This window comes from Cuculus canorus, chromosome 2 (assembly GCF_017976375.1).
Source record: "Cuculus canorus isolate bCucCan1 chromosome 2, bCucCan1.pri, whole genome shotgun sequence".
Taxonomy (NCBI): Eukaryota; Metazoa; Chordata; class Aves; order Cuculiformes; family Cuculidae; genus Cuculus; species Cuculus canorus.
The window spans coordinates 87,718,801-87,790,091 of record NC_071402.1 but is presented as its reverse complement, the minus strand read 5'-3'; the positions used below and the strand labels follow the sequence as shown (position 1 = coordinate 87,790,091).

The following is a 71,291-nucleotide window of genomic DNA, read 5'->3' as shown; positions in this document are numbered from 1 at the left end:
GTTGGCCCATGCTCCACAGTAGGGGCAAGGACACAGCACATCTGGTAAAAGGACCCGTGGTCATAACATATGTGTATTTTCCAGAAAAGACCAATTTTCTGCCTTGTCCCATGGTGTATTTTAATTCAAATCATGGTATTGAGATCAGTAAACTGTGGATTAACATTTTCCTTCTCCAAACTAGTTAGGTGTGCACAGTTATATCAACTCTTTCCTATTGTAGCAACATCCAATTAGTGACAGAAACTTGGAGACAGAAACTATGCTTGCATACAAACGTGTCTGGTAACCAAAGCTGTGGTATGAGGGTTTCAAAGAACAGGTTTATAAAACTTAAAGCACTATTAATTAAATGCTTTCATACATATTAAAAGGGTCAATAATAGCTATGGAGACTGAATCACATACAGAAACATGAACAGTTTGAAATAGATTCTTTCCTGCCTCATGAGTTTTCCTGGAGCCACAGATTCAGGAAGGATAAACAGTTATAATTTCCAAACAACGCAAAGGCTCAACAGCTCTGAAATGAAGTCTGTACTTTCATGCTCAATAATACGACAAGGTCTGTGTAACTGTTTTCTCTTGCATTAGAAACACAACAGTCTGATACCTTTCCCGTGGGTCATTTACATTAAATCCACTCTGCTAAGAACAAGTCGCGACTAAGTTTCAGCTTGATCCTTGCAAGCAGGAGGCCATTTGAGAGAAAAAAAGATGTTTAGAAACTCTTTTCCTGTCCCCTAGGAGAGAAATCGTAAAGCTGTTGAGTAGATTGCAGTGGGATCACACAAACTTTTCTGGAATTATTATACCCCCCCAAAAAAAAAAACCCACATCACTTTCAGTGTCAAACAGACGATGTTTTAGACAGCGCAACAGAAAAATGTGTGAAAAACAAAGCATACACTCCTGCCTGCTTGCAGACATTCAGATGAATAGCTGTGTCCTGTGTTCCGGAAAGATCCTTTATTTATGGGGAAATACAGCCATAGTATGGAGAGAAGGCCTTCACATCTCCCACAGCACGGATCTGGATGGCTCTAACTTCCGGCCTGCACTGGGACAGGCATGGGTCAGCCCCATAGCAAGCTGCCAGAGCTCCTGTCCATTGAAATGATGGGTGAGGGCATGCTGGGTGATTATTCCCACTGCAAATGCCCTTTCTCAGCCCAGTGCCGCCCAGCGGCTGCAGCCCGCAAGGCCAAGTTATGTGAGGAGCTCCAACCTATGTCACCAGAAGGCTAAGAGTGGGAAAAGGCTGGTGAAAAGCTGAACTTCGGGATTTTTCATCAGCAGAGCCCTTATACAGCCTGCCCTGAGTGGCCGGTGTCCAGCAGCCACTTTGACAGGGTTATACAGCCTTCTAGGGAAGAGGCTGCCTTGTGTTGGGGACCGCCATTCCCTCCTAGTCAATGCTCCCCTGCCACCCTCTTCACTCACTGAGGCCCCAGATCTTCTACCACAGCCACACACACAGACTCTGCCCTTCACAGAACTTTCTTTACTCCAAGAAGTTCTCAAAATATCTTGCATTGTTCTCAAGGATGCATAGCGCACGCTGTCTCTTGCTCAGCCATGAGACAGACATAAACTTTGCATGAGAAGCTGAGGTTCAGGTGCTAGAATTTACCAGAACACAGAGAGTTGACGTGGCTCCGCTGAGATGCAGCATTTGTCTGCGCAAACCATCTTAGCCTGCAGCAAGTGCCAAAAAATAGGAATTAACTCAGCTCACAGGAAAACAGCCTAAGACAGATTGCTTCAGTGGTTTGGAAGAGCTGAAAAGTCAAGTTGCTAAATATATGAAGGTGCCATGTGTGGCAAATGCAGACGTTTCTTGACTTTTGACCAACTTGAAAAGAACAGCAATAATCAATTCTTCGACAGGTTTCTGACTGATGCTCTGCAGAAAGAAAATGTTCATATATGTTTCATACAAGGATGTTCGTTTTACCCTGAAGTCCAGAAGTATTTCATATGAAGACCTAATACAAAACAGAAGAGAAATATCCCAAAAGGTTCTCCGAACAAGCAAATTAAATATGAATTATGTCCCTTTGATTCTGAAAACAGCTTTTCTGAGCTCTGATGTTTGCACCTGTTTTCCTTTTAACAGCATAGTCATCTTACAACAAGAAAAAGACATCACACTAAATAATAATTTCTGGTTTCTTCCACCTTCATTACCTACTAGACAGAGCCTTCTGAAAACAAAACTCAGTGCTTCTTTAGCACTGAAGTTTGTATTGCTCCACCTGCACACCTCTTGAAAGATCTGAAACGGAACTGCGAAATCATTCATGGTGAATGTAGGTCATGAGGCACATTGTAGGTGTGCCCAGACCTCAGAACCAGTCAAGGAATTAAAAAAGAGTTAATGAACACCCTCAACAGGAAGAAGGTAACTCCACCCCACCCTACAGGGAGAGCCCAGGATCTAGGAACAGGTTTTAAAAGTGAGTGCCTGGCTGGCTTAGAGAAGTGGCCACTCCTTTAGAAATAATCAGTAGGCTGTCCTCAGAGTGATGTCCAGGTGCAAACGCTACAGCCAACTCTGTGGTTTTGTGAGTGGGAACCATTTAGACAGCCACCCTGGACACCCAAAGCAAGGGAGGAGAGATGAGGGCTGGTAGAATACTGAAGAATGAAAGGGTTTCATCAATGTAAGTTGGAGCAGGCACAAGCACATGAACGGTTTCACACCACAAAGCCAAGTGTGTAAAATGTGTAATCATTCAATCAGAGAGAGTTTCAGAGCTACTGCGAGGACAGTGGAGTTTAAAGAACAACTTCATGGTGAAAAACAAATGGTAACATTACTTTTATAAGATCTTGGTGTGGCAAGGAAAGAAGATATAAGATCAAAATGTGTGTTCCAGGAAGATCATTGTTGCCGCTCAGCACTAGTCAAATTGTCTGCACAGAACATTAGCAATAGTGCAGAGACAGCCAGGAGGATTGGGGCTTTACAGCTTTGCATAATGGTTCAGTAGCTTTCAACATAGTCTGGCAGATGGAAATCACTAGCAGTGTTATAGATGAGCAAGAAGCTACCCAGGAAAAGTGCTTCCTTCAGAAGAAACCACCATATACCAGAGACCTGTAAAGAAGACACCTTCCATGGCTGTGTGAGATGAAGAACACTCATTTTCTGTAACTATGATCTGCTCTCTCCTTACAGCTTGTTTTCAGCTAAGAGGTAGGTGAAATCAAGACAAAAACTCTCAGAGAATAAAAAGTTACGCTCAAAGCCATCATAATTAATAGGTGTATTAGATTATATTATGCAGTCAACAGGAGAAGACAGTAAATAAGGTGGGGAGGCTAAGAGAGGTACAGCCTTGTTTTTAAGGTAATCCTATGTTTAATACAAAGCAAAGCAAGAAGGAACCTGTTTTCCCTCGTGCCGCATGTTAATTCCCATTGCATGCTTTAATTATTCAATCTGGCTCACATTAAGGTGCTTTAATGCACGTTCTTTTCTCATACAAAAAGGAAAACAGAATTGGAAGAAATTACCTGTGTCTGTCCTAGAAAAGAAGCACATGCCAGATAAAAAATCTCTACATAAAAAATCAATGATTGCCAGAAGTTACTTTCTTATTTTTCATGACCCATCAGACGAAAAGATGTTTCCAAGTGTTTCTGTGCTGATTTGGAGTGAAAAGGACAAACAGCACATGAGAAAAAAGAAATTTCCTACAACACAGGAATTCTAATCATCCCTATTGACACAAAACATTTCCCAAGTAAGATTCCTTGAACTAAAAACTAATACATTTCGGTACAAGATAACTTTACAAGGAAGAGGTTACAGTCCATTTTCCGAACAATTCATCCTCTCAGGCTGTCGCTTTCTCTGACTGCTTTTATTCTTTTCCATCAGCACCTCCAGGATGCATCTTTTTTACCTCTTTCTAGGATAATTATTTTTGCATGAACAGACAAGGAGGTACACTGGCATGTTACAGGCTGTACAGTGGCAATTTATTGCTATGCCTGGTGCAGCTGCACAGGCTTCTCAGCAAGTGTCTAAACATCATTGCCAAATCCAAGAGCTAATATGATGACAGCAGAGACTAGCTTTTCCACTAACAAAACAAAATCTAAATATTACTCCACCCTTCCTATTTTATATAATCTTTGTTTTAAGAGCATAAACAATCCCCCAGCAGCAGGAATTAGGGTACAGTTAAGCATCCAGTCAAAGAACCGCATGCCTTCTCCATCATCTAGTGAACATACCAATGTTTTTTTCTTGTGCCATGAAAACCTGAGGAAAGAAGGAAAATAAACCTGTATCTCCCACTTCATGGGTAAGTTTGCCGAGGTCATTAGTACCATCACTCCACGTAAAGTCCATTTCTACAAAAGTGGGTAGAAGTGCCAGCTATTCAGCCCTTCTGGAGATCTAGGCAGAAAGACATCTGTTTTTTTGGTAGAAGCCACTGAGCTGATCCATTCAATAAAGCTTTCTGGGTGGGTAGAGAGGTCCTGGAGAAATTTGAGATTCAAGTCTGTGAAATTTAGGCAATAATCTTTAGATTCATAGCTTTGGATATGTGTTCCCCAATTCCCCATCTACATCTCACTGAAGACCAGCTCCCATTCTGTGAGCTCTTCTGCCACCTGGATTTAAGCTTTGTGTTTTTCTGCCTGCAGACTATAAAGGTACCTCCTCCTCTGTCCCATCTGTAAACACGATGTCTGCTTTACCAGTTTGTAGACTACTTTTGATCTGCCAAAAAAAATAACAGTTATGTTGGAAAAAAAAAAAAAAAAAAAAGAAAAATAATTGTTTACCTCCTTGCCTGAAGAGTTTAAATGAAGAGCACTACAGCTGAGCTCTGGAGCACGTTCTTGTGAATACTGTATTACAAAAACCTCTCTTGTGAGAGAGTTCAGCCTCTAACCAATTATTGATGATAGCACAACATGTTGCAACTTAATGCAAATGTCATCAACATGAAGTTCCCCGCAGAAGACTGGGAAATGTGTATCTAGCAAAATGTTAATAGTATTCCTCTCAAAGCTGCCCAACAGGTTTGGCAGGCAATATCTGCTGGCAACGTCTCCTGATTGCAATGCCAAGTCACTCTCCACTGAAAAACTAAGCATTAAGCCTCAAGATCCACAGCCGTACTGCTGTGCGTAGTCCCATTCAAATCTGATGGAGTCTGTCCTGGACCAGGGGTGTGCAGGGCTCATGCCAGGTTTGGGCAAAGCCTAGTCTGGAGCTGAGCTTGCTTGCTGAGATAGAGCAAATGAACGGAAACTGCATAAGCTTCATGTTGCCTGCAGCCATCTCTCTCTGTCAGGTAAGGAGTCAGCTTTATGTGTATGGAAGGAGCTTAATTAGAGAGGGAAAGAAGTATTTCCTTGAACTGTAACAGGAATCCCCAGCCAGCGGGTATTTTTTTAAATTGTTGGAGTTACAAATAAAAGGAGTGGTTGATTACTTAGGTTACATCTCCACCATAAAGTGAGATGGAAATGAGATGGGAAGCATGGAGCTGCACCGGCTCGGTGTTTCATCTCCCCTACTCAGCACCATTGAGCTCAGGCACAACACTGGGTTATGGTAGCTGGACTCAGGGATCAAAATTAAGTCCTCTAGGGATGTATGTGGCTTTGTTGCAAAGAGAATGTTAATATTAAATGAAATAGTAGAACATTCCCAAAGTAGAATTCAAAGCACTCATAATTTACCAAGGAAAGGCATATTGAATCAGGCCTTGTCATCGAGATGCCAATTTGGCCAACAAACATAAGAAACCCACCTTCAGAAGCAGTTTCCCTACTCACTGAGCATGCGTAGTGGAGAACTTGTATGAAACAATCGCCTGTAACTTTCGTAATAACTTGAGCATAGAGGCTCCTGTCAGATGTGCTAAGGTTCATGGAAAAGCCAACAAGCACCCAGACTTGCACAACTCTGTAAGAAAATCAGTGTCTAAACTTGGCATGTGAGGCTGCCTATTTGCTTGCCAGGTAACAAATCAGACTTTTCAGATGACAGCTTTGCAACCCTGAAAATTTTATCTTTCCTTTCTCACCTCTTCTCTCTTCCTACGAAGCATAAAACTGGCTTTGGATTCATAGGATTCTTGAGGGCTCAGGCATGGTGATGGGGAAAGGATGAAAGTAGAAGAAGGTCTCCTAGCACCATCTTGCCCTTCCCACACTTCCTTACTAGTGCAGAACCTGGGCCACTTTCTTCCTTGGGAGTGGCTCCCACCAGATTTGTTGTTCCTTGTTCCTCTGCTAAGATCTTAGTCCAGCTGTCAAGGCTCCAGTGCCCATCAGAAACGAGTGATTTGCAAGCAATGCAAGATACAGACACAAAATTAGTTACACCTATTCATTTCCTCACTTCTTTTGCTTGTATTTGCCATTCACGTCTTTGTTTCTGATTTTACTTCCTGCATGTTTCTGTGTTCCTTAGTCTTCCTCCTCAGCTCTTTCTGTCTCTTTATCTGTTTTTCTTTTTTAAATCTACTTTTGCACATAACCTTACCATGCATCTTTTCTCATTTTGCCTTCATGAGTCTAATCTCTTTTCTGTGACAGTCTTAAGTATTTTTGAGTTCCTTTCAAGACTTCTTCGAGTTTCCGTGCTTTCTCCCTCCCTCCTATGTTAACATTCTTCCTCCACGGATTTAGTTTATTGCTCTGCACATAAATTCCCTCAGAACTTCCTCGAGATCAGTTTAACTGCTTTGCCTCAGGAAATGTCAAAGTATTTGCAAATTCCGTCTTTTCTAGGCCCTTAGGATAGTATATTTAGGATTCAAAACTGTACTACTTTTCCATGGGGATGATTGGATCCACATCGCATTTCTCAAGTTTCAAACACAAACTGCTCTTCCCCACAAACAACTTTTGCTACCACAAGGCATTAAGATGCATCCCTTCTACAAAATATTCGGAGCAGGAAGTGGGCAACGCCTGTGCAGCTGAACAAATATTGAGACGACTAGACACATAACACCACAGTTTGCAACTGCCTGCAAAAGCCAGCCACAGCTTGCTTTTTTTCCATCAAAGCTGTCACCCATCACTGGATAGTAATGCTCTGTTGAAAGGTGAGGTGGAGCAGCTTGGTGATCTAAGCAAGTCCTGAACTACGTTCACTTTCTCCATCGCAACCAACACCTTTCAGCACAGAAGCGTTCCTATACACAAGCTCCCACACACATTTTCCCATGTCCTTCCATGCAATGTCTTGCCCAAGGCCCAGAGGCCAACATGGGTGGAACCAAACAACAGACCATAACAGTGTTCCTCACAACGGCAAGAATCTTACTATTACTTCTCCCTTACATGCTGCAAGACAGAACTGGTGGAGAGAAGAGGCAGAAGTGAAAAACTAATCTGAGCTTTTCATGGTCAAGCTGCCCTGTTTATAAATGACAAATAAATGGTTTTGCCTTCTGTAGACTAAGACAGTTTTGTATCTCTAACATCTGCTTGCCTTGCATAGGCTGCAATATCTTGCTATTAGTCAGTAGATGGAGAAAGAAGAGCCCCACCCAGAGGCAGTGTTTCTCTCTGCTTTCATTGGAGAACACTTCCTGGCAAAGGTATCAACAATGAGCTCTCTGAGAAGACATGCTTACTTAAATTTGTATAGATGTGCCAAATGCTCTGACCAGCATTTAAACAGAGTACGACGTTCACTGAATGAAGACTGGCTCCTGTACTGGAATATTTTCAGAACCTGAAAAAGCTGAGAGAGTGATGTCTGAACTTTTCTTTTTCAAGAAATCTCATTCAGACAGAAAAAGAGGGATGGGGCAATCTGCTAGAAATTTTCATCTGTCTGTAGAGCAGCACAGATGTAGCAATAAGTGTGATTTTTCCCAGTGGACAACTGGAACTACCTGACCAAGACTCAACGCCCAAACACAAACTGTACAGACTACAGCAAATAGTCCATCTTGCCTGTGTATGGACTCCTGTCACAGCTGCTTAGTCAGTCATCAACCCCATGTGCAATGTCCCAATTCACCTCCTACAGGAGAACCAGTAGAAACCACAGTGACGGCAGCTCTAGATAACTCTGACCTAACTTAGCCTCCAAAACAGACAAGACAATGATGAAATGTATGAACCATTTCAGTCATTCAGCTATCACTGAAGTTCTTAAGCCGGTAAAGATCTTTGCAGACAATTCCTTCTCAAACAGGATGGACTGCAAAATAGATTTTCTTCTTCTGACTACTACCCATGTCATGATACCTGATCCATATCAGCAAAGACTCTCAAAGGTCTGCAGGGTCTCACCTTCCATCATTTTTGGTGGAAGTTACTCCCCCTCAGTACCTTCAAAGATATGGACCAATGACTCCAGTTAACCCTCTGGCATTAAAATGTGTTAGATCCCACTAAAGGTCCACAGAGGGAACTGGTAAAACCACTGAATCATTGTGACTGAAGGCTTCTCATGGGTTGGAAAGGCCAAGAATCAAAACAGAACTCTTATTTCCAAATTCACAAATAACCCCCATGCCGTTCTCTGGTGTTAGAAGTACACTTACTAGGGGTTGCATCTTCCCATTTAGAAATTTCTTTCCAGTTTCTTTCAGATCTTGAAGAACTAAGAGGAATTCTCGAGTAAAATGCTCCCATTTTTTTGAGGATACATAATTGAATTCCCTGTATATTGTGATCAACTAGTAACATAGCCCTTACTGACAGCTGTCACCATGTGGTCCAGGAGGGCAATCCAGACATTGATTCAGGTTTTTTTTGTTTTGACTTTGTGGCCTAAGAGAATCTGTTCATTTCCATTCCTATTGTTTATTGGAGGTCAAGAGTGAACACTGACACTTTCAGTGAACACATAAGAGTGAATACAGACTGACACTGGAGGCATTGCAGACATTTGACACAGGTTTTATAGCACTTTATTCTGAACAGTAATTAGGTAAACCAGTACTGAACATATGCAGCAGGCAGTCTTTAGGTAGAAATGAAATCTGATTACCATGGTTTCATATGAAATTTGGAGACTGGTAATTACAGTGTTAATCTGACTCAAGTTGAAGTCTTTTCTTTCTCATGCCTCAGATATTAGGTAATTGTATGAAGTCTCCTTAATGATGAATCCAGAACTAGAAATTGCAGATAATATGTGAAAAGTGTGGCACTTCCAGTATTAATCCAACTGTTTTCTCTCCCAGAATTGCATAATGTTCTTTTTCTCGGGATATATACAGCAGGGCTCCCATGAGCTGCAGTGAACTGGTCCCCTCTTCCATGTCTGAAAGACAATGAGTCAAAAAATCCCACGCAAAACAGTCCAGCTTCCCCAATCTACAAACTGATGTAGCTGACACTGAAGGGTCTTCTGGGTGTAAGTTTTGTCACCATGATTATTGCCTCTTGCATCCAAAGGTCTCAGTGCAACTACCGTTTCATAGATGCAAACTCTGATGCTATCCTGAATTGTCTAGCTATGCTGCAGAACTTGGACACTGTTTCATCAGGCATTGGAAGGGTCTGGTAGGCAGGTACAAGGGAAGGGCTATCACACCACATGTCCACATTTTCTATGCAGTAGGAATCCAGAGAGTGGGTGACAAGGGAGGATAGTTTTTCTAGGAAGGAAGAATGTAGCTTTTCCTCCCAAAACCCTTTCCAGCTCCTGGTCTATCTAAAACAGGGAAGAAAGATATCACAGAGGAACAAAATATATATGTTGAAGAGGTCGGGATACTTCTCAGTAAAATACGATGTGTTCTTCACAGTGGAAATCCTTCAGGTTAAGAGAACGAAACATAGGGAGATATACTAGTTCTGCTGCATATGTGGAGTACATTGTATTACCAGCTGATATAGGAACCGTTTAGATTTCCTTTCAAAGGTGATAGTCAGGATGCCAAGCTTTACAGGAACATGCACCACCATAAATGTAATTGTGCTTTTTCATAATGAATATGCCCTGTTTAAGGGGAACAGAATCGGCCTGAAAGAATCACATTGCGAGTTTTGTTGTGCCTAAAGAAAAAGATGAATGGATGGTCAGCTTTAAATTCATCTTTGTGTTGCAGAATCCGATATCCTGGTACCTCTCGGGACTCACCACCTTGTTCATTTACTTCCAGAGAGACTTTATGGACGATCTTTGACAAAACCACACCTTTTGTCTCACACATCTCAGAAAAATCTGATGCACTCTCATTGAAGACATTTTTCATTCCCAGGCCTTCCAGAAGTGGCTTCAGGTCATAGTCACCTTCCACACTAAACTTTGGAAGAAATACATTCACTTTGGTGTTGGCCATCATGCTGGGATTGGTCCACTGTAATAATGTCTCAGGGGTGAGTGCCTTTTCCAGCTGGAAACATAAAGGAAAAAAGGAAATTAATGAGCAGTGCAAGGAAACAGATTAAAGAAAGACTATTCCTGAACTTCCCACTCCTATCAAGCCCCAGATAAATAAAGTCCAAAAGGCAATCTTTGCTTTTGAAAATTCACAATTGTAGCATTCAGGGTTAAGAGATTCTCAGTTATATTGATGCAAGTATGATTTAATCCATAGGACAGGCCTCTGGAGCAACTCCACTGTATGTTCATGCTCTGCTCATTAGTTCCTTACAAGCTTTTGATACGCAACCACCCCAACAACCCTGTGAAGGAACCTAAGAAAGACAGTCCCTACCCAGGTTACAGCCAACCATTGGGCGGATCCGAAAGTCTTGATTCCTGACACTACAGAGTAATGACATTTCTGGCATTTGGGACAGAGGGAGAAGACTCTAAATCCAGAGCAAAATCAAACACGCAGCTGTTTGAGCAATTTTTCAAAAAATGAGAAATGAGGAGGGAGAAATTGGGGCCACAACAAACTGGTATCAGGAAAGGCCTCACTTGCATTTTAAGATATGCATGTTCTGTAATTGACTCCTACATATAAAAGTACCTTACAGCTGCAAAGTCATATTCCTCCTGCCTGTAAAATTTATGGCCAGTTGCAGCAAATCACAAAGGAGACTGGCACGATGATCTGTCTCTTAATCCTTAGCCTCTGAAGAGAGGTGAAAGTATGTTCTAAAATTTTCATAGAGAAATGACATAAGAAATAGTTGTTCTCTAGTAAATGCCTTATTAATCTTCAAATTTATGTGTAATTGTAATTAAAAAATGGCTCATTTTCAGGCACCTCAGCTCAAAATTAAAACTTAGAGAAGTTTAAGACCTCAGTAAAATAAAACATGGATACATGTCGACTGAAAAAAATGACACTAGACTAATTAAAATCAGCACTACTGAGTGCCCGGTGTGACTTAAAGCATTTTACCATTGCAAGAACAATAATTTTAGTATAAAAATTATTTTGAGGTCCAGATTTTCAAACTGATGCAGATTTCTAGAAAGCATCCCATGGACAACTTTCAGCTGTCTTCTGAGCACACCTTATCCAAAACAGAGTTTTGTTCACAACCTCACACTTTGCCACAGTGGACACAATGATATCACAAACATGAGCTTGGGAATAAAGAAGCAGAATGAGAAGGTAAATTTACAGTAAACTTTCCTCCCATATAGTGTCTAAATAACAAAAACCTTCCATAAATATATGGCATTATAAAAGAACTGTTTCCTGTTTCTAAGGGATGTTACTCTTATTTTTTTTCTCTCACCTGCTCCAAGCCAGTGGTCTCATCTTCAATCTCTTTGGGCAGCAGAATGAGCATGCTTATATGTTTGTTAAGGCATGGAAGCTCAAGGATGGCAACATTTAATTCTTTTACGTAGCCCAGGCAAAAAGTAGCTTCCAGATTCATCATCTGCACTGGTTTAGTTTCAGTCTAAAAAACACAGGAAAAAAACCACAAAAAAACTAGCATTCCTTTTAATTCCTAAATAAGATGGTGAGAGAGGACTATTTGTAAGCTTGTATGGAAGTGGCAAATTGAGTTAACATCAAAGAAGTTGTTTGTTTTCATAGGTAGTGAAACCAGCTTTAAGAGATCCTGTTGTTTTTTTACAGTAGGCGGCTTTCCAAAGAAAGGTGGAACAGAATACATGTTGATTCAACAGCTACATATTGGGGATGTGCCTTAAAAGAGAAATTTACCTAATATCAGTGGTCTTTTGTGCCTATGTCACTGACTGCTACAAACTATACTGTCTACAGGGCACCACAATGCCAGTAAGTTTCAAGCACTAAGCACACCTCAACAGCGAAAGTCACGCTGTTCATACGAATAATTGGTATTTTGGTTCAGGAGCTGAAACAGAAAAAGAAGAAATGTCAGGCTTACATAAAGCCCTATGTTTTTATTTTTCATGAATGAAACAAAACAAAACAAAACTATTTCACAGGGAAGATTTACAAACTGTTCAGTTCACCTCAAAACTCATTTAAAATTCAAATTCAGTAGAAAAATACAAGATTGGGGGAAAAATGGTTTCACTTAAAAATTATAATGTTGATTGCATAATTTTAAAAATAAAATTTAAAAAGATAAACACAAAATTTAAATTTTTAGCTGAAACCATTGGCTTACGTGGTAATTTATGAATAATTTCAGTGAACCTGAAACTAACTTTTCTCATACACACACACACACATATATATGTACGTACACATATATGCATCTATTCAGAGTATAATCTTTTTATCTCACAAATGCTGCCCAGCTTTATATCTTGGTTTAAAGCTGACTGACTGATCACTACATTCATCACTGGTCGCTGCTTCCCAAAGGCAACAGCCACGGGTGCTGCACCCACCTGGACCTCACAGCTAAGCAGGGCTTAAGATGCAGAGGGCTGCAGTCAGGAGCCTGACTGAAAAGGGGGAGACTGATGGGAATAGGAAAGCAAAGGGCCAGGCACCTAAGGGGTATACTCAAAGACACCCCATGGGTGCAGATATTTCACTACCTCTGTGATCATGACAAATGCTTCACCCCTGCTGGTTTTAGGATACAGCCTCTTGTACAGGCTGCAACCTCTTGGAAGAAGCTGCTCGTGAGAATGTGCACTTTCTTCTAGGCAATGGCTACTTCTGATCACTTGTACTCAGCTCCTGTCGTCTAAATATACTAAAAAGGACAGTCTGTTTTCACATTAGACCTCTCAAAAATGGATATGAAAGCACCAGAAGAGTTCTAAAGCAAGACAATAAGGAAACTGGTTTAGGGACCTTTGCAATAGCATAGGTTTAGATCAAGTCTAAGAATGCCATGGTAATAATAAACATTTCTCATTTTCTCTTAGTGGGATTTCCTTAGATCAAAGTTTGCATCTTCTGGAACAGAAATAGTGGAGGGGGTTGATGTTTGGGGTTTTTGGAGTTTTTTTGGGTTTTTTTTCAGAACATACCTTGTTGACTTTAAAAGGACATTCTTTGATCTCTGCCTCTGGAAACTTCTTCATCCAGTTTGTGACAAAATAAGCTGCATTAACTAGGAGAATTTGAGTCTGGTCACTTACACTATCCTCATTCAAAACATTTTCCATTTTGCCTGTGAACAGGTTTAAGATAGTTGTTAATACAATACATTGTCATAGAATCAGAGAATCACAAAATGGTTTAGGTTGGAAGGGACATTAAAGATCATCTAGTTCCAGCTCCCTGCTGTGGGCTGGGACATCTTCCATTAGATCAGGCTGCTCAAATTCTCATCCAGCCTGGTCTTGAACACCTCCAGGGATGGGATATCCATGACTTCTCTGGGCAGTCTGTGCCAGTGCCTCACCACCCTCACAATAAAAAGTTCCTTCCTAATATCAATTGCTTCAACTGAATATGGAAATATTTCACTGAATTAAAACAATTTTCTCCTACACCTCACAGATAAAATATTTAAATTCTAATGGAAAATTGCAAAAAATAAACGTTTACTTAAACTGCTACTTAATGTTTGAAATGGGATTCGAGACCAAGGCAGATCTTCCAAATGACATGTCTTCTTGGCTTATATAGGATGGAATCAAAAATATGTCTACTGCTTTTGTTCAGTACCTTAAAGAAAGTACTGGATTTTCAACAAAAGTGAACAAGTATAAGCCAAAAAACATTTGTCATTTGGAGACCCAGATTGAAGGGAAGCTCCAGATTAGCAGCTACTCACTTCTGGGATGATATCTGAGAATAAAATGACCAGAATAACAAAAAATGCTACTCTGATTACGGTTCACAACCAAATACTGCTACAGACTTCAAAAAGAGTGTGAAAATGTTGTATTCCCTCCTTGCTCTGTTTTAGACCTGTTCAAGCACTGACTTAAAAGAAACTGAAGCCAGAGTACTGGGGAGGCAAGTCCTGCCTTCCTGCATGAATTACACAAGCAGGGAAAGATGCTTCCACATGGCCAGCCCGGCCAGCCTGGGAGGGACCAGGAGTAACTCATCCAACTATGTTTTCATATTTGTACCACACAAGGGCAACAAGCAGCAACGGACCCCAGAGCCTGTCCACAGGCTGCAAACAGGCTCTTTTTTGGGTGCGGTGTGCTCGCGTGGGCCAGGGCCAGGCCTTTGCCTCCCACAGACTGGGCAGGCTTTGCCTGGGCACCCTCACAGTCAGTGATGTGCATACCCCGCGACTTGGCCCAGCAGCTGCTGGCTCAGCATCACTGCTGGAAAAGTGTCGACAGATGCATTTCTGCAGGAATGTACCTCCAAATAAGAGACACACGTCCGTGTGTGGCACCCTTGCTGGCAAAAGGAGCAAAGGCACCGAGCTGAGCTACTAATTAACAGCCCAAAACAGCCCTGCAAATATTTCCCATTACAATAAAACTTTTAAAGGAAACCAGGGCCTGAGTTCCATGTACAGATGTCAGATTAATGTGAAGTTTCAGATCCAGGAGCTGTCATTCTCCCAAATTGTCCTGCGGCAGTCAAACATCAGCAGCTTTCTGCAAGGCTAGTGCAAGGCCAGTCTCACATTTCCACCTACAGAAATGCTGCAGTATTACAGTTAGTAATTTCAAAACAGGCTAATGTTGCTAATCCTCATGAATGCAAATAATAGGTCTTGTCTCATTGCTTTCACTCTGTATTTATTTCTATAAGCATTACTAAAGGGGTGTAATGAGGACAAAGATCTCTTTCTTCAAAGAGGTAAACAGCATCCCTAAGGTTAAGTCGGACTCACCATCAGTTAAGTCTGAAAGAGATTTGTTGATCTTCTGTCGGGTTTCCTCAGTTTTCTCTTTGAAATCCACCAGTTCCAGTTCAGATGGAAAAGGCCTCTTTGTGGAATTTACAAAATCCTGAAAAATGCAAGATACCGAAGTCATCATTGGTTAAACATCACCATCACTCAACAACTCTTTACACAGCCTTCAACATTAGCATCCCGAGTTTTACCATGGGGTAGCTGGGGAGTTTATTATCATGGATAGATGTTAAATAATAGAAGGTGGCAGTCAGGATGCTCAGCTTATTCAGCACATCACTTCCAACTGTGTCCTCAGTCCAGTGGTGCTACATCACTAGCTAAAGTAACTCTGGTACCACAGGAGTGAGAATGCCGCCAACATTTGAAAGGATAAAACAACCAGCAGTCCAGGTCTGGGTAAGAGAAAGGACTGACATAAAGGCCATGGGCTGCTCACACTGTGTCTATCCTTAGAAGATGAAATGTTCATTGCTGTGGATGGGTATTGGCCTTTGCCATAACAGAGTCAGAACAGCAGGCAATCTGATTACAGCATCATTTAGCATTGTGCGAGTTTTCTGAAACGTCACCATAGGCTGATGCTGCCCTTTCTTGGATCCCTATTCAATGGCAACTTGTGGGGGGAGAAACACTGCAGCATTTTTCTCGGTTATTTGCAAGGTCCATAAGCAATAAGGCAAAACAACACCTTCCTCATTTGTGCTGTTTCTGTAGCCAGGCTTCTGTCTCCTCAGACAGATTAAGAAAACTCTGGCTTATGCAGTAATTACTTGGGTGTGTGAACTGGACACACACTTGCGCCACCAACTTGTTTTAAAACTCTTCTTCAGTCATACTCACAATGCAAAGACCTTGATGTGGCATAGAAGTTATATTGCATTCAAAACCTACTAAGCCTGCTGACCTAGAGCATATTAATGAAAGAATTACAAATGTTGTAATACTTGCATAGCTTGGGGTCAAGCAGCACACTCATCCTCCTGCAAACTTTTATGGTAGCAGAGAATATTATGCTTTTCATCATCTGAACCTAGTCAAGTTACAACCCAAAGTGAGAAAATTTACTTTAAATAACATAGATGTCTGACACCATAACTTGTCAATATGCTGGCCAAGCAATTCATAGCATCAGGGCTTTTCTGAATTACTTACTGTGGTAGGATTAAGAGATTTGTCTACAAAGAGCCGTTTCACCATTTTTAATGCAAAGAAAGAGCTGAGTTTGGAAACATCTGAAGTTACTGTTTGAAACCCAAAAGAGACATCTTTGACATCTTGTAAATGGAGCACCTGTTAAATGAAAATAATAAAATACTCAGTATCTTTATTTTATTTATTATCTAAACATAGAATCATAGAATCATAGAATCATAGAATCATAGAATCATAGAATCATAGAATCATAGAATCGTAGAATCATAGAATGGTTTGGGCTGGAAGGAACCTTAAAGATCATCTAATTCCAACCTCACTGTAATGGGCAGGGATACATCCCACCAAACCAGGCTGCCCAAGGCCCCATCCAATCTGGCCTTGAACACTTCCAGGGATGGGGCAGACACAACTTTCCTGGACAACTTAGGAGGTGCCTTAGCACCCTCATTATGAAGAAATTCCTCCTTATGTCTAGTCTAAATCTGCCCCTCTCCAATTTAAAGCCATTCCCCCTCGTCCTATCACCACAAGCCTTTGTAAATAGCCCCTCTTCAGCTTTCCTGTAGCCCCTTCAGGTACTGGAAGGTCACTATAAGGTCTCCTTTGAGCCTTCTCTTCTCCAGGCTGAACAACCCCAACTCTCTCAGCCTGTCCTCATATGGGAGGTGCTCCAGCCTTCTGATCATCCTTGTAGCCCTCCTCTGGACCCATTCCAACAGCTCCAGATCCTTCTTATGTTGAGGATTCCAGAACTGGACACAGTACTCCAGGTTGAGGTCTCACAAGAGAGGAATAGAGCAGCAGAATCACCTCCCTTGAACTGCTGGCCATGCATCTTTTGATGCAGCCCAGGATACGGTTGGCCTTCTTGGCTGTGAGCTTAGCCAAAGAAAAAGGTTAGTTTGTGACCAGAGCCGTGGCTCTTTGTATTTAAGCTAACAACACAAGCTCTCGCTGTTGTTACTCAAAAAACATTTATTGCTTTGACACCTCACATAAACCCAAAAACTTAATTCTACCAGAACTTTAATCAAATGTGTTTCTTTCCTGGGAGCAGTCCAAAGAAATCAATAGATCTGTTCATGCCGGTGATGCGACTCAGTTGATTAAAACTCTGCAGTATGGCATCATAATGTTTTCCCCAAACTCACATTCCTGTCCAAAAACCTTTTAAGCTTTTAAGCCAGACAAATGAGGGTTCCAGATAGTCTTCTTTCTAGAAGTGGGCTACACCTTTTAAAATGTTTAGCAGATCATCAAGTTTTCTGATCGCTGACTGATAAATGACAGCACATGATGTTTCAGCAAAAATTGATCAGATAACTGCGTCTGGATTGGCTGCTGATCCACACATGCCCACCTCAAAGCTCCTGCTAATCACAAGTCCAGTTCTAGGAAGTGGGGGGAGTGACCTAAAACTCATTGTTTTTAGGCACCAGAGGTGAGAGGCTCCTGCTGGTTTTGTTTGTAAATAACCCTATAAATATGAATTGAACTTCTATGCCTGCTTATTACAGGATCTTTGATAGTGCCTGTTTGATTGCAGGCAGCCTGCCCAGCCCTCATCTGTCTCAAACTCCTGCATGAGGCACTAGGACTTCCCCTTTATTTTGTCCCTCACTCATGCTCTTTCTCCCTGAACACATACCTTCACACACTGACACAACAAATTGCTGTTCTGCCCTAGCCACCCCTTCATGTCTTCCTTCTCCTTGCTCAGTGGGAGCAGAAAGAAACAAGCTGCCAAGAACAAACCGTCAGCACATCTCAGATAGCCAAACTTCAGTTTTCTCAGCTTATTTCGTTTCCCTCCAACACATTTATTACTTAGCATATTAGGTGCAGAAAGCTTCTGTGACTGGAAACTATGTCTGGGGAGAAAGCTACGGTACTGCATCTTCTCTGCCGGAAGAGCTTTTTTGACTGATATTCCAGAGTAAGATTGTCAACCTATCTCCTTTTGTAACTAGTGTTTAAAACCCAAGCACAAAGTCAGGGGCATGCAGAAGCTAGAACAGACATGAAAACTAGGAGATATTGCACTTAAAATCATATGAAGATCTCATTAGTATCTGTAGTCAGCACTTTTTCGACACCACTTGAGAAATATGAAACATAAACCATTTGTGGATGTGTTCATTAACTTATTATGGGATAGTTCAAAGCAAATTACAGGCACAAGGGTAAATGCAATTAAGCACAGGTTAATGTTCTGAACTCTCCCATTAGAAAGAAAGTGGTTGAATCTTGAAATGGTAAGGAAGCTGCAGGATGTCATTTAAATGTTAAAAAAAAAATCTGGAGTTAATTTTTATTTTTTTTTTAAGCAACAGTCCTGTTTGGAAATTCTACAGTGCCAAAAGGATCTTAATGGATGTATTGCTGTGCAGCTCTGTGAATTGCACAAGACTCATTGTAATCTGTGGCCTGAGCGAGGGCACAGGAGGCTGCACTCAGTGGTACTTTCAGTGAATGAGGACGTACAAGGAGGGATTTCCAAAGGAGAGAAAATATATTCAGATATGTAGAACAGCCCTCAGAGCAAGGTGATAACCAGCAAATAAATGCACACTGAATTTGCTTCTTATTCACCTCCAGGTGAATAAGAAGCGGAAACTGTGGGCACCTTCACCGGGATAAAAAGAAACTACGCAAATTTCTGCTCACACAAAGGCAGCAAAAAATGTTGCAAGGCTGCCTCCCTGCATCATGGAGTGAGCTTGATAAACTGATTGCATCGTGACTGCCATGTTGCATCGTGGTGGAAACCTCTTGAACATCATGGACTGCTTGTAAGGACAAAAATTCAGGTTGTGCCCTCTTTCACTGCATTAGCCTCCTCTTAGCTGTACTGCAGGAAAAAAGGGAAATGGAAGCAAAAGGACCACTGAACAGATTGCTGCTGACAGATAATGACAAAATTATTTCCAGTTCTATAAAGCTTAGTTATTCTTGAATAATGAAAAACCAGTTATCCAGCAAATGCAGTGATCTTGACTATGACTTGCAGCCACAACTAACATGACACTAAAAGGAGACAAGGCTTTAATACAACTTGTGAGGACTCTGCAATATCCCCTCCCACCCTGTACACGTTTGAGAAAGCTTTTTCTTTATGACATATTTTCAACCTCTTTTGCTTTGTGTGGCCATGGAATGTGCAATCGTTCAGGAATTTTTGGTGGATGGTTTGCAGCCTGGCTTACAATGGAACCAGATGTCCAGTAGAATATTAACAAGAGTAAGTAAGAAAACCACCTCTGACAGCCATATATTGCAGCCACAGAACAGGATGCTGACAGCTTACCTGTTTCATCTGGTCTGCAGTATCACCTTTTGTAGCTTTATATGCCAGAGCTAGAGATGTTGAGGTACACAGTGGAGCAAAAATAATATTAGCTCTTTTGTCATTGTCACATAGCTTTTTGAACATATCAACTGCAAAGGCAGTGTTTGCTAGTTGCAGAGCATCCATTGTCATCCTGGAACAGAAAAGGGAAAAGAGAGAGAACTCAGAACATAATTCTAGCTCCTTCTGTAGTGGCCCTGGGTCACAGCACTGAGGGAGGCTAGATGTCAGTATGAGGACTGTTCAGCTTGAACCATCAAGTAGAGGGAGGAGGTCGTGACTGAGCTTATCCAGCTTCACAGCACACTGGCAGCTCCTGAGGAGGAGGGAAGGTCTCACCCATGTCCAGCCAAGGAAATGTGAATAGTTTGGTAAAAGCCACCGTGTTGAAGTGACAACTGGCAGTGCCAAGTCTTGTGTGGAGCAAGTATTACCAGTAGGGAAAACCTGGGTGGGTCAGGGTAACCCACGCATATTGAGTAAAATTGGAACACATATGAATTTAATCTGTTTTTAATTGTTACTCATAAAATGTGCCAATTTATAGGGTACTTTGCCTATCTGTGGGCTCTCCTGGCTCTCAGACAGGTCTCTAATAGTCTCATAATCTTCCTGTCTCTTGCTTCATGGCTAATTGTTCATTAAAGCTTTACCTTCGGTACGTGTCCTTCATCTAAGGGATGATTCCTACTCTGCCTATCCTTGCTAAAATTCTCCAGAAAGCTGTCTGGTCCTGGAGGTTGAGATTGTCTTAGAAACTTAAAGGAGGCCTCCTAAATAAACACTCCTGTGTGCCACTCATCACTGGGTTTTTTTCCTAGATGTTTTTAATAACTGCAATTGCCACAGGGATGTTAGATGATCTGTGCAGTCTGGAATGGAATGGGTGGTGTCCAAGGGACAGTTGCTGCAGTCCGTGCTCTGGGAATGCCAGGGAATATTCCCTTCTTCTAGACTGCTTTCACATATCTGAAACTTTACTCTGGTGTAAACACATTGGTGTGGATTCAAGATAACAATCATGAACCACAGAATTTCAGTTAATAGCACAAGCCTGGCTTTAGATCAGCAAGAATGCAGAAGACAACATCTTTGTCATAATGAATTCGACCCGGTATCCTTTATCTCTAAAAAAAAAAGGAAGCCTGCAGAAAAATGGTGTTAAACAGCTCCATTAAAGCAATTTACAAAGGCAGAAAGGAAATGGAAAAGATGAATAACGGGGAATGCTTCAAAAGATTTCACACAGAACCTAAGATATACCTCCAGCGTTTGCTCGTTCCAAGAAAAATGTCAAAATAGTGGAATAAATATGGTATAGAGAGGTGGTTTTAAAAGGTATGTTCTCACCCAGACACATACCTATCTGCATTTGCATTTCAAGATCTGACACGGAAGGTCTAGGGGTCCTATTTTATCCTATTATGAAAAGGAAAGTCAGTTATTTCTTACATTGGTAGAGGTTTGCTAATCTTTTGAGAAACATCTTAAGGACAGGGATTTCTCTCCAATAACCGAGTACTTAATACTGCAGTCTCAAACATTTACTTACCTAATTCATATCACTTGCATCCGAGCCAGGAAAGATCTCACTTGGTGAGAGCAGCAAGGTATGAGAAGACAGAAAGGGGAAGAAGGAACGTATGGGCAGGTAACTGTCTCCAGCAAGGTACCTTTCTTGACTACTCACTCTCATCACAGTTTGGAAAGTCATTTTAAATGAGAATAATCTCCCGCATGAGTGTATGTGTCATGCTGCCCAAACTTAGCTGAACATCTGACACCATTGTACAGAGATACTTTGGAGGAGTTGTGGTACTTGATAGTAGTGAATGACTTCCAAATAATCTGTAGTATTTACACATTTTTATGAGAATAACAGAATGGGTGCCTAATTTGCTTACAACACGATAAAGAAAACACTTTGATTTACTTGTAAGGCCTGCTTGATTATAGGCAGCCTTTCACAAAATAAATGTTTTTATTTTTATTTTAATTAACTTATACATATTCTTGGATCTGTTTGGTAAGGCAGCTAGTTTATTTGGCAGCTGGTTTGTTTGGTGCTAAAAGATGCTGTACAAAAGGTTACTGAAATGCATTGCACAATCTAATTAAGTAAAAAGAAAAACAAAGATACTGGCATAAAACCAACGGTTTTTAAATCCATGCTTGAGAAGCACACCTAACCAGCACTGCACTCTGGCAAAATGTTTTGGCTCTTGGTAGCAACAACAAATTGTTTGCTAACAAATCCATTCATCCCATGGTGAAACAAAAAAGGAATTTGTCTTGAAGAGGGGAAACATTAAATATATATCACTGACGAAAGTCGTCCCCTCATAAATATATAGAGGAATACACTTTGCAATATCTAGAGGCTTTGCAAGAACCCTGAACTCAGAATGGGTCTGACTAGAATTGTCCATCTTCCAGTAGTGTGGTAGCACTCAGCAGCCGCTTGGTAAAAAGGGATTATCCATGTGAAATCCCATTTTACAGTGTCAGCGGGCATTGAGCTGATATCAGAGTGAGGTTTAGGAAATGTGTCTCAGGGAACTTACAAGTGTAAAGGGAGAACTAAGTGTCAGACCAGTACTAGAACCATCTGCCTCATTTACATAGTCAAAATTTCTCATGCATCAAAGCAACTAATTACCAGAAAAGTCAACTTGCCAGAAACCATAGGCTCAGCACACATCTTAAAAGAGGAGAGCTTTGGGCACAACAGTGGCTTAAAGATAGTTAAAACAAATTTGAAGGACTGTGACTGCTGCTGAGGGAGTAACTTGGAACAACAGAGGCAAAGGAGCAAACATGAAATCATCCTTTAAAATGCCTCTCTGCTGTTGCTCATCCCAGACCTGCATCTTTGTGCCTGTTCATGTCTTAAATAAACTCCCTTGCATAGGCTACTTATCTTATTTTCCCCATTAACTCAATCATTCACATAAGAACTCAAGATACATACATATACTTTGTCTCCTTCACTTTCTCTCTTTCACCACCCCGCAGGTAAAATTTCAAGATTAAGTACCAACTTCCCAGGTATTTCTTACTGAGGAGCTGGTGGAAAATTACCCAGGGAACCAAGAATACGTCATTCAACGTCTACCGCCCTCAAGAAGACAAACAATATCAAGAATCTCACAATGCAAAATGAGGCACACAGCTCATCTGGGAAAAAATCTCATTTGTTAGTGAGGTAGAACATAATTCTTTAGTACTGGCTGGCCTCTTTTTAAGCCTCTGAATCTCCTTACAGGCTGAAAATCAATAGGCAATTGTATCCAACCAAAAATACTTCTTGTTCATTTCTAGCTTAATACTGCAAATGTTATGCTGTCATGCTAACATTAGTATTTCAAATGAAACTCTTCTTCCTCATGCCAGTCAAAAGCTGTACCACGACTTAAAATTTCTTCTCTTCTGTCTTCATCATAACTCTGATACTGTTCATGTAGGATATTTTTCAACAAAGTTCCTATGTTCCTCTTCAGTGAAGAACACTGGAGGTATTTCATGGTGAAAATTCTATTCACTTTGTGTTGATCCAGTAACAGATGATACTCTCAAAGTTTCTTTTCTGCTGAGTGAAACTATTTCTGGTAGTCCTAAAGCTCTCCATTCTTATAATTTATTTTTTTTTACTGTTACTATTGAAGTAATACACATTCAGGGCATTTTGTTGGAAAAAAAAGGTTCCATTTTCGTTAACTTTGAATGATGGGCTGGATAGCCACAAATGATCTCTATTCTATCATCTTTCTCAACTACACCTGGTCAGTCAGTTCTTTTATTCTCCCATTATGATATCATGTTATGATACTTAGGAGCTCAAGACATTCATATTGTTGAAAGGAATTTACTTTATTAAAGATTACAAAATCTTGAATCTTGGTAAAAGCCTTGAGCTCCCAAGTCTTGTGGGCCCGTTAAAACCAGTTGGAGTCAAGTGAGAATTGCTGAAGCTCAGCTCAAGAGGGAAGCCCACTAGTTGCCCATTAGCAGGCTTAGAAACAAGACACTGCTCCTGAGTCAGTAATCACAGGCACCCTCAAACAGGGAGGAGTCAAAAAGTTGAAAATGAAATTTTAAAAAGGTCTGCTGAGTGGATTCTTGCTGAGTCCCTTCTTTCCCAGGAAAGCAGTATGTCAGCGTTTCCACAGAGGCCTGCGGCACTGGGACATCCTCTAAGCACCGGTAGCTGGTGATCCACCCAGCTTTACTTAAAACTGTGACTCTGACACAGCATTACAGAAACACTTTCAGATATAGAAGGGAGCTGGGAGGCTATAGAACCTGTTTAGAAAAGCTTGATTTAAACTACTTTATTGGTATAAGACACAGTTTTTGCTTAGTTACTCTTGAATGCAACAACAACAACAACAACAAAACAAAACAAAACAAAAAACAACAGAGAAGCCTTGTTTACTATCTACCTACTAAGAGAAAAGCTAAATATAGCTTATCTTTCAAAAACATAATCAGGAGAACAGCTACGTCTGTGTGTAAATGTCTGACAAGTCAAATGAGATATATGGTAGGGATAATCTGATAAAGCAAAATAAGTATCTGTTTTATTCCTGTCTGGGTTAAGCAGTCTTTCCAGGAGAACATGTCTGTGGCAGATAAAGCATGGACAGTCCTGGCCATCCAGTGCTGGGGGGAATGAATTTGGTTTACAGCTCAGGGGCTGTAAGTGCCAGTACTGTAGCGTCTCCAGTTCAAATAAAGTTCCACCAAGACAATAAATTATATGAAAAAACCCACACACATTTCACAAGTGAGGCATTAATCTTTGAAACTAGTTTAAGCATTTAACATGACTCCACTTCAGCTCTTACTCAGGAAACACAAAATATAAAGTAAATAAAAGATTTTTGTGAGCTTTTTCTTCTTATTTCTACAGAAATGACAACTCCTCACCTCACGGACTACCTGGCTATGCAACAAGGACATTATTCGTTCTCAGCAGACATTTCTTGGAGGAACACAAGACATCAGACAGATGTGGGACCAGAGCATCTCGTATGGTTGGAAAAAAAAGCACTGTCAGCAAAATATAGCAGGGAGAGTCACTCCAAGAAGGAAAGAGAGAAATGAGCCACCGCAATATGCTTTGTTGTACCTCAATAGCCAGTGAATTCTTCAAACTAAGTGGTCACACTGAAAATAAACTGGTAATTACAGGGCCTAAATTCCTGCCCTTCACTTTAAACAAGAGCAGATTAGTCATTTGATTAATAACTCAAAGCAAACAGAGCAGAGTGTACACACCTCTTTGGAAATTGAGGAATATTCCTCTGTAACAGAGATTTACAAAACAATCTAAATCCTACTTTGACACAAGGCATTTTCACGGTGTCACACACAACCTGCTTTTTCTGATATGCAATAAGACACCATACTTTAATAATACCTAATGCCCTTGCTGTCTCACCTGCCAGATCTTACTCACCATTTCCAGTGAATCTTTTTGGGAGAAGAAACATTGTATGGCAAGTGCAAAGATTTGGTGATGAAACCAAAACATTGTTTTTTGGGAAAGATTTGCTGCTCCTTTAATTCCACATGGTATCTTTTTTCACAAATCTCCTTATCCCACTCCTTCTACATAACTATGTTTCACTATGGGAATTTGTTAGTTATTACCTAGGCATTGATTAAACTAGCAGATGAGGAAAAGAAGTTGTACTTACTTTGCAAGGCTATAATCCTGGTAAAGGAATCAATGAAATAGGTACAGCACGAAGAACTAGCTACCCGTGGTGAAAGCTTGCCGAGCAAAAGACTCTGTTAGCTTGCCTGCTCATTGACACCACTCCCACTTTCCCAACCTTAAATTGTGCACACACACACACTCCCTCTCACTCTCGCTTTCTTTTTTTTTTTCCCCTTAATCATTCTTCACAGCAGGAGGAGCAAAATGATTCACACCAGAGTTGTCTTTGCCTGCCCAGCTACTGAAGACAACAAGCTCTGGCAGGCAAGAGCAGCCTTTGTGTGTTGCCTTCAGCAAGCACAGTAAAAAAGGCACCAGACAAGAATGAACGAAGACTCCTAGGAGAGAATACAGGAATGAATGAGCAAGCAAAAGACTTCGCGAGCAAAACCAGTACTCCAAGTTACATTGGAAGACGCTGCTATTTGCAGAAAAATTGTAATTGTGAAAAAGCACATAGGAAGGCCAAGCAAAACACGTAGGAGTGCGTGGCTGGGCACTTCTCATCTGTGTATGCATTAAGACAGCATCTTAATTCTGTCTTTGTAATGGATGTATGTGTGCATTTGACTGCTTCAAAAGCCCAAGGCCAGACTGCAGCTAATGCTCAAGGAAAAATATCTACTGCTCTTGCTGCTGTAAAGTGAGATGTTCCTCTCACAGGCAGCCAGGTCCTCTGCAGGGGAGCAGCCTTCCCTCTTGCCAGCTGTCTGCGGAGGTCAAAGGGGAACAGAAAGTCTCATCCCTTCACCTCCAAGATAGGTACTGCTGGATTCATGTCATACAGTCCACGTTACCACTGATGAACATGACGGGGAGAAGAAAGTGAAAGAGGGAGATGACAGTGCAGCCCACCGGCTCTATTTTCATTTGAAAGACATGCACAGTCCTTAGCAAAGAAGAGGTGGGTTACCCCTGCTCTACACCATTCTCTGGTCAGGCAGCTGTGTGGCTCGCAGCAGGGAACACAAACGAGGAGCCCCTGGGAGACCATAACTTCATCCCCCATAAGGAAACAGCGCACCGCACCACAGGCACATCTCAGGTTCACACCTTAGAAACCCCAGGTAGCCTTGCATGCTTTTAGGTTACCAGTGTTCTACAAAAAGAGGTAAATACAAGGTAATTGAATTTGCTTCCAGGTTTGCAGTGCTGGCATGCCTAGCTGCTCAAATGAAAGGGCTAGGAAACCAAAGGATCTGTTTTCACTGACACGGTGCCTCCTTAGTGACAGTGGGAACTGGGGAGCTGTTATCTCCTTCTGGAATGACATGTTCCTATTTTGCTTTGAGCATAAATTACTCCACGCCATCAGATCCTACTCATGCTTCCTTCTAAAAGGCTCCTAAGATCTTATTACCAAAAGGAAATTGTTTTACTTTCTACTGCGATGCTGATGGGGATCACCTTCTATCATTTACCAGACAGCAAATTTAAAATTTGTATGCTTTGCCATAAGTGAATTCATAACAATGACAGGGTGTGGCTATGTTTAAGCAATCAAAATAAGATATAGGCCAGCTGCCTAAACTGTGCCATCTGGGTCATTATTATTATGTACATAATTATGCCTTCTGTAAGAGAAATTTTTATGAAAATCCACACTAATGTTGGCTGCCAGACTCTTCTCAGATGTCTGCAGGTAATCTAAGGCCAAATGTTGCCATCTCTGCACAAACAAACTTTCCTTCAGACCTACGTCTACCAAGTACAGTCACTGGGAAGTAGCTCAGGATCTTCTGGAGAACCTGCGGGGAGGCGAGCAGCAACCAAATTGCCTTGACAGAGACAGCACAACTCACCAGATCCATTTCCCTGCTAGTGATCGGTGAGAAACACAGGTGTAAGTAGTTGCTGAAATTTCTGTTAAAGACTGAACAGTGGAAAAGGACTCAACACTGCCAAGCTGGAAGTGGGTAAAAATCACTTGTCCTCCACTAGACAACTGCTATTTAATAGCTGAGGTCTGGCACTATGTGACTGTACGGAATTCTTCAACCTGACATAGTTACTGCTGAGAAATTAATTCTATCTTGTCGTGGTGCCATGACACTAATAATCACTGCTGGAACTGTGATGCTTCAAATGAAGGAGTCCACGTGGGCACAGCCATCTAAGTTTATCAGAATGCAGTCTTGCTCCCTTCAAGTACAGATATTTTGACTTCATTTGTTTGGAGGTAATGTTAAAAGAACTGTGAATTCCCAGTATCTTCTTATTCATATTTATGAGAATTCCTGACATATGACTGGGTCTTACTTGTAGCTCAGCCAGGAAGAAGTGGAAAAGAAAAAGATGCTAACTTGAAAAGCAAAGATGGTAACTTGAAAAGATGAAGGTGTATGACTTCCAATATGTCAGGTTTGCCAGGGACAAGAAATTAAGCAGTTCTCCCCCAGTCTGGGAACACTCTTCTCAGTCTGACTGAGTGAAAACTACTTGCATCAGCTTCTCCATCTCCTGCATTTATGTTTCACTATATTAGTCTTGTTCAGATTAAACTCCAAATATTTTGAACATACACACCTATTATGGCCTGTATTTCTACCACAGAGATAAATATATATATATATATATATATATATATAACCAGTAGCAGGATTTTTCTTTATCAAAAAATCAAAGCTATTTTAAGCTCCCTGTGAGTGGAAAGCTTCTACTGTAATATTATCTCAGAAAATATGGTAAATAAAATAGAAACAATGGGTGTCTGACATGGAACACTGATTATTTAAATCTGAATCCTTGTAACTTAGATAAACTACAGTCTACTGACAAAGTAACAACTGTGCTTTTGTACCCATTCTTCCAGGTCTTTAACAACCCAAGGAAAAACACAAACTAAGAACTTGCTGGACATTGGCATCCGTAAGTGATGTATGTGTGTCCTCATCTATGAACCAGCAAGCTGGACACGCTTCATTGCAGAAGGGATGCAACTGGTGAGGTGACTCTCCTGTTACTCAGCCTGCTTTCTGCCCTCACTCCCCGGCTCTCCCCTGCCCCTCCCTGTGACACCTCCTAGGAACACTGTTCCTACATGCCACTAGAAAGGAGAGAAAAACAGCCTCCTCCTCTCTGCTCTTTGAACAAGTTCATTTGGGGGGGGAGGGAATATTCCTGCCGCTCAACACAGCGTGGAGAACTATTTCAGCTATTTCAGAGACTCGAAGCCCTCGCTGTAGTCGTTTGAGTTTTTCTTTCCCTAAGTTCACTAATGCTCAGTGCATGTCTGACTGAAATTCATGCTGTCTTGCTTTGGAGATCACGTGGGTAACCATCTACAAGTCGGACTGAATAATGAATAGAACAAACTGGTGTGTTCTTTCTACACTGCCAGTCATGAAAGGTTTTCTAATCGAGTCACAGCTTTCACAGTAAGCTGTGGATCTTACAAGGAAGCCAGTGACAGGAGGTCTTCTGGTACACTTTTACATTGATTCTACGATTTTAATCCAATTAGGAAAATTCAATGGGTAGGGCAGCAGTATCTGTAAACAGGCATACACAATTCATATTCCTCACATGACATGGCTCTAGATTACTTAAATAGCAACAGGAATATGCCATAGCCAAAATACTTTTCATTTTCATAAGAAGTGCTAGCACAGATCAGACCAACAGTTACAAAACCACAAGTTAATTTGAAATTAAAATAACACAATAATAAGGTGTTATTCTATTGCTCCATTGAGAGAGACACAAACTGAACAGTAACAAGCTGTCTCTCTCTTTCCTCTTTCTTCCCAAGGTGTTTGCACTGATACGCATAAAGGATGGTGTCACACAGCAAAACACTGATTCAACATGTATGGTATCAAGACAGTTTTCTTCAGACATGCCTGCTGACACAGAAGTATTACTCACTGATGATTATTTCTAATAATGGACAGGAAATTAATTTCTCATACTTAAATGTGCTCGCTTTGTTGTTTTTTTTTTTAGCTGGGCTGTTCTGGACTGGGGTATATGTTTCACTGGGAGAAAAATAAATAGGCAACTAAACAGCTGAGAGATTTCAGTGAGAACAAAACCTTTAATCTGGTGAATAGGGAATCAATGATCCCATATACTGGAGCCAGGTTGTTGAGGACCTAAATATTTTCACTAGAGGTGTTGCTCTCAACACTTAGCACCACGCATAATGCTTAATGTAATAAAAATAAATCAGCTTAATAAAGAGATAAATTTGACTGACTACTTGGAAGATCCTGTGAAAATAGCCTTGCAATATGACTAAGAAGTGAAAATATAAGGGGAAATCCACACATGTAAAAGACACAAAAAAACCCTAATATATAATTCTGAAAAATTATCTTTTTCCCACAGTACAAAGAGTAAGAACAATTTCTGTGAAACAAAACAGAGAGGAAGAAAAAATTTTGAACCCATCCCTGTGTGCACTGCTTGTTCAGGGTGCCATATCTTGGGGGGACAGATAATACTCTTCTTTCTTTGTCAGTGATGCCCGCAGTTACTGTACCAGCTTCCTTGGCCAGGTTGGTACTATGACTCAAAAGCAAGTGCATCACAGCTGACCCAGAAAAAATACAAACACATTCACATTTGTCATGTTTCCTCAGCTATTTTCTTTTCATTTAGTTGTTTAGGTGAATATATTCACCTTATTGAGACCACCTTACCATGGGAGTACCATTACTGAGAATGTGTTCTCTACCTATCCACAATTTATTGTGATTGATTACAAATCTGTGGAGGACCCCAGCTAGTGAATTACTGGCAGTGTAATAATCCATCAGTAAATTCCTAGATGAGCAAAGGAGCGATTTTAGAATTATTCTCCTTCACCTAGCAAAATAAAATCTATATATGGATAGGATTGCTCCTGTGACTAGATCAATGTGGAAGCTCTAAAGAGAGGACATCACATTGACATAACTAGCAGAAGTACCTTTCCCAAGAGGAGTAAAGGGACCAAGCAGCCCTCTGCCTAAGACACCAAACTAGTTTTAACTCAGAGCTTCTGCAGTTTTTGGAAGGAAGTACACAACCTTCACTGCACACTGTAGCAGACCTGAACTCTGACATACAGCTTGCCTTCCAGCTCTGTGTTTGTATTACTCCTTCAAGTGTCTCCTTTTACTGTAATGAGGAAGGGGGTATGAGAATTAAGGATTTCTTTCCCATATTTCTTTTATCTATTGTCATCAGTAGATGAGCCACTTTCTTCTGCAATCCAAGTAGTTATTTGTCTGTGTGATTAGTGTGGGTGAAGGCACACACTTTCCCAGAGTTGCTTACTGCAGTCTCACAGCCTGAATATATGTGTATATAAAAACTTAGAATAAATATTTGCTGAAGATTTCACTGAAAATGGGCGTGCCTTCATAGGCTGAATTTTCTCCTGCTGTGTGTTTTCAGTGAAGGCCTTTGTTTATCCTTGAATGCAGCTAAGAAGAGGTGTGAACATGTTAATTCTTGCTTCTCCAGCTGTTATTTGGCAGACCTGTTAAAGGCAACCGAATCACAGTGCACATACTTATGCACTACTTGAAGGAACACACCCTGCACACTGTCTGTATAATCAGTAAATTATAGAAGCTATACCTGCAAACCTATCTTGACATCCAGAAGTAACATTTACAAGTAATGGTCCAAAACCCCAGCTAATATTAACTGATTAGTGCCCATGAAAGCAAGGGGGCTATTCCCATACTCAGCATTCAATTCAGCTGACATCACCACTAATTCAGGACCGCTAGGCTTGCACCTCAAAACATACAGAAAAGAATATTATGCTACTCCATCATAGGAAAAACATAAAGAAGTTATAAATTGTAAAAAAATTAGTCTATATTTTACAAAAGAAAGTGCTAGGACTTGATAATAGAATGTTTCCTTTTCACTGTCCCAATTACATTTACCCAGGCTTTAGGTAACCTACTGGGAAGTAGCTTTTCTGAGTCCTTCTGAGATCTAGTAGTCCCATCAAGCTTTATGAGGAAACTTCAGAGGATATTGCATCCATATTCTAGCACTCTAATAAACTTATTAGCACAAAACCATTAACATTTATATAACAGGAGTAGGACATAAACATGTCATTAGGTCTATAGGGACTTGTGGTAATTCAATTATCTATTTGTCTGTCTATCTAAGGTCAAGATTCAAAGCCCAGTGCAAAGGTGGCTATCAACTTTAGTGGGTTTTGGGTAAAATAGGGCAACAGTGGACTTGTAAGTGCTAATTGCATTGAAAGGTCTGGAGGAAGTGTTGTACATGTGGAAGGATTATAGACAGCTTATGGTAGAATAATAGCCTGGTTCAAAGAGCATGCTGCTTAAGAAGAAAATTATTCTGCTAAGAGCGGCTTGGAAGAAGAGAAAGTTAAATGACTTCTCTATCCAGTTTCTGCTCCTTTTCATATAAGATCTAATTAAAAGGCTTAGGGATTACTAAAGAAGAATCTAGGACAGAAATGATAACTCAGAAATCTAGTGCAGACTGGATTGCAGTAGCTGTGCAGCGTGTTACTCCTAATACAGGTGGTGGCCTTTGGTGGTTGTGGGACTTTTTTATGCTCCTCTAAGCTTTCATAATCGAGAGGTGCAACAGCAATGGTCTTACCACTATGGTGCTCATCACCCAGTAGACCACCACTGCATCTTCTGTACTGTGGAAAGAGGGAGCCATTCTAAAGAAAAAATTATTTGAAAGAGCTGCAGCACGGTCGAGTCTCAAACCACTCCCCTTCTCCTTTATCTTCTTATTCATTCAGACTGAAAGTCATTCGGTAATGTTGTAAACACTGCTCTCTACAGTCACACAGGCAAAAAACCACTTTGAATTTAGTGTGACAATGAAGTCTGCTGGCGGCATCGGAAGTAGCACGTCAGTTTTAAAACTTACTCATGCACTGTGACTTTCTCTTTTGCAACAGCTATATTCAGTTATTCTGCTGTATATTCGGATGGCAAAAGTTATTCCCTTGTCATTTGCGTAGAGGAATCTGGTAATACTTTTAAAAGTACCTACTGGAGCAGAACTGCTTTTCTGCTTTTCATTGCCTGACACAATTTATATTTCTGGCACTCTGGCAGCAGTAAATACTGCAGGCTTTCTATTGCACAGCAGAGCAGATTTGTGGAAAGAAAATCTGGGTCAACTCACAGATTTATGTCTTATTTTTAAGACAGTGAGACACAAGCTGTGACAACCAGCTGGCTTGAATCCTTGCATAACACAGGCTGTAGAACCTGATCTACTGATTTTATGAGACCTGTGATTTCTCTTTGGACCATAGCATATATTTTTTAAAAACTTGGCAGTGATTAAAAAAGACCTCTAGGTGATGAAAGTATCTACAATATCCTTAGGAGTTGTTCCAAAGATTTTACAGGTCGTCAAAATCTTAAATGAAGGCAGCATGTAGCAATCCAAAGTGTACAGTCCAAACTTGAAGCTTTCTAAACTCAAAGAAACATTGGCTGGGGAATATCTTTCAATTTTTTTGACAATAAAATCTATGAAGTGGTAGGGCTGTAAGCCTGTTAAACTCTGTGATTGTAAAGACATTTTAAAGTAAAATGCTGCTACACCAAACTCTACAAGGCATAGCACAAAATCCCTCCCTGAACTCATATATGTGTAGGAGAGTTTGCAGTTCCAGCTGCCGAAACTGGATATCTTAAATGAACATGGGTCAACAAATACAGTCCTGAAGCCAGATATGCTCAATTGTGCATGAAGTCATCATCAAAGAGATTTTATTCTATTCAATCTCAATGAGTTAGCAAGACCTAACATATGACATATGCAGAGAAGACCTAGGTGAAATATTTGTCCTTGGCCTGTATAGAATGTCAACATAAGCATCCCTGTCTGGTGAGTTCATGATGAGGAAAGCCTCAGAAATTCCAAGACTTATGTTCTATAGGGCAATTATTACCCTTGAAGACAGTACAGGCAGAGCTAAGAAAAATATTGTTTCAGAGTACGCTTTTTTCCTGACAATTTCTGCTGGTACTCACGTAACAGCAGAAAAAAGTCCTGAAATTCCCTATGCTAGATGTTGTTCAAAAAACATAATAGTGGACTGTATTTTTCACCATTTAAGAAAATAAGCTACTTTTTTTGTTGTTTCATCAAAAGATCAAGTGAACAGTTCCAAAATATGTCCTTAGTAATAGCTGTGATATTTTTTCAGGCTATTGTCCTGATGTGCTGTATGAATTTCATTGCAAAGTACAGGCATGTACATCTGGAGTAATTCTACTGCCTAGTATATAGTAACTTAGACCAGAACACATTTGGTATATACATACACCTGAATCAAAACCATTGTTCATCTTCCAACATTCACATATTTTGATATTCCAAGGTTGAAAAAAACAGAAGTAGAGTGAAAAGTAACAAAACTAAGAAATCTGAAGAGTTTAGCAAAAAGGTTCAAATTTAGATTTTCTTTTCCAAGGAAGGTCAACCAGACCCATTACTGTACTACGCCAGAAAATACATTGCCACCATCCACCACGGACTTTGAATGTTTTCCTAGCAAAATGGATGAGCAATACCAAGATCTACTAGCAGGCTTCATGTTCTTTCAAGACAGACAGTAAAAGTAGGAGGTGGAGAGAAAATGTTAGGTTTCGAATATCAGTTTTGCAGAAGTAGATGATTCACCTTCTAAACTTGGTTTAAATTGGATTCTTCTCAACAACCTGTGACCCACAGCTGTGTCTAGCCATGCTGGAGCTGTGTCTGACCCCATTGCCCCTCATGAGGGCTGGCTCTGATCCGCACCCACTGGCCCATGTCCCAGCCTGGCCTTAGGTCAACCCCAGGAAGGAGTGTGATGCCTGGGGCTGGGGCTGCTCCGGTGCCCCCAGTTACTCTGCTCCTGGCTGCTGCAGCTCAGCTGTGCTCAAGAACTGATCATTCCCACGGAACAAAAGCTGAAACTGGTGGCAAGCGGCAGCAGCGGTGTGTTGGCCCTGCTGCAAACCACCAGCGCTGTTGTGCAGGAATGGACAATGGCACATGGCCACTATGTGTGACTAATGACACTCAGGTGAGGGAAGATCAGGCACGGAGGAAATCCCTGCCCAAAAGCCACTTCTCCCTCTTCTGCACCTGTGCTGAGCCTGCAGGCTCTCCTAGAAAGGCTAGGTTTGTCCAGGGAAGCCTCTGCCTCTCACACCCCCTGCTTTTACCTCCGCAGACATGGGAGGAGGTGGGAAGGGGACATAACAAAGCAGGAAAGTTCTGGTTTTCAAAGCAGGGTCCTATTTTCCTTCAGTTGCTGCTGTGGCTGCTGAAGAAAGGAGTGTGAAGACCAGAGGCTCTGTGAAAAGGATCTCTGACCTGTGGTGGAGATGCTTGCATTGACCCCTCAGGCCATGGGGTGGGATACAGAGTCTGAGGACCACTTACTCATCAAACCCCAATGCTTCAAGTCTTTTCCCGAAGCTCACCCTTGCCTCTAGTGCCATAGATAAAATATGGCTTTATTTTGGCTTCAGTCTTTCTTGTGCTGAGTATAGTTTAAACTCTTTTTTCTCCTGGTCTCCATAGCCATGCAACACCTCTGCACCCAGAGTCCCGTGTACATTAGAAATAAGGGCTCTTGGAGCACAGCCCTCCTCCATGACGCTGTCATGGTTTCAGTGCTGTTAAAACTGGTGACTGATGGCAGCCATCCGCCTGGGAATACCATAGCGGCACTGCTCCCAAAGGCACTACATTACAGGTGGACATGTTCCCAAGGACAGCTGGTGGCTTGTGCTTCTTATAACAGCAGTGCTCCTGCTTAGTTCACTAAGACAATGATTTCCCTCAACTGCATGGGTTTCCTGTCATCTAATTAATACCAAAGTCTCACTCTGACACTGTTAGTCACCCCTAGCTACACCTCAGCTGCCACAGTGGAGAAGACTCACAGATATCAGGCCTGCTGTAGACATGACTTCTTTTATTGATGTATCTATCTATTCTTAACCCAAGGTGTTCTGGCAATGTGCGGTGTGGACCCCTTCCTTCTATACCAAGGGGAAGCGTTTTGCACAACAGCTTACTCAGCCTTAAGAAACACGGGAGATAATGCGTGCCTGTGCCACTTAACATCATAACAATGTCCCAGGCACCTAGGAGGAGGGCTTAGCTCAGGCAAATAAGTACCAACATTAATATCTTTAATGTGGTTTATTTTCATTGCACTTCGTTTTACACAATCATTATGATAGAGATTCTTAAAATATAGTAAAACAGGAACTTCAGCGCTGGGGAGTGTTAGATAATGTGACTGTACTTGTTCCTCAAATTGAAGCAGTACCCTTGATGTGACACTTTATTAGCTTCTCAGGAATGAATCTTGATGTCATTACTCAGCGTTCAACCAGTCTTTCCTCAGGCAAACCTAGCTGCAAAGTCAAATTATAGTAGGCACATTGTATGAGTAAGGCTTAAGTTAAGAGAACAAGATTTAGCCTGTTATCTATAAAGATATATGTGCCTTTTCTGAGTTTATGTTTTTATGTCATTCACATTTGCAGGAAACAGTTGGTTTTTTTATAGAGTTTCAGAAGCCAGTTCAGTGTGACTGTAGAGGCATTTACTACCTACTTGTCTGTGACATACTTATTATTTTAGACCTAGGTCTAAAAGCCAGGTATAACATTACAGATTTGAAAATCGTAAGTACAGATGACACAGACAGAAATCTTAGTGAAAGGAATATATTTGAGTATACTCTGATACACTTACCAGAATGAGAAGGTAAAGAGAGAAGGGAAATTACATCCCTAAGGAAGTGTTTCAAATAAAAAGTAGATTAAAAAGTAGACCAAAGGCTCCATGATGGCATAATCAACAGTGAAAGGGTAAAAAAGATGGTTCTGCCTCGCACTCCGAAGATAGTATTGAGAATGAGAAAGAAACGAATACATGTGATTCAACACAGTTTTCTAGAACGCTTCACGCCATCAGACGCTATCCTTGAATCCCAATGATAACATAGCTATAAGGTCCATTTAGAAATCATCATCTCTCCTGTCACTTGGCCAATTTCGGTTGTCTTTTGAGGCCAACTCAATAAACCGCACTTTCTCAACCATGTCTCTTTACCATTTAATTTCCCCAAGCCCGAACACATGACTTAATCTTTGTTACATCCTCTCTTTTCAAGGCCAGGTTGGGTGGGGCCTTGGGCAGCCTGATCTAGTGGGACGTGTCCCTGCTTATCGCAGCAGGGTTGGAACTAGATGATCTTTAGGATCCCTTCCAGCCCAAACTATTCTATGATTCTTTTCACATTTGCAGTTGAGCCAAGGAGAACAGCTCCTACTGACCATGTCCAAAAATTGACCAAAGCATCCTTCAACATAAACTGCTAGCCAGGTGATTGAAGAAGAGATTTAGCACAAGCTTCCCAGGTATAGGAGTGATTGTGGGTCTGCCTCCTATGCTCTGCCCAGAACAGGCAGCCTAGTAACAGTATTGAAAAGGTTTAGTGAACCATGTTATTACAAAACAAAATCAAAAGGTGACACTGAAATTAATTAAGTCAAATTTGCATCATGGTCACTTAGAAGAAGTTAGAAGAATGGGCTTTATTAATCTAGCAAAGTGTTTCCCAGATATTCCTTTTGGCCCTACAGGAATTACAGCAGCACAGGGAAGGTTATGGCGCTAATTCAGCCAATGCTCATAAATCCATGCAGCAAGTTAACTTCATAGGTCTGGTTTATAATTTGCTGTGTGTTCTGAGTCACTTCCTCCTTTGCACTCTGCGGGCATCACACGTTACGCGAGTTTTATTACTTACCCACAGATGAGTAACACTTGACTGCTCATGACCGTGTATGAGCTTATTAAGAGCTGGTCTGTGAACTATGAGCATTCAGTACTCCTACTGGACTATGCAGAAGACAGTGCTATGGGATGCAACCAAAACTTAGAATCATAAAGTCACAGAATGCCCTGACTTGGAAGGAACACACAATGATCATTGAGTTCATCTCCTATGCCTGGATAGGACAACCCCAACATTCACACCATAGGTTTGAAGGCGTTGTCCAAATGCTTCCTGAATATTGTCAGGTTTGGTGTGAGGAGGCTGTTCCAGTGCTCCACCACTCTCTGGGTGAAGAACTTTTTCCTAAGTGATTGTACCCCTGTACTCAGCATTGGTGAGGCCACACTTTGAATACTGCATTCGGTTTTGAGTCCCTCACTACAAGAAGGACATTGAAGTGCTGGAGCGCGTCCAGAGAAGGGCAACGAAGCTGGGGAAGGGGCTGGAGAACAAGTCTTATGAGGAATGGCTGAAGGAACTGGGGTTGTTTAGCCTGGAGAAGAGGAGGCTGAGGGGAGACCTTATTGTTCTCTACAGCTACCTGAAAGGAGGTTGTAGAGAGGAGGATGTTGGTCTCTTCTTCCAAGTGACAGGTGATAGGACAAGGGGGAATGGTCTCAGGTTGCACTAGGGGAAGTTTATACTGGATAATAGGAAAAAATTCTTCACCAGAAGGGTTACCAAGCACTAGCAGAGGCTGCCAAGGGAGGTGGTGGAGTCACCATCCCTGGAGGCGTTTAAAAGACGGGGAGGTGAGGTGCTCGGGGATGTGTTTTAGTAGTGGACAGGTACGGTTGGACTCAGTGATATTCAAGGCCTTTTCCAACCAAACAAGCATATGATTCCATGATTCCATAATGCAAATATCCAGTCTAAACCACCCCTAGCACATCCGTTTGCCATTCCCTCGGGCCCTATCATTGGTCGCCAGAGTGAAGAGCTCCATTCCTGCTCCTCTTCCTCCCACTGTGAGGAGGCTGTGGAACACGATGACGTCTCCCTTCATATAAAATAAAAGCAAATGTATTAAACTTAGTGTGAAGCAGGGAGGGATTCATTGATGTGTGCAGGGGGCGGGGCTATGCGAGCAGGGGGAGGGGCTATATGGACGAAGTGGGGTCACGTGAGCAGGTGGGCGGGGAGATGGGTGGAGGGGCGGGGTTATGTGAACAGAGGCGGGGCGATAGACGGAGGGGGCGGGGGTCAATGCGGAGGGGGAGAGGCTTGGGCGCATGGAGCTGACGTGACGCGAGGCGCACTGGCCGCGTCTCTGGGGTTGGGGCGGGGCTCGGCTCCTCGCGTGCAGTGACGTCAGGCCCGGCGCGCGGGGCGGTGCCCGGAAGAGGAAGCGGGTCGGTCAGCGCTCGCAGTGCGGAAGCGGCTGGCGGAGGCCGCGGTTTCGGTTCTGTGGGCGGTGGCAGGAAGTGAAGGGAGCTGAGCTCCGGCAGCCGCCATCCCGCACTCTCTTTCCCCGTCTCCTTCCCCGCCGCGCCGCAATGGCGGGCAACACCGGCAACCTGCAGGTAGAGCGGCGGCGACGGGGCGCGGTCCCGGGCGGGATGTGGGGATGGGGAGCGCTGGGGCCGGCGGCGCAGCTGCGACGGGGGCGCAGGGGACTCGGGCTCGGGAGTGGCGGGCGCCGCAGGTTAATCCCGCGTCAGCGCCGGTCTCTCCGCCGGGTCTCCGAGGAGGTCAGCGGGCCTGGTGTCCCCCTGGGAAGCACTGCTGCCTCTCGTGGTCTGGACACTCAGCTCGGCTTGGGTTTCTCCTGAGGCTCCTGACTGTGGGAAATCCTTGTCTGCTGTGTTTTTCTGTTAGCCTTAACCCTCAGCTGGGACAGCATAATCACTTCTGAAGCTAGTTGGCAAAACAGATCAGGAAGGTACTGATGTTAATAGTCGTCTTATCTTTGGCTAATCACATTTATAAACTCGTTGCTATGTAATGCTTAATACTGGTGTATCTGGGGGAGGTGTCGTGCAGAGTCTAGAGTAAAAAGGAGAATGACACTTGTATAAGTCTGTCCTGGCTTCACCTGGGATAGAGTTAATTTTCACCCGAAGGAGGAGAGTGTGCAGCCCGGACAGCTGATTCAAACTAGCTAAAGGGATAATCAGTACCATGATGTTATGCTTAGTGTATAAGGGGTGTAGCTGATTGGAGGCTGCATGCACCACTTGGCTTCATGGCTTGGGATTCTGGATTGGGAATGTATGGGGCATTGTTTTTTCCGGCCATAAGCAGTTTGCACTGTGTATCATTTACTCTATATATTCTTTCATTAGTTTTCTTCTCTTTTGCTGCTGCATTAAATTCTTTTTACCCCAACCTGTGAGCTTTACCTTCTTCTTTCAAATTCTGCTCCTCATCCCACTGTAGGAGAAGCGGCCATGTAATTTTTTTTGTTGCTGGCTGAGGCAAAACCACAACAGTCCTGTTTGGTACCCAGTGTGGGCCCCAAAGGATTGAGATAATGGCAGATCTGACCAGAGTGTGTTAAAACAAATTTGTTATAAGCACTTAATGTATTAGCTAAATAGTCACTGATCACAGTGTTGTTTTATTTGTTTGCAGTGTTATACAAATCGTTACATTTGGTGTATGTTCCTTGCTGTGCTGTTTATCACCTCAGAGAGATGAATCAAGATTATCATGTTGCTGTCTTGTGTAATGCTGGCTTATGGCACGATAACGTTATTGGTCATAAGAATAATGTGGTATCTGTATGTGGCATTGCTGTCATTTCCGTACCTTAGGCACCATCTCTAAGAACTTGTTGATAATCGCACCCAATTATCAATAGGGAAGGTGGGGTCGCGGGGGGGATACTTTCCCCTTCTCTTTCATCTCCATTTTCTCTTCAGGTGAGGTACAACAGCTTCTGAGAATTCTGAATATGCATGCTCCTATTGCTTTTGTCTCTTGAAGGTGTTTCAGGTCTTATATAGGGTTAAACTTGTTTTAAAAAAAACGACCCAGAGATCTGCCTTGAAGCTAGATAGTTAGGAGTGGCAGGGTGTGTGGAATAACATGGGCAAATGCCTAGAACAGTGGGCAACCCCAGTGTTTTGGAACTTCACCCCTCAACAAGTCCTGGAAAACTGGTAGAATGTTTGAAATAAGCATACTGTTGCCCTGGCAGTCACAGGGAGACAGAAAGCACTGCAGCGTGCTGGGGCCTAGCTCATGGCTACTGAGCAGCACCTTCATGGGGAAAATAGGGAAAACAGTCTGATAGGCACTGTGGCTATTCCAAACCTGGTGACAGGCACTGTGGCTGAACCAGAGAACCAAGCCGTGCTGGTATCAATTGCCCCTATACAGAAGAAGATATGCAAAAAAAAAATCCACTCAGTGAGATGATGATGAAACAGGGTCGTCACAAGAGCAGGCGGAAGAGGCGGATGGGTTACAGCCATCATCCAGGTGAGCGAGTTGTTACCTGGCTGTTCCAGTGCTGGGATAAGAGGGACAGTAGCTTGGAATCAGAGGACAGGGAAGCCGAGCATCTAGGATGTAGAGGATATGTATCATGAGGCACCTTGTGGTTCTTACCTGCGTGACTATGGAGAGGACATGAGGAAGTGCTAGTTCCCCAGATAAGAGTAGAAGGGCTGATCTTAATTCTGATCTTCTTGAAGGGACTTCTACATCATATTTACAAGAAGTGAGTAACGATTATTATGACCAGGATTAGAGGGGCCCTGCCCCCAGCCAGCCAGGTAGAGGAAAGGGCCAACTGGATTTATTTGACTGTGTGGGTTTGATGGACTGGCAGGTGAGACCTATAAGAGAATAAAGCTCTAGTGGACACCAGTGCACACTGTTCCCTAATGCCATCAAGCTATATAGAGTCAGAACTCATACGTATTTCTGGAGTGACAGGGGAATCCCGAGAGATGACTGTATTAGAAGCCAAAGTGAGTCTGACTGTGAAGAAATGGCAAAAGCATCCTGTTGTGACTGGCCCAAAGGCTCTGCATCCTTGGCACAGACTGCTTCAGGAGAGGGTATTTCAAAGACCTAAAAGGGTACCAGTGGGCTTTTGGTATAGCAGCCTTGGAAACAAAGGAAATTGAGCAGTTGTCTACCTTACCTGGTCTCTCAGAGGACCCTTCTGTTGTGAGGTTGCTGGGGATTAAAGAACAACAGGTGCCAATGGCAGTATCGCAACAAACGAAACTCTGGTTCCCATCTAAGCTGATTTGTCAACTGGAGAGCCAAGGAGTGATCGGCAAGGCTTGCTTACCCTTTACTAGTCCCATAAGGCCAGTATGAAAGTCTAGTGGAGAGTGAAGACTAGCAGAAGACTATCGTGGCTTGAATGAAGTCACTTCGCCACCAAGTGCTGCTGTGCCAGACATTCTGGAACTTCAGTATGAACTGCAGTCAAAGGCAGCCAAGCAGTATGCCACAATTGGTATTGCTGATGTGTTTTTCTCAATCTTTTTTTGGCAGCAGAGTGCAGGCCTCAGTTTGCTTTCACTTGGAGGGGCATCCAGTACCCCTGTAATCGAGTGCCCCAGGGATGGAAACACAACCTTAGCATTTGTGATGGACTGATCCAGACTGCACTGGAACAGGGTGAGGTTCTGCAACACCTGCAATACATTAACAACTCTGTATAGGGCAACACAGCAGAAATTTTTGAGAAAGAGGGTGGAAAAATAGTTCAAATCCTTCTGAAAACAGCTTTTGCCATGAAACAAAGTAAGGTAAAGGGACGTGCACAGGAGATCCAGGTCTTATGAATGAAATAGCAAGATGAGTGTCATCAGATTCTGATGGATGTGATCAACAATATAGCAGCTATGTCTCCACCGACTACCAAAAAGGAAACACAAGCTTTCCTAGGCATTGTGGGTTTGTGGAGGATATATATTCCAGTCAAATTGTAAACCCTCTCTATCAAGTGACCTGGGAGAAGAGTGATTTTAAATGAGGCCCTGAGCAACGACAAGCCTTTGAACCACTTACATGGGACATAGTTCATGCAGTAGCCCTTCAGCCAGTCCAGGTAGGACAAGATGTTAAAAATATGTGCTACACCATAGTCAGGGAGAATGGCCCTACCTGCAGTCTCCAGCAGAAAGCATCAGAGGAGACTTGAGACTTTTCTGCAGCTGAAGAGATATTGGCAGCATATGAAGGGGTTTGAGCTGCTTCAGCAGTGGTTGGTACTGAAGCACAGCTCCTCTTAGCACCTGAACTGCTGATGCTGGACTGGATGTTCAAAGGGGAGGGTCCCCTCCACACATCATGCAACTGATTCTATATGGAGTAGGTGGGTCACACTGATAACACAGCAAGCTCAGATAGGAAATTCCAATCGTCCAGGAATCTTGGAAGTGATCATGGACTGGCCAAAAGGCAAAGAATATCACCAGAGAAGGAGGTGACACGTGCTGAAGAGGCCCCACCATGTAATAAACTACCAGAAATGGGGAAGCGATATGGACTGTTCACTGATGGGTCCTTTCACATTGTAGGAAAGCATTGGAAGTGGGAAGCTGCTGTGTAGAGTCCTACAGAATGAGTTGAAGAAGCTGCTGAGAGAGAAGGTGAATCCAGTCAGTTTGCAGAGGTGAAAGCAAAACAGCTGGCTTTAGGTATTGCTAATTGAGAAAAATTACCAGTACTTTATACTGACTTGTGCATGGTGGCCAGTGCCCTCTGTGAGTGGTTACAGCAATGGGAGCAGAGCAACTGGTAGCGCAGAGGCAAACCCATCTGGGTTGGCCCATTGTGGCAAGATATTGCTGTCTGGCTTGAGAATCTGGCTGTAAAAGTACATCGTGGAGATGCCCTTGTACCCAAGAGTTGTGCCACCGAAGAACATCAGAACAACCAGCAGGTGGATCACGCTGCTAAGATTGAAGCAGCTCAGGTGGATTTGGACTGGCAACATAACGGTGAATTATTTACAGCTTGGTGGGCACATGGCACCTCAGGCCATCAAGGAAGATATGCAACATATAGGTGGGTTCATGATCAAGGGGTAGACTTAACCATCTGATGATCTTTGCTTCCAAGACAGTGACACAAAGCAGTAGAACAAGAGATTTTGCTGTTTCTTCTCTCATGGCTTCTGTTTACTAGCTTTATTTTGCATGAAGTGCATCAGTGTTCAGATGGTGGCAAAAGTATCTGTACTGGAATGTCTAATGAGAACTCCTTGATGCCACTGAAGCTCTCTTCCTTAGTTCCTAACATTACCATAATTATCATGAGCATGCTAACAATATTTAGGAAAATAAATCGATGGAATGTAGGAAATGCATGTAGGGCTATAGAGGACTTCATGCCTGTTGACTCTGGCTAACCAACTGCCTTTTTAAGCTTACCTGAACTCGTCGTTCAAACTGACAGTTTCAATTATCCTCAGGTGGCATAGGTATTCCAAGGAACAAAGTATAATAAAAGATAATAAGCACTTAAAAACAAAGGAATAATGGTGATGCCAACAAATCTACAGGCCAGTGTATGCAATATGATGGCTTAGATCAGTTTTATTTGAAACTAGCTCAGTAAACAAATTAAAAATCCATCCGTAACTTCTCCTAGAACACTTCTTGATGCTAATGATTTGAGTATGTTTTCTAATGTTTTGGTTTTTTTCCTGCCTGCCTCCTGGAGTGGTAATTAGAATTTCTCCTTTGCATATCAAGAACTTAAATCCTTCTAGAGAAGCCAAACAAAAAGTCTTTGAGGCTGTCTCCAAGTCCAGGGTTAGAAAAGTGATAGTGCTAGTTTTAGCGATTGTAATCACATACTACCTGTATTGACTCTGCTATTGACAGGGTCATGAGTCATTGTTCAGAGTCTCTAGGTCTGCAGTGAAAAAAACTTAGAATGGATTTCCAGATCTTTTTATAGTAAATGTAAAGGATTGGTAAGGAAAACTTGCATAGACAAACCAGTAGTATTTCAAACAGTGCACAGAAACTTGTTCTTCTAACTTACACTTTTTTTGTGTTCTAGGAAATTTCAGTGGTTTGTTAACCACTGTTCACAAAGGCCTAGAAATATTGTGTTATATACAAAGCATCACCTAAGACTTGCAATCAATTGCCTTCAAGTTTTTGGTGTAAATTTTGAAGAGCAGAAAAACTGGCCATCAAAAACCAGTCAGAGCAACAGCTCAAAATGTCTCTTTGATCATGCAGAATGTTCTCATGCAGCATTTAATTATTTGCTTGTGTTACAGAAAGCAATAGACCTTGCTAACAAGGCAGCACAAGAAGATAAAGCAGGAAACTATGAGGAAGCCTTCTGTTTGTACCAACAGGCTGTGCGGTATTTTCTCCATGTGATTAAATGTAAGTATGATGTATTGGATGATTAAGAAGAGTTTAGTAGTCAAATTATGAGGGTACTCTTTTACGTTGACATCAGTATTTAAATTTCCACTTCCATCATCAGTTGATACTCACTAATTGTAGTTTGACTGAGGTTATATGTTTTACATCTTTTGCCTTTACTACATTGTATGCTTTCTCCGTTCTCTAAAGAAATCAGATTACTTTTTACTTGTGATTTGTGTTAGGCTTTTTTAAGATAGGGAGGCAGGGGTTCGCTATCTTTTCTCTGGAATTCTGTACTAATGCTTCAGGCTGGCCACTGCACATGAAGAAATGTGACAATGAGTACAGGAATCCCTGTATTTCTGCTGTCACACAAGAAGTCTTTGTGGTATCTGTGAGTGTTTTTTTTTTTCTCCTTTAACTCATGCCACTTGCCTTCCTACAACTTCTCTGCTGGGTTTTTTTGCTCTTTAATGTCATAGTCTTGCTGTTCATCTCAGCCAACCAAATGTATGAGATGGATTTGTGTGTTGTAATTTTTCTTCAGTTTCCATATTCTCATAATTATATTTTATGCCTTGCTTTTCACACTTTTCTGTACGTTTTGCATCATGTCCTGTATTTGTATTCAAAAAGTGGGCTTTCTTATTCTAGATACAACCCTAATCTAAGTGGGCTAGGATTGCTCACCTGACAAAAGTGCACTTCAAGATCTCCATGATTTGAAAAAAAACCACTATTTTCTTTATAGTCACTAAGGATAATTTGTGTTTATTGCTTCCCATCCGTTTATATCTTACAAACTTTATTAGACTACTACTTTCTCTGCTCTTAACAATACTGATGTACTTTTGGAAACTTAACACATAAACATAATGCGTTAAATTTTGGTTGCTGAGTTGGAACACTGTAATAATGACTAAAAGAACAGTGTGGCTGTTGAACCACACCTAACTTTTTCAGATGTTTTATATGGAGTTTTTTCTTTGATGTGAACATCTTTTAAAATTATCAGGCAATGGAGAAATAAAGCATGTTTCCAATTAAAAACTGCTTAGCACAAGGATATTGTTGATAAGCTATTTTAGAAAAGGATTTAAGACAATGTATAGCAGCTTGAAAGGCTGACAGAAAATCTTCCAGTGGCACTGTCCTTAGTCCTTTACAGTCAAGTTTTAAGCCAAAGTATTATTCAGGTGTGTATTTCATTTTTGGTTGGTGATGACATCCATCCAGTCACTTCTTTCCATGGTATAGTGAAAAAATAAGTAGTTAAGGTGTTTGATAATGTAGTAAGCCTCGAGAGAGGCATATTGATAAGATACAAAGGAAACAGAGATTTAGACTTGTTTTCTAGTTGATGTGTATGTGTTTTGCTGTTAACAAAGCATTGTTTCTCTTCAAACTCTTAGATGAAGCACAGGGTGATAAAGCAAAACAGAGCATAAGAATGAAATGTACAGAATACTTGGACAGAGCAGAAAAGCTGAAAGAATATCTGAAAAAGAGAGAAAATGCTGCACCAAAACCAGTTAAAGAGTCTGGTCCTACTGATGGAAAAGGGTATGTTTTTGGAGAAGGTAAAGCAAAGTACTTTCTGAACTCAGCTTATTCTAAAATTCAACTTTTCAAAGATCATTTTAACTAGTATTTTTGAAATGCTTCATGTCACTACTAATGCTGAGAAACAGTGGGCTGATAAAAGATAAATAGCATGGATTAGCATTGCAGGCATTTCTGTGCTTGTTTACTAAAATGTGTGAACAGTTGCATAGGAAATTCATTGAACAGAGAAGGCTGTTTCAGGCTAACGCGTGCTTAGCAGATTTAATTGCCATAAGCTTGACTCTTAAAATTCTTCTACATAAAAATATTTACTAACTAGAACATAAATTAACACTGATTACTGTGGCTTCAGTTTGCTCTGCCTCACGCTTGATAAGAGGTACAAAGCTGTACGTAAGCTGAAGCTCTGTGAGACTGACTGAATCGTTCTAATACCTTGCTGCAGCCTCCTGGTCTCTCAATCACTCTCCTTTTATTATAAATTTGGTTTTCATTTTTGTACTGGAGAGCTGAGCAAGCAGAGCTACCTGAAAGAGTGGAGCCTCTTTTGCCTCTGCTGCTTCCTTTATTGGCATAGGAGAGAAGAAGAGTTCAGGATAATGCCTTCTAGTATCCCACTTAAGACTCTTTTTAGCAGTCCTGAACAGCTAGAGTTGCTGAGTTCTCTTGAAACTTCACCTGATTTTCTTTCTCTTTCATTGTCTACTTGTCTCATCAGTCTTATTTTTTGAGCTGTACCGTGTTCTGCTGGCTTGTAATAGAAGGTGTTAGTATCACTGAAACTACATGTATTTTCATGACCTCTGCTCCAGTTGTTCAATATTTAGTCTCTTTTTTAATTTATCTTCCAGTTTTCTTTGTTCTGGCAAGACAAGGGTGTAGAGTTTCATACTGTTAGATGGAATTGACCAAGCCCTGTTGCAGTTCCATATAGGGGATAAGTGCCAGTGCCTACATATAAAACATTTTAGTGCTTCCATGTTCCTTGGTACAAGGGCTTTTGTTGCCTAGAGGCTAGCTCAAAGCACATAGAAGTGTGTTAAGAGGGCTCAGACCCCGTAAGAGGAAGCTGGAATGGTGAGGAGAGTGAATTAGAAAGAATGTGGTATAGAAAAGCAGGAGTATAATGTTGTAAACTTGTTGGGATCTGAAAGCATCTCAAGATTACTTTCATTCCTTAGACTGATGGGTTTTGTGCTTTTTGTATTCTGATTTTTATCCTAAGACAGCAGTCTCTTGCTGTATTTCAACATTTTTTTCTTGTTTTCAAATCAGGAATGACAGCGATGGGGAAGGGGAGTCAGAGGATCCTGGAAAAAAGAAGCTACAGAATCAACTTCAAGGTAATTTTGAAGCATCTTTTTCTTAAAATAGGGGTGGCTTCAGGCAAGCAAATTCCTATATTTTTGCTGCCTGAGTGTTATGGATTAACTTGCTGTCTGTAAGTGGCTCAACTGGTATGTACTCTACACATACAAAAGCATAGTCCTTGTGGAAGTATAGGTTTGTGTGGCATGAAATTATAGTGACTATGTTGAAATTTATCTCCTGTATCCTGTTTCATGTTAAAATTGTACCATTAATCAGGATAGCATTTTCCAAAGGGAGAAGTTGCAAGATCCTAGGTAGCTATTGCCTAAGCTGAATCAGTATTTGTTACTCTTAAATGCATTAGAGTATTGCCTAGAAGCTAAGGTAAGAAGTACCATCCAAACGCTTAGTGCAAGCAGGACCACTTTCACAAAAGAGCTTGTGTTCAAGTTTAGGAGTTGAGAATGTGGATTCTTGCTTCTCTATAGTAATGGGCAGCATTTTCTCATATGCTGTGATGATGTTCTCCCTGTTGAGTAACATAACAGTTTGGGGTTTTTAACTCAAATACCCAGTACAGTCAGTGATGCAACGTATAGTGGCTATCAGTAGTTTGGTACACTGTAAAAAAAAAAAAAAAAAAGGCTTTATTTGTTATTAATCGCTTTTTAATGGTGAAGAATTGTTGAGAGCTTCCCTGCCAGAAGGTGCTTATGGAGCTAAAGAAGTCATTGTTCTCCCCTTATTTTTCATTTACCAGATTTGACAGTATAATTTCAGGAGTTACTGTATCAAATTTGAAAATTGTGCCATGCTTTTTCTACTTCTCTACAAATTTATTTAATACTGTTCATAGTTCTATGGAACAGTTTCCTGTATTTTAAAATGACAGAAAAATGATGAGAATTGGACTCTCATCCTGTCTCTCACTGCAAAGACTTCATTTCTTCCCACATGAATCTGACCTTCAGTTCTTACTTCAAGAAATAGTTTCTTGCACTCACCACTGTTTTGATGCTTTCTAAAAATCACAGCATTCTTGCTTACATATTTGATTGCTTGAAAGTCTGAGGTGTGAGATCTTTGGTACCTTTAAATGTAACACAGGATTCTGTTTCTCAGATAACACAAACTCTGGGCAGCCTTCAAATTATTACTTATCTTCATTTTGCTTCTCACAACAATCATAGAAATTTCCTGTATTTAATTTTGCTGCTTTGTTACTCTTAGTTGACTTTGCCTTTAGCAAGTCCATGGGAATTTATGAAGATTTTAATTGTAATCGCAACGGCTTATTGTGGGAGAAGCAACCAGTAGCATTAGGACTGGATAGTAGTGTGGGTCTACTGTCATGGATTCTTGTTTAGAATTTTAAAGGCCTTTTGCACTCTATTGCTTCATCTTCCAGCTATTAATTTACACCTACAAAATCAGGAAGCCTACCGTTCCACTTCCATTTGTGTCTGGGTACAGGTGATCTCTTACAGTGCAGTAATCTCAGTTACTATGGTACATCTAGTGCAGATAACTCTGATATTTCAACTTTTAAATACTCTCCTGTTTTTATCTGAAGTGTCACCTGTTTTGCCAAGTGATGGAGCGTGTGATTATATTTTCACTTAAGGAAAAACTGAGATGTGATTAACTTATAAAAAGAACTTAATGCATTGGAACTGGGTTGTTGAATTAATGCCTGTATATAGGTTGCAGGCTAAGACAGTTTGCAGTCAGCTTTCACTATAATGTTTTTAACGTCTTTAACAATATGATGTTGCTTTTGGACTCTAAATTCCAAATTGTTAACAGTTGCAACTGTTAACAGAAATTGTTCGTTTAAATCTGACAGAAAAGGAATGCAGCAAAATAAAAAAAAATCTCAAAGGAGATACTTTAAAAGTAAGCAGTACTTGCTTTATTCATTAGCCAGTGGGGACTAGTAAATTGTCAAACCTTTAGAAGAGAAAAAGCTTTAAATTACTTCAGAGCTTTGAAGGTATAAGGTGAAAATGTCAAGAAAAATAGCTGGTGAAAGCCAACTGAAATTATAGAAGGCCTTTTGTAGAGAAATAGGGCAATTGAAACTTTTTGAGTAGTGTTTGAGTAGTGGCGTAAGCATTGGGTTGGTTAGCATTTGTTTATCTGAGATCACCTTTGAATTGTCTTTGGATTTGCCTTGGTTATGATTGCAAGATCTAGCATTCCATCACTAGCTCAGATTCAAGTCGTCCCATCTAAAAGTAGTCCAGTCAAAATAATTTTTAACATGTCAGACTAACCAATCTTAAGTCTGAAGAGAATGCTAAATTACAGCTTAGTTGGCTAAAATCAAGCTGAACTTGTTGATTGAGCAAGATGAAACTTGGTGTTAAACTTTGAGAGAACATGGCTAGACTAAGAAGATACTTCTGCAGCTAAGCAGGCTCCCTATAACCTTTCTGATGTGTTCACTTTAGCCCTCAAAGGTCTTTACCATTAGATGGTCCAATTGTTTGTTGCACACCTGGAGCTACCCAGCAAGGTCATCTGCTGGACAGTTTTAAGTCCTGGGCTAGTGCAGCTCCAGTCACGTTTTTCAGTAAGTACAATGATGGTTTAGGGAGGACATGGTGCCTGGTTACATATTAGAGGTGGTACTCATCTATGACTGCTAAACGCACATTTGCTGGTCAGTTACAGACCAGCTTTGACCATTGGAAACTTATACTAACTCTCGAGTCTTCTGCTTATCTATGGTTAATTGTGGTAAAACAATGTGATAGATTTCTGTAGAAATAACATCCGTTTGACTAAGAGTATTCAGTGCTTGTAACTATTTAGAAATGCCTTGGTTTTGTTATGTATGGACATGGGCATAAACGTCTGAATTGTTTGGATTTTTTTTCCAAAACTGAATTTATTGAAGTTGTGCATCACTAATTTATACAATCTTTTTTTTTTCTTACAGGAGCAATTGTTATGGAGCGACCAAATGTCAAATGGAGTGATGTTGCTGGCCTCGAAGGTGCTAAAGAAGCACTTAAAGAAGCAGTGATCTTGCCCATTAAATTTCCGCACCTGTTTACAGGTCAGTATTACAGCATTTATTTGCTATTGGCCAGTCAGGACTGGCACTGAGGTCTGAGAAGAGTGTTATGCCAATGTATAGGAGACTCAAGCGGAGCTGTAAACAAAGAGGTTATGATCCATCTGACTGAGGTTTCATGGGTAGATGTGGAAAGCCTCCAAGTAAATAAGAGGGGCTTCATCAGAAAAATAGGTTCTGTTTTTCTACAGTATTTTGAAGACTGCTGGTTTCTGTCTTGCAGGAAAGAGAACACCATGGAGAGGGATTCTCTTGTTTGGACCACCAGGAACGGGGAAGTCTTATTTAGCAAAAGCTGTGGCAACAGAAGCAAACAACTCTACCTTTTTCTCAGTATCTTCCTCTGACCTTGTCTCAAAGTGGTTAGGTGAAAGTGAAAAGTAAGTTGTCAGAGGCCCAGGAAAACATTGACAAGAAGAAAATAATATAGAGCTAGATAAGTTGCTGTAAAGAAATTGAATTTGAGGGGGCAGTCATGTCTTTTTAAAAACAAACTTCAGATGTTTCTGTGCTTTGTGCATATGCAGCGCCATGTGAAGATAGGTGCTCCATTTTGTGCTGCTGCAGCTGGGACTCTCTTCAGTGCTTAAGATTAGTATCAAAAACCAGCTCAGAAAGGTGTTGTGACCACCATAGTGTTTATTCCCGTTCTGAATTCAGCTGTGATTGTACACAACATCACTCTGAAGTGTTGGGGTACTCTTGTCTCTTGGCATCTCCCTCATGTCCCAGTAGCTGTGCTGTTAACATATGGCATTTATTTGTCTACAGGGAGGTGTGTTTTATCTATCCTGATCTCAAACAAAATCTGGAAGAGATGAGACTTGCAAAAATAGGTTGAAGGGGAAAGGAGCAGCCATGAAAGAAAATTTCATGGTTCTACATGCTCACTCTTCATTTTTTTACTATGTGATATGTGAAGACCAGGAAGCCTGAAGTGATGTACTGGCTATGTTCTAGAAATGGAGGGATTTGTCTGTCTAAGCTTCCAGTGATGATTCCCTCCAACTAAGGAAAAGCTCTGCGTTTGCTGCACAGAAGGGACTGTCATATGATGATAATGTTGTTCAAAACCATGCTTTAGTGGTTTTGAAGTGTGAGACAACTAAGCAACGTGATTTAAAGTTGATAGGATGAAGAAGAAAGTCCATTAGATACGTGTTTGAACTGGATATTTTTTCCCCAAAAGCTGGAAACTTTATTCTGCTTTTCCTCTTTTACAAGAGGAATGCAGAACTGGAGTCCAGCGTGGCGTTTTTTCTGCTTGACTTCATTTAAGACTATTGCCTGAGATTTAGTGCTGATAATGTGAAGAATTTGCCTGCAGGTTCCTACTTACTTTCCTTCTCAACTTAGTAAAATGTGTTAATAACATATATGGCCAGAGTTTTTTTGTTTCTTTATGCAAACCCAAGTTTTCTTGTCATATATAAAGTATTAGTAGAGTTGTATAAGGTAAATAAGTGTTATTTCTTACAGAATCTCTAGAGTTAGTCTGATTAGGGTACAAATGTTAAATAAGAGAAAGCCATGTTGTTTTGAATCTGACTAGACTGGTAGTTTTGTGTTGTCCAGGCTGTCTTGTAGAAATGTAAACCAAAATAGGGCTTTTTCTTGCAAAACCATGCTGGGAGTACTCTAAAATGTTTCACCTCCCTTTATGCTAGGCTGTCTCACTCAGTGTAATGCTGAGTCTTGAAGCTGGAATAATGTTTTATCTTTGAGCAGCTTTATGTTAATTCTTTTCTTTTTTTAGCTTGCTTTAAAGGAAGTGACTGTATTATTATCTTATGTGTTTTTATGAGAGTAATCATTAAGATAACTGAAGCTGTTTCTTTTCTTAAGATTAGTGAAAACCTTGTTCCAGCTTGCCAGAGAAAACAAACCTTCTATTATCTTCATTGATGAGATCGATTCCCTTTGTGGCTCAAGAAGTGAAAATGAGAGTGAGGCTGCTAGACGGATAAAAACAGAATTTCTAGTCCAAATGCAAGGTAAGTTTGCTTAGTTTTCAGAATCAGTCAAAGGAATTACGATATGTATTTTAAGCATAGCTTGCATGAGAACACTGAAAAGTTCTGCAGTTCCACCCTATTAAATTTTGACAGCATTTTAAAGCAGTCTGTGTTCATGCTCTAAATGGTGAAATTATTTCTGCCCTGTTATAGGGGTTGGTGTTGACAATGAAGGAATATTGGTATTAGGAGCAACAAACATACCCTGGGTTTTGGATTCTGCTATCAGGAGAAGGTATGGTGGCATTTTTTCTCATGGTATGAGATTCGTAGCTCTTGTGAGGGTCCAGTCTAAGACTACTTGAGGTAGTCCATCTCGTGTTCTACAACTTAGTTTCCTGAGATGGACTGAGCCCCTTGCCCCTTTAAAGAGGTAGGTTGCTCATTCTTATTTTGGTCCTGTAACTTATTTGATCTCTCTGTTAGCTGACTGTGCTTGAGCAAGCAGAAAAATATTCTGTTTCCCTGTCAGTTTGTTTTCTGGTGGGCTAGGGAACGAGTTACAAAATAGGTGCCTGGGAAGGGCAAGAGTGGTTGGAGCTTTCCTTTTCAGCTGTCAACAAACTGTTGAATAGCTTGAGATATTTCATGAAAAGATAGCCTTATGTCACAGAGAAACAGCATCTTTTTTATTGGTCAGGCATAATTCATCATCTTTCAGTGCACATTTTAACTGCTTTTTTTTTGTAGATAAAGGGCTTAGACACCGTATCTAAATAGCTGATCTTTCTTAGAGCTGCAGAGCAGCTGAGTACAGATACAGCTATGTGACAAGTATGATGACGTTGTGATGAAGACACGACTTGGATAATAGTGCTTTTTGTAGACTAAAGAAACATCGCTTTTTTTTGTGATAGTCATTGACTTTTATTTATGTACTTATTGAAACTGGTTGTACTTTGATCGGGTATTAGACCACGTGACCTCCCAAGGTCAATTCCAACCTGTATTGACTATAGTTTTGTGTAAGGCAAATTTAGAGGTGAATTGTTGCATACAATTTCAAGTCATTCTTCAAGTAATTTCTGGACAGACAGATATGGACCTGATGGAGTAGGTCCAGAATGGGGCCATAAAAATGAATCAGAAAGCTGGAACACATCTCCTGTGAAGAAAAACTGAGAGAATTGGAGTTGTTCAGCCTGGAGAACAGAAGGCTCCAGGGAGACCTTATGCAGCCTTTCAGTATATAAAGGGGACTTAGGAGAAAGGAGAGATGGGCTTGTTTTGGTTTTCTGTTTGGTTGGTTTTTGTTTGTCTTACCAAGGCCAGTAGTGACAGGACAAGGGGCAGTGGTTTTAAACTGAAAGAGGGTAGCTTTAGATTAGACATAAGGAAGAAATTTTTTACTGAGGGTGATGAGGCAGTGGAACAGTTTGCCCAGAGAAGTCGTGGATGCCCCATCATTGGAAGTGTTCAACCAGGTTGGATGAGACTTCGAGCAACCTGATCCAGTGGAAGGTGTCGCTGCCCGTGTCAGGGGAGTTGAACTAAATCTTTATTGTCCCTTCCAACTCAAAGCAATCTATGATTCTCTGTAGTGACAGAGTAGTACTCTAACTCGTCCATAAGATTTAAAGGAATATGTACAACAATGGCAGTAATCAAATTAGTTTTTCATGGATTTGGCCTATGTCATGTGTATTAAGCTAATTGTATTCTATGGAATTTGGAGTCACTGTTATTTTGTTGGTGGGAGGTAATCATCCCCACTATGAGAACAGGTGCTGCTTCAAAGGCAGAACTGCAGTTACCACTGTTTTCTACTGACAACTGTATTGAGAGTATGATTTTTAATTTGCTTTCAACTACAGTTTTCTTTAATTTAGTTGGAGGCTGTAGAAAGTGGTTGTCGGCTTGTTACCATGCGGCTCTTTCTTTGAGTGTGAAAATTGTTCAAATGTACTTGAACACATAAAGGCTTTTTCCCCTCAATTTTTTTCTTTTAAAACACAAACTGCTGGAGAGAATCGGGGGAAAAACTTCAGTCTGAAGAGAAGATCTTTTGTCATGGAAAGGATGTCGCTGTTGTATTCTGCATGTTAGCCTATGCTAGCTACAGTGTTCATGAGAACAGGTTATTGAAGACTTGCCTTAGATCTTATTTTTTAAGGTTTATAATACTGAAACTGCTTCTTTCTAATACTGTTAGGAACAAACTCTGTATACTTATTTGCATAAGATTCTTTCCACTCTGCACCTGCATGAACTAGCATCTGTGGTACATCTTGTTTCCTTCTTTTTTAAACCAGATTTGAGAAGCGTATTTATATTCCTTTACCTGAAGACCACGCCAGGGCTGCAATGTTCAAACTTCACCTTGGCTCAACTCCAAATGTCCTAACAGAATTAGATTATCGAGAGCTTGGGAAGAACACTGATGGCTATTCTGGTGCAGATATAAGCATCATTGTTCGTGATGCACTGATGCAGCCTGTTAGAAAAGTGCAATCAGCTACTCACTTTAAAAAAGTAAGTAGGAATCAAAACTTTTTTGAGTCATTTCATCTCTGAGTACTATCTTAATTTGAAAATTCCTTGCAAGTAAACTGAATTTGGGTTTGGGTGATGCTGCACGCTTATGAATGTCCTCTATCAATTAGGGAAGAACTTGGGCATTCCTCTTCATTTACACACACACACACACACACACACACCCCCCTCCCTTTACCCGTGCCCCCCTCAGGCCTGCTGTAAATCTGAGCTAGTTTCTGGGAATTCGTGCTGTGTAATCCAAGCTCTGATGGCTCTTCATGACTCTAGATAGTGTTGAAAGCATTCAGCTTGAAGTTTGACTTAAATAGGAGTGTTAGAGGGGTGCTCTTTTTCTAGATCAAGTTACTTGGCTCTTCATGTTTTTCTAGCATGTTGAAATAAATGTATTCTTCATCCACATGGGAACAGATGGATTATAATTATGCATATTCTGCTTACTTGGCATGTTTTTCAAACTGAAACACAAAGGTTCTAGTAAAGTTCTGGTAAAAACATCAAAATAATGTTATTGTTACTAATGTAGTAAAGATGCAAGACAACTGAGCAAGGTCTGTGTTTCATTGAGCAGCGTGCAGCATCCTGTGGATGCTGCTGCAGTGTGAAAATGGTTTACACTTATTTAGGTGCTGTCTTAAAGGGACTACTGCAACTATACTGTTTGGCTTATCTTGCAGTTATCTCTACATACTATGTACTGACTTAAACATTTCTTCTAAATGTTTGAATTTTGAAATCTTTATCTGACAAACAACCAGCTGGAATTATTTAGCACCAGTCTAAATCCAGTAAACCTGGGAGCGCATTAGTTAATACACAGGAAAAGTACAGTGTTATTTTTATTTAGAGTAGACCCAGACTAGAAGTGTTTTTTTGTTTAAATTTTTACTGCAAACTTTTTTTCATAAATTCATGTATCTTGGGTGAAGGTGGGTCAAGGTATTCTGCAGAGAGTTTTGCTGCTGTGAAAGGAAGTTTCATTTTTTCTTTCCTGAAGAGAGTAGGTGTGGGGTTGGGTAAGGTAGGAAAAAAATCAGGTCATAAGTTGTGAAGAGATACTTACCATGTAACTTGTGTTCTTCTTTGTCATCTCAGTTACAATTACAATTGTTTTCATAATAACTCAGCCTGACAAAAAAAGGGTAAGGGCCCTAAAGTGAACAGCTACAGTTATTGTAAATAGAAGATAGGCTTTTTTTTTTCCCCCCATGTAATTTCTTCCAAGGAAAGAAATTTTTTTTCTTAAGATTTGAAGAAAAAGGAATGCTTAAATCCAATATGGACCAGAATATGAGAGAACTATGTAAGTTTCCAGAGTCTGCATTGAGGAAACCTTTGTCAGCTTCCTAGTAATTAAAAGAAACTTGCACCCCTCATTTTGATGAGGGAGGAAAAAACCCCAAACAAACATTTTTAAGTGTTTTTGAGGAGCTTTTCCTAGTTTTTTTTTTAAAAAGTCATTTGAAACACTGATATAATTTTTTCTGTGCTTAACTCAGCAGTAACATGTAGTGTAAACTGTATTTGTTTAAAAATAAGTTGTTTTGATACAGCAAGGATTTTCTAGATGCTTCCTTCCCTTAAGCAGTGATGCCTGAAGCATTTATCTGTTGTTGACTTTAAGTGACAATGGCATTTCTGGGTAAAGGGCTGTTACCTATTAGCCTTTCATTCAAATCTGGAAGAATCTGAGGCACATCTCGGACTACCATGGAGCAATGAGACAACCTCAGTTGTCACAGTTTGCAGAGCAAACCAAAAGCAATTCTTATCTCTTACCTTCTTTTCCCCCCAGAAAAAAGGAAGGAAAACCTCACAAGTGCAGTATTTTTGAGGGCTATGACAGAAACCAAGCTGATTCCACTTCTGTCTTTACTACTTTAATTGGTTTGATTTCCTATTTTTACAAGCAAAGTGATAGCTTTATTAATTACTTGCATAATAACAGACAGCTTTCCCCAGTTAAACAGTGCTTTTCTCAATTATTACTAATTGACTGTAAATTTTGAATATGGTGATCTGTGCTCTTCAGTGTCGTGCTTTAAATGCAGTTTGGAGTAGCTCAGTTCTCTGCTCTTAAAAATAGCCAGTTAGTCTTGAGTTTCAACCTATGCATATGTTTTGAGTTCCTGTGGGTGTGTGATGCTTCGGGAAACAATGCAGGAAAATAAAACTGAGTCCTAGATAATCTTTCGCTGAAAGGGAACAGACCCGGTGCAGCTTTTTTGGGTTTGTCTATGTGTCTGGGAAAAAAAAGATGGTTTCTGTCCTCCCGCTAGATGGCCCTGTTTTCCACAGAGTGCTGCTGAGGTGATGTCAGAAAAGGTGCTTGGAACATTGTAGTACAGTATGTCAAAGATGGAAAAGCTCTCTCTGGCTTCCTGACTTGAGGGGCACTCAAAGATAAGTATTGAGATGTTTTTAGAAAGCTGTTAAGCAGTGATGTATGGCCTCCCAAAGTGACTAGGGACCAGGAAGGTGGTTGTCTCCAACAAGATTTTCTGGCCTACTAGATTTCTGCAGAAATCTTCAACCTTAGGAGGAAGCAGCTGCTGGGATTTGACCCAGTGTGAATTTGAGTATCTGGTTACAGCTGCGTATTTTCAAAGTGAATGAGGCCAGTACGTTTATACAGTTTCTATTTTACAGGACATGTCTTCCCAGTGGGTGGGACACCTGCATAAAATCAAGGAACTTTTTTGCTCTTAAGATGCTGTTCAGCTTCTGGCTTTTGCCTGTAAAATAACTCCTATAAATTAAATATTTTCTTTTTTTTAGGTAAAAGGACCATCAGTGTCTAATCCAAATGTGATGGTAGATTTGTTCACTCCATGCTCTCCAGGTGATCCTGAAGCCATAGAGATGACATGGATGGATGTTCCAGGTGATAAATTACTGGAGCCTCAAGTTTCCATGGTAGGTATTCTTTTGTAGCATTTCTTTCTTGCTTTGTAGAACTCTGAAAGACCTTAAGGTAAAGACTTTTCCAAATTGTTATGTAAGGCTCTTGGATAAGTTGTTAATTTTAGGAATGCTCAACATGCCACATAACAGTTGCATACCTAATATGAAGCACTACAGTACAGCATGCTTGTGAAAAAGCCAGTTCTCTATCCCTGAGAAGCATTTCTTTTTTATTGTTCATGTCTGCTGGCATGCAGCTGCTGTCCTTTCATCCATAGACAGTATCTGGCTCTTCCACACTGTTCTTTCTTGTCTTCTTTAAAACCTTTGGACTCCCTGCCCAATGAAATACTTCCTTCCTGCCACTCTGTAGCATTAATATTGTTACTGGAAGATGGAAAATGATATTTAGTGTAAATTGGGAAGTGATGTGCTGTAGGTAAATATTGCCCAGGAAATAAATTCAAGCATAAACAATAAAACGTAAAAAGATGGTGGATGTAATGGTAGTTTTTGGGTAAAGCTTATCACACATGATACAGCTCTTTCAGCTGTTTTCTTTGTTAAAATACTTGCTTTGGTCTAGGGAATAAAATATGCCATTTTAAGAGAAACCGATGCCTTAGTTCACCGTTTAAAAACAACAACAAAGCTGGACACTCATTCTGTATTTTCCCCCAAGAGCAACACAAGAAGACTGAATTTAAGTACAGTACTTGAAGGAAGGACTTTATATATCTGTGCTGCAAACAGTCCTGTAACGAATGAAAGAAATCAGTGTATTTCATGGGGACCACAAACCTCTAAAGTAGTAGGCACTGCTTTGTAAATATAACCATCACTGTATTTCAGAAGATACTTTTCTATGTGCATTTACATACTGAGAAGGTACAGAAAGATGTATGCAAGTGGAGGCCTGCCCTGAAACTTCTGCCTGCATGCTCTAAGCATATTTTTAATCAGTCTTTCCCTTGTATGCTCCTAATGTTACCTGTGCTCTGATGTACTATAATTGCATAGGCAGTTGTTTTGGTGTCCAAAGTCAGTTCTTGTCCTTGAAAAGATGTGGCTTGAATTTTTTCTAAGCAGAGTATTTCTAGTCTGAGGTAAGTCTCAAGTCTGGGAAGTAATGATGCTAACTTCTGATTTTACCCATAATTTTATAATAATAGGAGGTGTTAGGCATCTACTTTTTCTGGTCATCTTCAGCTAGGGTTTGATTAGTTTTCTTGCTCCTTCTTATTCATAAGGTGTCTTAACTGCTGCTTTCACCTTCATAGACCTGTGATTTTTTTTCTGAACTACATTTTCTGATGCCTAAATATTTGGGAAATTGACTGAATTGAAGAGACAGAAGTACCAGTCATGAATAGTAAAACTTTGCTAGAGATTAATCAGAAGCTAGTTCTATATTGTTAGACTATGAAGAGTATATGGGAACATACACGTAATTATTTTCCACTTCAAACTGCTGTAGTTTAAGATGGATTGAAAGAAGTAACTGACAGAAAAAAGGAGATTCAGATCTTTTCAATAAATTGTTAGCAGTGGTGCTATACTTGTTTCTGAAAGGACTTGTTTTCTTTTTTTTCTGGCAGGCTGATATGCTCAGGTCCCTAGCTAGCACAAAACCAACAGTTAATGAACAGGATCTGGAGAAGTTAAAGAAGTTTACAGAAGACTTTGGTCAAGAAGGCTAAACCAAAGATTTGTGGAGCATTAGAACTTTTTTTTGCTTTAAGTATTCTTCTGTCTTTACTGATGGCACTTCAAATAAATGCCAATAAAATCACTCCTTTCTCACTTTGCAGAAGGAATAGAAGAAACCTTTGCAAAGGCTCTTAAGCTTTTGTATTGTTTGCCTCAGATGTCTACTAAATGTCTTCTATTGGAAAATAATATGAAAATATAATTTTAGGGTGAGACGGCAAAGTGATGTGGTAACGTCTATTAAATACTAGAAAACTTTAAATGATTAGTTCGATTTTAGATATTATATTAGACCTCGGTACAAGTGAGTTTTAAATTCCAAGTAGGCTCAAAGAAACCCTTTTTTGAGGGGTGGAAGAGAATATATTTGTCATGTGTTTTCAGTATCAATCAACCTGCGTATTAATTGCTCTCATTTCATGTAGAAAAATGCAACAAAATTTGCTAATTGAGCATACTGCAAGTGTGGGTTCACTATTAAAGAAAAACACTGTGAGGGTAAGACTGCATGGGCCAGTAGCTTGTTTTAAATATTGATTGAACTGATATTTGGCCACTTCTGCTATGCTGTGTTAAAAATTTAGCTTAAAACAGCAAGCTTTTAACTCTTTACTAGCCGATGCACACGTGTCACTATGCAATTTAGCAAAAATTTGTCAAATGCAAGTGTCTCAGAAGGCTTTGCTGGCTGTTCCTGTTTCTTTTAAATATGGATTTAGTTTCTACGTGAGTCTGGCTAAAGTTTGATAAAAGCATTGGTAATATCCTGTAAGATTCCACATGTCAAGGCTGGTGGGGTAGTCTTTGGAGAGCGTGATGGGAGGCATTTTAGGAAATAGCATCCTTTCACATGCAAAGAGGATAGAACATATGTTTTAGCCACAGACTTTACAGTGATAAATTAACTCAGAACCCTACTGATAACTACTGTGTATATGTTACATGAATTTAGTGCTTAAACTTTGAGAGAAGGCTGGCACTTTAGTACAGAAGTAGCACTTCCAATGATCTTTGTCTGAAGAACTACAAATTGAGATGTGCCTGAATGTAACTCACCACACTACAGTGTCAGCATTGAGTTTGTGCCTTGTAAGTTTGCACTGGCTGTAGATATGAAATATTGTTAGGATACCTAGAATACTCTGTGTTCCATTACCATTGTACAACTCTATCCTGCATATGCTTTGTTTAACTTGCATTGAGAGAAATTTGCACATTTTGTGTGTGTATGTTATAGGTACATATACACATATATGATCATCTTTTGATGGGTTTTGGTTTCCTTTATGTACATATTTTGTGTACTGCATAATCACAGGATGGGTGGAAATTGCTGTACTTAAATGAAGTAAAATGTTATAGTACAATATCAGCTATGTTCTTTGACTATTTCTTCAATTTTATGTTCAAGAATTTACTGCTTGATTTTTTAAAAAATGGTTTTAGACTTTGGTTTCTATGTTTAACAGCTAAACAAAATATTTAGTTTTAAATTCTTTGATCTGCAGGGTGCTGAGCTGTTGTTTACTAACATGACAAAACATTCTTTCCAAAATAGTTCAGTTACACACAGGTTTACCTTTGTCTCACATGGGAACATGTAAATGTAATCATTGTGACCGCAAATCTTTATGCGGACCTTTGCAGGAGCAGGGAGGTAGAAACCCTAGTGTTGGTGCAAGCAACTATGGTTAGTAAACCTAATCTTGTTGTAACTGGATTGCTTTTTCTTAGTTGCGTCTAGTGAATGCTTTAGAAGTGAGCCACATAGTGGCAGGGCTCACACTCAGAGGTTTGAAGCAACTATCCGAAGTACTTGTCTCTTGCGTTTTTTAAAACGGGAGTCCTTACTGCAATATTAAAATTCTCAGGAACTTTTTTGTTTGTGGTAGGCTGATTTGTCCTCTGGGTTTCCTTAAGCTTAATTGTGTAATCCCTCATTTTTAATGTAGAAGAAAAGGATGTATGTTTTAAATTTACATCTTGCTGGTTGCTCAGTTGTGGGATGACATCTGTAACAGAAACATTAATGTTTGATGTTTAAAGTTGTTTTTAGAAACATATTCCAAATAAACATTGCTGCTTAGAATTGCAGCTACAAGGACACTTTTTTTGTTTGCTGTCTTTGTAAAATGGGAATAAATTAATACATACCATAGAGCTTCCTAGGTTAGTTATCCCAGAACGGATGATCACCAGATTTGGGGGGGATGCGTAAAAAAACTTTTTAGTTTTCAGTGTTAATCGAAACTACCCTAAATTAAAGCATTTATGAAAGGTATTACTTGTTTTACACCATCAAAACCTCTGTAAATACCTGATAAGTTAGTTGTGCATTTTTCGTAAGGTCTGGTGTATGACTCAGCTTTGGCTAATTAGCTTACAATTTTTTTTCCTGACTTCTGGTGTTACTGCTTACTCTGACTGCAATATGAAAATATGTCATTTTCTTTCCTTCCTGTGGGTAAAATAGCTTTTCAATTAAATCAGTTGTATATATGCTTGTTATGTTCTTCACAGATGGTTTCTTCATGTTGACATTAAACTTCGAATTTGTGGTATACATCTCATTGCGTATACTTGTAGGGTTAGAAAAGCTCAGTAAATTAACTTGTTCTAATTTTTTCCCACGTTGACTGACTTCAAATTCCAGTCTTGTATCTTCCCCGAGTTACCTGTTGTCTTTGTCTTGTCATTCTGTAGCACAGAGAAAATGTACAAACCTCTTTTAAGTTCTTGGATTGTTTTTTTTTTTCTCAGCTTATCTGCTGGTCTTCGAATATGCTTTTGTTTTAATTAGTGGAATAGAACACATATAGCTGAGGCAGATACTCCTGAATCAGCTTTTCTTCATGCTCCTGTCTGTCAGAGACATCTGATCATAGTTTGCCCTTTTTGTCAACTGAAACAAAAAAGCTGCTGAATGTTCTCTGGTCAGACATTTTGATCTACTTTTTGCATTTATTAGTCTTCTTCCTAATCATATATTCTGACTTTTTTTCTGTGTTATTTTTTCCGTGTTATTTCTGTTATTATCGTAACAGGCTTTCTGATAGTGCTGAATTTGTTGAAATATGCATGAACATCTTTATTTTGCTGTTTACCCTTCCTTTCCTCGAGAATGACAAGATTGTTTCATGACTGGCTTCCATACATGTTTTTGGTCTTAACCAGATTCATCCTAGTAATCATGGTTGACTTAAAGCCATTCCCATAACTTACGTAAACTATTGCAAGAACTTGGTGGACTCCTTACTGTGCTGCTTAGTTCTTATCAAAACATTATACCTTTTATTCTTGAGCAGGTAGTTTTGTTGTAGCTCTTGTGGCACGGCTCCAGTGTTTTCCGCTTCAACTTTTCTTTTGCTTATTAACAATAATTTAATCCGGTGATTTTATTCCACAAATCCTCTGTCATCATAATTAGCTGTGTAAAAACTCTTAATTGTTCATTCATCCTCTGTCCTGGCGCTTGGGTGCTGACAGCCCAGGTATTAGATAAGCTTGTCCTGTTACTTGTCTTTTGGTCCTGTGACCTAATTGCAATTCTTCCTCCCTTCCTCTGCATGCATACACACGCCCTTCTGATGGCAGCTTTTTGACTAGGTCACTGTTTTGTGACATTTTCTACTCATCTTTGCATCCTTTATCCTACCTAAGAGGGTACAACTTGATGAATGAACGCTCAAGGGTACTTTCTCCCTTCAACACATCAACTCGGTGCTTGGGGACACCAGAGTCCATCTGTCTGTACCATCTGCGCACAGTACCTGCCATGTGCACATGTGTTGCAGAAATACTTGACATTTTAGGGCCCATTTATTTGGGCTTCTCAACCACTCATTGTGAAAACAAAATACAACAACCTAGCTGCATCATAGCAGGAGATAAGTTCTCTACTAAAAAGGCTTTGGTTGTATCTTAAGGCATCTCCAAGAAAAGTCACAGACACCTGAACACAGGTCTGATGTTGATGATGGAGCCAGCATTTTGTTTCCTGCTTGGTGACCTATTACCAGGCACCACGCCATGAACTGACAAGACTTACTTTTGCTTGAACCTCCCTTCTCTGCTGCCTCAGCAAATTTAAATCTAAGCTATTTCATGGCAGGGACTTTGCTTTCAAACATGCTCAGTGTCACATGCGTTCTGTAAACTATAAACAATAATTTCCTCTGACTCACTGTTGTCTGCGGATGACTGTCCACAGGTAATTTGTTGAAAAAACCTTGGCTGGAGTAGTTGCCTTCTGCTACTGGTCTCTCAATGCCTTGGCAGTAAGTCAGCTAGGTGAGGGACTGAGAAAGTTGCTATAAATATGACCAGCTCATAGAGGAAATAGTGGCAAATGAGGACTGCTACTTAGAGCTGTGATCTTGGGCTCTGAAAGAGCCAAGTGAATTGTTGGAGCAATAGAAAGCTAAGAAAATAATGAAAATTAAAACTACACAAATTTAAATGATTATTTCTCCTTCTTTCCTCCTTGAAGACTGAAGCATGGGCAGTAGCGAGAGTCTCTGATTTGCCAATGACTTTTTTTAAAAAATGACTTTTTTTAGAATCTTTTTTTTAAGGACAATTTCAGGAAAATCTGGTAAAGTAGCTGACTGCTGTTTGCAAATGTGCCATTTGAAATGCCAGCTGAAATGCTCAAGCTCTTGCCTGGCAGAGACTGAGTTTACCTATGAGTTTTAATGGTTTCAATTAATTAATCATAGCTATTAATTGCTCTGTACACAACTGAACAGCAAAGCAATTACTGTTTTTTTTAATCTTTACACCTGCTCTTGTTTTGGTGTGGATGTGTGTGTTCATGTCCAGCCTTGCTCTCTCCCTGTAATTTAAAAATGTTTTCTTTTTGGGGGCTGTTTTTACCTGCCTGAAAACCATGATGCACATGCCCACTGTTAGTGTGGAAACAAGCAGGTGGTTTGCCTGCCTGACAGCAAACCTTATGCAGTTTCAGCATAGCAAGAATTTCCACAGAAGCCATGGGGCCTGCTGACAGAGCCTTAAAAGTCTTCTTTTTGCCCTTCATCTTCACTGTCCCCTCACCAGCCTCAGGGCAGAAAGACACACACCTATAAATAGATACTATCTCTGACTATATGCACACAGAGGGCTGTGATGCACCTGCATAGCCATCCACATGAATGCTGGTAACAGCTCCAAAAGTTGTACCTGTGTGATGACCCATCAAATGTGCAACAGGTAGTTGCTACAAAGTTACCTTCATCCAGCACTGCAAGGTGCCTGCTCACTCCAGGTTTCGGTGGGCTCAGCCCAGCAAGAACTGAACTTCTTGGAGCATTTGTGGAGGTTTTTTCCTTCTTTTGAGGTTGTGGGGGAGGAAGCATAGTGGTGGTGGTGTTCTTGGACAGTCTGAGGCTGTACAGAGGGTAAACAACATCTACACAGACAACGTGGGGTGAGAGACACTGGTCTGTGCCTCAGATCTCCTGTAGCTGGCACAGGGTGGAAATCAACTGGTGAACAAGGGCAGCGATGCCAATGCTCAGGGCTCCTATGGGGTTTTGTCCTGTTTTTTCCTAGTTGTCAGCTGCATAAAATGGTTTTCACAAGCTTTGTAGCTATTGGGCTAATTCCCTTGGGCCTTCTTTTATGCAAAGAATGCTTGCTTCACCGCAGCAGATACTGAAAACATAGATGCTTCTTAGAAGAAAGAGGTTTTGATCAGAATTTTCCTTTGATGTGAAATGTTAATTGGCTATCTATGCCTGCCTCTTTCCTGTTGCTTTTGAATAGTATTCTTTTTTTTGCTGTTCTCTCCAATTTCTGTTTCTTTTTTTTGTCTGACATCCTCTGTCCTTCACACCATTTTTTTGTCTCAAAGAGAAGATAAGGCCCTGATTCCTTTTTAAACCCTATTTCAAAGCTCTGTGTTCCTATTTCTCCAGTGTTCATACCAAAGTAAGCTTATATGCAGCAAAGCAAAAGCTCAGTGTCTCCAATTTCCCTTTTTTCCTTCAAAGTGACAGGGCACATCTGTATGTGCTGTCCTTTCCCCGGCTAACAGAAAGACAGCAATGGGCTGCGCTGTTAAGTGAATGGAAATAGGAGTGCAAGTGATGTATTTGATAGCAATACAAGGGGGAGAAACTGCCGAAAGTGGAAGTTTCCTTGTTCTCAGCAAGCTATTTTGTACTTGTTTCTTGGTTTAGAGAAGAACTGAGCTATGAACATGAGATCTCCTAAATTTCTGCTGTGCAACAGCAGCTTCTCTGCAGTGCAATGCCAAGACAATCTACCAGGAACTGAGAGCAAGGGTAGATGTTGTGTAATTGCACCTGAGAAATAAACACCAGCTTTGTGCCAGTGCTGCGGACATCCAGTGCATTACCTGGAACTGGAAACAGACTTAATTCATCTTAAAAGATTAAGCAAACAAAGTTCCCTGAACTGCTATGAAAGAGAACCTGGCACAAAACTGGAGGAGGTAATTTCAGTTCTTCTGGTACTTTTAAGAGGGCAGCAATAAAGCAAAGAGCAACAGGATAGTGTGAAGCTTTCCCACACAGCCACATGGGAAAGGACAAGCAGCTCTAGAAACATGAAATGTTGTCAACAAGAGGCACAAAGATCTGGAGAGCAACACAGCAGTTTACAAGCATAGAAACTAACTAAGATCACCTACCAAAGGTAAGTCTGTAAGAAATCAGAGGCTTACCAAGACTGCAAATCATTAACTTTTGTAGTAAGATTGAGCTGCATGAATGGGCACGTAATAGAATGGCTTGGGGTGGTATAACTAGTGACTTAATCCCAAAACAGAGAAAACTCATGAAAGTTTAGGATTTGTCAGTCTTTAATGATTACCTTGAGGTATCTGTTTCCAAAGGCATGCTGTATAGCACAAAATTATGCCTGTTTTGGAAAACCGGCAATAGTGGCTTGGGCGGGAGCCCCTTCACTGCCAAACTGCTGAACAGTAATCAGGTAAAGTGAAAGAAATAGGCCAGAAGTTACTGGAAGTATAATTACAAAAATGTTCCCTATCTGGCTAGAAAGTGAACGGGTTCATGAAAATACATATCCAGGTAAGTAATAACAACAAAACACGATACAAACATTGCTCAAGCAATGAGATGCCTTCAATGGTAATTCCTGAATGACTTAACAGCCAGGAAAGGCTTCCTCCCTTGGCTCTCCACCTAGAATTGTCCAGCTACAGGGGGCCTGTTTTTTTGTTCGGGGAAGCACAGCTTGGCAGACAACTGGGTGTAACACATTTCAGCCACACTACTTTAGCCACCATCGTATACAGGCCATCATTTCTTTCCTCAGTACCCTTTAAGGACAGCGGTCAAGGACAGATGGTAAATTAGATAGATACTTTTCTGATGAAGTGCAGCAGCTTTTATGTTCCTGATAGCTATTCTCAACCAAGAAATAAAGGATCAAGAAAGTTAGCTGACAGGAACCACTCATCTAAGCTAACATTATTCTAAAACCTGGAGCTTCACTGGAATCCCAGAATCACTAACACAGCTTTAACCTCTTCTAACCATTAATGCTTATTTACTTAAGAGGGCTGGTGGATGCCACACCTATGCTTGCTACAGAAAAAGGGGAAAGGCTGGAGAAGAAACCAAGTTCATTTGGAAGGATAAAAGGAAAAGCTTGTTTCCCTCAACAGTGGAATTTATTCTTTCACTGACATTTTTTTTCTAAATGCAATAGGACAGGCTGGATCAAAGAAATCTCTGGCTTCGTCACAGTGTAGCCTATATATAGCACCTGCGCCTTCCCAATACACATACAACAGGACCAGAAATTCCAATAACGGAAAAGTGCACAAGTGACTCCAGAGGCTGCAACCTTGCTACCTGCTCTTCTAAAACTTCATCCCTTGATATGAAGGCATCTTAAAACAAGCCATGTTTCTTTCACACACACGTACCAGGTATATTTTTGGAGCATTTATCTTCTAAGAATCAGATGAAAAGAACACTTCTAACATCAGCCATTTGTGCTGTAGGATGACCGATTCACAAATTTGTTTCTATGTTTAAATGACTACTTTGATTCTTCAGTTGCCACCCTTTGCTTCACACTGATTATCTCAACGCTGTTATTGCAAAAGTCTGTTGGAGGATTTAAATTAACAAAACTGAGGAAGCAGAAAACCACAGCTGCAACAGCTCTGATAGTCTGGTTGCTTTCACACACTTTTACTGTATTCCCTCTCCTTCTCTAAATACATCACTGTTGTATTGAAACTTCTTCTAAAGATTAACGAGCAAAGCAATAAGCATGTTTTATCCATTCTTTTTCCCTCCCCATCCTCAAGGTGTATATAGAGACATTGGTCAGCTTGTTCTTTAAAAATATACACTTCGTGAAGTTATTTAGGAAGGTCAGACTAATTAAGTATTGCTTTATGTATGACTGCAGTTTGGACTGGAGAACAATGATGTTTACATTAGTGTTCCAGTTTCACAGTCATTGAGAAAAGTTTTATAGTAAACAATTCCCTTGTGCCAGGAACACATTTTCTCCAAGAATGAGGTCCTATAAGATCAGTACAAACCAGACAACTCAAAAAGGGAAAACTTTAGTTTCTACTGGTATACTTTAAAAGAATAAAAAAATCTGCTGGGGAATTCAGTGGTTAATTATATGCAGTCCACAGCATCTTCACCTTCGAATATACTTTTCACATGGACACTTTACGGTCCAGAGAACAAAACATCTGGGCTGTCAATCCTCAGGTTGTAAGGTGTCCTCATAGCAAAAAGGAAAAAGCAGTATGGTTCTTTCTGTAAAATCTATTGTAAGGGAACTCCACGTTAATCCTGAGGTGCTTTTAAAATGTGGTTAGTAAGAGGTGATCATACCTGTGACTGAGCCGGACCATATCATGCACTGAAAGGCTCCCTACCAGTATGTTTAACCTTCATTTTACTAGAAATTTACTGCAGATTATTTATTTCACCCACACCCTCACCTTGATGCTGAGAGTCATATTGTATTGTGAAAGACACATTTATCTCCATCTGCTTTGCTTTATCTCCATACTGCTGACGTTACACTTTGAAAGTCTCACCATCTTGTGCTTTGGAAGTTTATAAACAGTCTATAGTTATTACCTTATCAATTTCCTCTCTTGTGTTAATTTAATGTTGTTGGAAAGATAACACATAAAGACTGTACTATATGTAAAAGGAGGAATTAGCATATCTGATCGCAGCTTTTTACAGTCCACATCTTATTTTGACGCCTGCTAACGATGTAATTAACATACTGTCTTTCCTTAGATGGATCAACTTCCATTGTTGTCACTGTAGCAGCTATCACCTTACGCACTATTTCCTCCTCTTACTTCCTCATACCTCTGCCTCCTCAGCACTGAACCTGCTACCAAAGACAAACTCCAGGTCAACCCTATCCCGGAACTAATTCTTGGTTTCTCACGCTTTTACTGCATCAAATGCATGCTCTTTGTTTTCATGTGGAAAACTGCACAATCCCTGTTTGCATCTCTGTTCTCATTTCCACCTACTCGCTGTTTCTAATCTCTCCAATATTACTCTCACACCCTTCTGCACACCCTATTGCCTAGGGGGTTTTAGGTTTTCTTTTTTTTCTCTTAAACTATTTTGTACAAGTCAACAACTGCATAATAACCAGTGAGAAAAAGTAATTTGGGGGGGGGGGGTCAGTTACAAATAATTATCATAGAATCATAGAATGGTTTGGTTTGGAAGGGACCTTAAAGATCATCCAGTTTCAACCTCCCAGCCATGTGCTGGGACACCTTCCACTAGATAAGGTTGCTCAGAACCTCATCCAGCCTGGTCTACAATACGTCTAAGGATGGGGCTTGCACTATTTCTCTGCACTACCTGTTCTTTATATTATTTTGTTCTTTTGTTATACTTTAAATTTTTAAATACGCCAGATGCAGATATTTATACTAAGTAAGTATCTAAATATACAAGTCAAATACATGGAATTATTTTACGTGAACTGCTCTGGAAGGGTTTTTAGTTTCTTTCTTTGAATCGCTGTTCTACTACTATGCCCCAAGGCTGAAAACACTGATTTTATCTTTTTTCATGCAAACAACACAAAAAAATCCATAGTTTTACCCAGCAGAGTACAGCACTGGATTTAGATTTTAGAACAAGGGAGAAAAATTGTAGCCAGAAGAAACCAGGGGAGCTCAACCCCTCCGAAAACCGAGCCTCACAGAACCCACATCTGTTTATGCTGGAAAGCGATGACGTGAAGCGGCTTTCAAACCCACCCATGACAAAGCCAGTTAATTACCTTCCATAAACCGTTCGCGTTTCCACCTCACTGACATGCAGCTATTCCCCGTGTAAGGGAGCACTCCGAGCCGCCGTCCTTTCCCAGTGCGTGTCCCAGGAGCGCTTTGACACATCTCCAACATTTCAATCACGCCGATTGGTGACCTCGGGCGACGTATTAAAAAGGCTGGTATACAAACAGGCACTTGATATCCAAGGCATGTTGTGGGCACAGCAGTGAGCCACGACAGGTGCCTACTATCGCTATACGTCACCACCACCACCTTCTCCGCTCCCTCCTCTCCCCAAACCTGCATTAACCCTGAGGCAAAAGGGGTGCTCGAGGCCAATGCCGAGCACACACCTCTCTGGGGAGGGCTGACACACAGCGCCATGTCACCGAAGTTGGGAAAGGGAACTTCTGAACATGGGGGGCTTAAGAGGCAGGCAGTCTCTTCATTCAGTACCAGATACACAGGGGGGTGGATCGAAATGTGATTAATATCCATGATTTTTACAAGAAATATAATATGTATAAATTTAGTGGTTTAGAAAACCTGCTACTTATAGATCGATTCCCCAGTGTATCCAGTACTGAATGCCCGCTTCTTAAGCCCCCACCCCCCGAGCAGGCTTCTCCCTAGGAGCTGATGCCTCCACAAGGGCTGAGCTCTCCCGATCCAGGCTCCTCCAGTGCCCCTTGCACCCCCACCTGCCCCACGTAGCCATGGGGTAAAGTCCTCGGGGGGACGCAGGCACAGCACACCCACGCTGCCTCCAGGGATTCGCCAGTTTGGGTTGCAAGGGATCCTAAAGATCACCCAGCGCTGATACAAGGAGTAGTAGTTATTAGAGAAAATGGAAGATTTTTTATGTGAGCTAAAGTAAAGTTTCACCTCGGTAACTGTACGTTTTTGGAAGTTGGGCAGAATATCCCTCTGACAGTGTGTTTTGTTTCAAGCACGGTTTTCCTAGACACTGTTCATTCATTGAAGATGACAATGTCTCGTGTTCAGTGTGATCTGTGCTGAACACGTGTCTTCTTCTGTAATCACCTCTGTTTGGAGTCTTTCCCCAACTAGTATGGGAGGGCTGGAGCACCTCCCATAGGAGGACAGCCTAAGAGAGTTGGGGTTGTTCACCCTGGAGGAGGCTTCGAGAAGACTCAGACTAGACCTAAGGAGGAATTTCTTTGCCATGAGAGTGGTGAGGCACAGGTTGCCCAGGGAAGCTGTGGATGCCCCATCCCTGCAAGTGTTCAAGGCCATGTTGGATGGGGCCTTGGGCAGCCTCGTCTGGTGGGATGTGTCCCTGCCCATGGAAGGGGGTTGGAACTGGGTGGTCTTTAAGGTCCCTCCCAGCCCAAACTATTCTATGATTCTGTTATTCTATCTCAAATGCAAGGTCAGGCAGAGAGGTGGAGCCAGCTCCACATTAGCAA

The 71,291-nt window shown here is 40.8% G+C and overlaps 4 protein-coding genes across 6 annotated transcripts in view; 1 reads left to right on the top strand and 3 right to left on the bottom strand.

Annotated features, from left to right (window-relative positions):
• Positions 1 to 4,964, bottom strand: part of LOC104066712 (serpin B12) — a 12,840-nt gene extending 7,876 nt beyond the window's left edge. Inside the window, exons 1-2 of one of the 3 annotated variants that reach the window (XM_054057498.1) lie at positions 4,807 to 4,959; positions 614 to 743 (exon numbers count right to left, since the gene is read on the bottom strand). In XM_054057498.1, coding sequence (XP_053913473.1) covers positions 614 to 629 — 16 coding nt within the window. In that variant the 5' untranslated portion in view covers positions 630 to 743; positions 4,807 to 4,959. Of the gene's footprint in view, positions 1 to 613; positions 744 to 4,248; positions 4,583 to 4,806 lie in introns of those variants that run through there. The other 2 variants (XM_009569369.2, XM_054057497.1) reach the window with 2 other exon arrangements.
• Positions 4,965 to 8,885: 3,921 nt separating this feature from the next.
• SERPINB5 (serpin family B member 5) lies at positions 8,886 to 25,513 on the bottom strand. The gene is made up of 7 exons (XM_009569379.2): positions 25,357 to 25,513; positions 19,613 to 19,787; positions 16,303 to 16,440; positions 15,124 to 15,241; positions 13,343 to 13,485; positions 11,653 to 11,820; positions 8,886 to 10,346 (listed from the first exon to the last, which is right to left on the bottom strand). The coding sequence occupies exons 2-7, from the start codon at positions 19,784 to 19,786 to the stop codon at positions 9,954 to 9,956; spliced, it is 1,134 nt and encodes a 377-aa protein (XP_009567674.1). The 5' UTR covers position 19,787; positions 25,357 to 25,513; the 3' UTR covers positions 8,886 to 9,953.
• Positions 25,514 to 38,516: 13,003 nt separating this feature from the next.
• On the top strand, positions 38,517 to 62,047 carry VPS4B (vacuolar protein sorting 4 homolog B). The gene is made up of 11 exons (XM_054059002.1): positions 38,517 to 38,714; positions 44,399 to 44,510; positions 45,908 to 46,058; positions 47,337 to 47,404; positions 50,317 to 50,436; positions 50,678 to 50,834; positions 52,300 to 52,448; positions 52,623 to 52,704; positions 54,722 to 54,941; positions 57,741 to 57,878; positions 59,465 to 62,047. Exons 1-11 carry the CDS (start codon positions 38,688 to 38,690, stop codon positions 59,564 to 59,566), a joined length of 1,326 nt encoding a protein of 441 aa, XP_053914977.1. The 5' UTR covers positions 38,517 to 38,687; the 3' UTR covers positions 59,567 to 62,047.
• LOC128851267 (uncharacterized) lies at positions 57,886 to 71,046 on the bottom strand. The gene is made up of 2 exons (XM_054059003.1): positions 69,870 to 71,046; positions 57,886 to 58,253 (listed from the first exon to the last, which is right to left on the bottom strand). Exons 1-2 carry the CDS (start codon positions 70,357 to 70,359, stop codon positions 58,135 to 58,137), a joined length of 609 nt encoding a protein of 202 aa, XP_053914978.1. The 5' UTR covers positions 70,360 to 71,046; the 3' UTR covers positions 57,886 to 58,134.
• Positions 71,047 to 71,291: the final 245 nt, after the last annotated feature.

Coding starts and splice junctions, on each gene's coding strand:
- SERPINB5 (XM_009569379.2), bottom strand. CDS start 19,786: ATGACAATGGATGCTCTGCAACTAGCAAACACTGCCTTTGCAGTTGAT. Junction 11,821..13,342: donor GTCCTTTTAAAGTCAACAAG/GTATGTTCTGAA, acceptor TGTGTTTTTTAG/ACTGAAACTAAACCAGTGCA. Junction 10,347..11,652: donor AGACCACTGGCTTGGAGCAG/GTGAGAGAAAAA, acceptor TTATGTTTCCAG/CTGGAAAAGGCACTCACCCC.
- VPS4B (XM_054059002.1), top strand. CDS start 38,688: ATGGCGGGCAACACCGGCAACCTGCAG. Junction 46,059..47,336: donor GGTCCTACTGATGGAAAAGG/GTATGTTTTTGG, acceptor TTTTCAAATCAG/GAATGACAGCGATGGGGAAG. Junction 47,405..50,316: donor GCTACAGAATCAACTTCAAG/GTAATTTTGAAG, acceptor TTTTTCTTACAG/GAGCAATTGTTATGGAGCGA.
- LOC128851267 (XM_054059003.1), bottom strand. CDS start 70,359: ATGGATATTAATCACATTTCGATCCACCCCCCTGTGTATCTGGTACTG. Junction 58,254..69,869: donor ACGCGAACGGTTTATGGAAG/GTAATTAACTGG, acceptor TCCATCTTCCAG/TAACAATATTAATGCTACAG.